The 72,089-nt window shown below is 40.4% G+C and overlaps 2 protein-coding genes and 1 long non-coding RNA gene across 9 annotated transcripts in view; 1 reads left to right on the forward strand and 2 right to left on the reverse strand.

Moving 5' to 3' along the window:
• The first annotated feature begins 23,466 nt into the window (after window positions 1-23,466).
• Window positions 23,467-27,816, forward strand: LOC120111044. Its single transcript, XR_005512181.1, has 2 exons — window positions 23,467-23,778; window positions 24,475-27,816. It is a non-coding gene; the product is annotated as an uncharacterized LOC120111044 (long non-coding RNA).
• Window positions 27,817-28,094: 278 nt separating this feature from the next.
• LOC103697906 (beta-1,3-galactosyltransferase 7-like) lies at window positions 28,095-59,130 on the reverse strand. 2 transcript variants are annotated; one of them, XM_039127376.1, is made up of 11 exons: window positions 58,633-59,130; window positions 58,387-58,486; window positions 58,236-58,291; window positions 57,931-58,133; window positions 50,596-50,659; window positions 29,657-29,729; window positions 29,431-29,551; window positions 29,255-29,342; window positions 29,042-29,167; window positions 28,851-28,960; window positions 28,095-28,770 (listed from the first exon to the last, which is right to left on the reverse strand). In XM_039127376.1, exons 1-11 carry the CDS (start codon window positions 58,731-58,733, stop codon window positions 28,622-28,624), a joined length of 1,191 nt encoding a protein of 396 aa, XP_038983304.1. In that variant the 5' UTR covers window positions 58,734-59,130; the 3' UTR covers window positions 28,095-28,621. The 2 variants fall into 2 exon arrangements, with proteins under 2 accessions (XP_038983304.1, XP_038983303.1); XM_039127375.1 differs by having other exon boundaries at window positions 58,236-58,294; window positions 58,633-59,129.
• Window positions 59,131-68,343: 9,213 nt separating this feature from the next.
• The window catches only part of LOC103696526, a 39,290-nt gene continuing 35,544 nt past the window's right edge, over window positions 68,344-72,089 (reverse strand). For 2 of the 6 annotated variants that reach the window (XM_026800931.2, XM_017840466.3), the window contains 4 exons: window positions 71,923-71,982; window positions 69,983-70,372; window positions 69,043-69,904; window positions 68,344-68,936 (listed from right to left, as the gene is read on the reverse strand). In XM_026800931.2, the coding sequence (XP_026656732.2) occupies window positions 69,737-69,904; window positions 69,983-70,372; window positions 71,923-71,982 (618 nt within the window). In that variant the 3' untranslated portion in view covers window positions 68,344-68,936; window positions 69,043-69,736. Of the gene's footprint in view, window positions 68,937-69,042; window positions 69,905-69,982; window positions 70,373-71,922; window positions 71,983-72,089 lie in introns of those variants that run through there. The other 4 variants (XM_039127377.1, XM_026800928.2, XM_026800929.2 and 1 more) reach the window with 4 other exon arrangements.

The raw sequence follows: 72,089 nt of genomic DNA on the forward strand, positions 1-72,089 counted from the left end.
AATTATACTAATAAATCAGCCGTTCTCCGGCAACGGCGCCAAAAACTTGATGCAAAAATAAAATTGTTCTCCCAAGTGCAGGAGAATCGCACAAGTAGTAAATTCTCGGGAGTCCGAGGTCGAATCCTCAGGGAACGATCTATAGATTATTAGCGTAATTTTTAGATGTAATTTTCAGTTGAATAAATTTGTGGATTAAAATGATGTTTTGATTTTCAGAAATTAAATGCAAAGAATAATAAACAAAATTCAATAAAATAAAGATGGTAGGGATCTGGAATCCCCCTTGATGATATTGCATCCAAGGAACTCTATGGTTCTTGATTAAAGATTAAATGTAGGATAGATCTAATCATGGTATATGTTTCATGAACATATGAACTCAATTTCTAAGCATCCGTCGTGCTTTCTACGTCTACGGCGAATCAAATACTAAAGCAATCCATATATCAATAATCATAATCCATAAAAGATCTATCTATGAAATAACTACGCATGAATCAAGAACACATCAATAAATATAAACCATTGAAAGCAAAAGTTTAGAGTTTACTTCAAAGAGCAATACATCAAAGGTTCCTCCATCACCCTCCCTAAGAAATTAGCCACTCATTGAAAACATTAATCCCCCTTTCATTTTCTTTCTTTTTTTCTTTTTCGGAAACAGGGGCTCCCCTGTTTCCCTTTCTTCTTTCCTTTCTTTGGATAGCCGGCCCCCCTGTTTCACCGAATGGGGGATTCTTATTCCCAGCCGAGAGGTATAGCAGCTAGCCCTCTCCCCCCTTTCTCGCACGCGGTGGAGACGAGCTGAGAACGCGGAGCCGACGCGGAAGGAGCGGACGTTGATCGATGGTGCTTGGACGCGCATGGACGGCTGCGGATGCTCTCGAACGGCTGGATGAACGCGTGGATCCGGAAGCAGCGCTGGTGGGGAGAAAGATCCGGGAGCTTCGCGGATGAGGCGGAAGAAGCGGGATGAAGTCGGAACTCAGGGATTGTGAGATCTGATCGTGGAATCCGAAAGCTAGAGCGCGTGAGATGCGTGGGAGGATCAGTCGGACGCGTGGAAAGCTGGTAGAAGGGCCTTGGATGATGGGAGATGAACCGTGGACGGCTGGAAGGCTGATCGCATGAGACACGGATCCGAAAGCAGTGGATGCGGGAGAATCACGGGAGAAGGCTGGGAGGTGCTGTGAACGTAGATGGGAGTTAATCGTCGATGCTGAAATCGCGGGATGCCGTGAGCTTCGGATGCGGATGTGGCTGGACGCGGCTGTGGCGGATGGGTGCTGATATGGTTGGAACTCCGAAGAGGCTGGAACGGGAGCTGGTCACATGCGCTGGGACGCGGTGGAATCGCCACGCTGGGAGAAGCTTGGACGCATGGATGAATGAATCGAAGGATGGGGCGCGGTCGACTGCTGAATCATATGCAGAGAAGATGGACTCGAAATGCTTGCCGCAGGATGAGATTTGGGTGCTGGGCGGTTGCACGGACGTGATGAGAGATCACATGCTGGGCTCGTAGAATACTGAAGCTGCGATGAAGTGGACAGCTGAACTTGACCTCCTTCTAGTATGTAACTGGGGTTGACACAAGCGGTTGGCTGATCACTTGCAGTGATGCATATATTTGGACCCAATGTGCATTTTAGCTTGATTTTCGATCACCTGCACCTTACAAAAATATAATATTAATACAGCACTTCTATCATTATTTGTTAGCAATAATACTAATTTAAGTGATGTGTAGATCGCAATTTTGTGCTCTCATCACGAGCTCAATAGGATCCGCGTCATGGACCAAGAAACCGTAGTATCTATCCACTTGACGCGGTACTCTACCGGATCGCCTTAATGGTGCTTCTACATTGGGCTCCGGGTTTGATCTAATCAAAACCGATTCTGTGGGTTCAGTAGATTGTGTTAAATCTTCCACCTGCTGAACTTCACTAAGTTCAACCTTAGAGGCAACAATTCCTTCACCAAGGAATTCCTTTTCCAAAAATATTGCCTTAAGTCCTACGAACACCTTTTGTTCATTAGAAAGGTAAAAGTAATAACCCCTAGTTTGCTTGGGGTACCCTACAAAATAACACTTATCGGACCTAGGACCCAGTTTGTCAGTTTGAGAACGTTTAACATAAGCCGGACATCCCCAAACCCTAAGGTATGAATGTGTCGGCTTACGCCCAGTCCATATCTCATATGGAGTCTTCTCAACAGACTTACTTGGAACCTTATTTAGTATTATACACGCAGACTCTAAAGCATAATCCCAAAAAGATAGAGGCAGACTAGTAAACCCCATCATGGATCGAACCATGTCTAACAGAGTTCGATTCCTCCTTTCGGATACACCATTGTGCTGAGGTGTTCCTGGAGGGGTCCATTGTGAGAGAATCCCATTCTCCTCTAGATAAGTCAAGAAATCACCGAAAAGGTATTCTCCTCCTCGGTCTGACAGAAGGATCTTAATACACTTTCCAGTCTGTTTTTCTACTTCATTACGAAATCGTTTGAACATTTCAAATGATTCCGACTTATGCTTCATCAGATAGACATACCCATACCTGGATAGGTCATCTGTGAAGGTTATGAAGTAGGCATAACCACCTTTGGCACTTACGTTCATAGGTCCACATACATCAGTATGTATGAGGCCAAGAACATTGCTGGCTCGTTCACCCTTTCCAGAAAAAGGTGACTTGGTCATTTTACCCAGAAGACAGAATTCACAAGTTGGCAATGATTCACAATCATTGATTTCTAAAATGCCTTGTTGGGCTAACCTGTTTATCCTGTTTTTGTTTATATGACCAAGCCGGCAATGCCATAAATAGGTTTCATTGACTTTATCTAATTTAGGGTGTTTATTAGATGTGTACATTACATTCATAGGCAATGATAGAGTATAAATGCCATATTTCATTTGTCCACTGAAAATTTTAGTATCATTCAAAATGATATCACAAAATCTTTCATTTATATAAAAGGTATAACCATTCTTGGCCAAAAAGCCTACAGAGATGACATTCATCAAGAATGCTGGACAAAAGTGACAATCATCTAACATAACTACTCCAGACTCAAAAAACAACTCAATGACTCCTAAAGCTAGGACTGGAACAGATCTTCCATCACCAACATTTAGGAATCGATCGCCGTTCTTGAATCTTCTACTTACTTGAAGTCCCTGCAAAGAATTGCAAATATTAATTGGACTTCCGGTATCCAATACCCAGGTAGTAGAATCATAAACAGAAAAATTACAACGTGTTATCATATAATTACCTTGTGCAGCAACTGTTTGCTGCATTTTCTTCTTTGGCCTGTTTGGATCAAGGGACGCTAAATAAGCCGGACAGTTCCGCTTCTAGTGACCCTGCTTCTTGCAGAAGAAACATTCTGCCTTACTCTGATCAGATTTCTGCTTCATAGTCTGTTTGGGCTTAGAAGCCCCAGCACGAACTTTATTTACCTTCTTTTTCTTTCCTTTCTTAAAGGAAGAACGACCTGCAGAAGTTCCACCCACCACATTCACCGACCCCTTAAAGAGTTGGTGATCCTTCTCATAGGTCTGCAGTAAACCTAGCAATCCATGATAGGATACTGCAGGTTTAGTCATTCTATAATGACTAAGGAAGGTCAAGTAGGATTTGGGAAGTGAGTTCAAAATAGCATCCTTGCCCAATTGCTCGTGCAAAGGAAAACCAAGTTTACTCAGGAGATCAATTTTCTCGACCATGTACAATACATGTTCTGTGATTGATTCCCCTTCCCTCATGCGGGCATTGAAAATCGCACAGGAGGTCTTATGTCGTTCGACATCATCAGGTGTCCCGAAAGACTCTTTCAACATTTGAAATATTTCCACAGGCTGTGCTTCTTCGAATTTACGACTAAATTCGTCATTCATCGAAGCTCTCATGATGCAGCATACGGTAGTGCGATCATTAAGCCACTTCTGATAAGCGTCTCTGATTGCACGTGGTGCATTTGCTGCAGGTTCCTCAGGTGCTGGATCCAATATCACATATAGGATCCGCTCGTGCTCTAATACAATTTTCAACTTCCGATACCAACTATCGAAGTTAGGTCCATTAAGTTTATCATTGTCTAAGAGTGTTCGGAGGGACAAAGAGTTACCCATATCTGAAAGGAAAAACCAGAGCTAATTAGTATATGATTTATTTTAATTCTAAAGACTTGGACTTCAGTATAAAGATTTCTCCCACTATTTTAGTCAAATTTTTAGCCTCTACCTTTAATTCGAGGAATTACTTTAATTCCTTAGCGGGTACTAGAATCCACATGGACTGTATACAGGCCCGAGGAAAGCTCGGCCAACCCATATGCATCTAAGGGTAGGTACATTACCAATTATTTCTCTAAATAATTTCTAGTATTTTATTTTGCCCCAGGTGGTAATCAGTAGGCGGAGGCCTCCACTGAAAATCCTGGTCAGATCCAACCATTAATGAACTAACTCGATGACACTACCTAATGTATGATCAGGCCCGAGGAAAGCTCGGCCAACCTAATCACAATCAGATAGCTCAAAGAGCTATCATATAATGAAGGGTAATTCCAATATTCAGATGAACACCAGACGGAAGCGTCTTGCATGTCCAACTGAAATACTGGACCAATTATCATCCATTTTAATGGGAGGCTATGACCTAGTTATCTATATAACTATATCATTTTAAGGACCTAATAATTTAGAGGATTTTAGAGGGACCGATAATTCTATATCCTCCCACTGACTGCACTGAGTCATATAGAGGACATAGAATTTCATTGGTCTATGGACATCTAAATCAGTCATACTGATTTCCTTATTGACATGGGTGAGTACCAAGTCTCAAGATATCTAAATCAAAGCTTGAACGACCACATTGGCCAGGTAAGAGAGATCATGGGAGGGTTCCGCCATTAACCGTCTTTCCTGGACACCAACAGAGTTGGCCAGGAAAGAGGTAGCCCCAATTAATAACTGTAGATCCAACTTGCCTTAGACACCAAATGGTATGTCAAGTTGATTTAGATAGTCATTGAGAACTCAGGCTCGACCACTGAGCCACATTCAGATCCAATTGAAGTGTTTGGACATGATCAACTAAACTATTTGAGTTTGATCAAATTAGAAAAATAAATTTAGTCTAATACAACTATTGATTCCAATTCAATTCTAACATTAGGTCTAACCTAATCAACTAATCTGATTGTGCTAACCCATGCCCCAAAACCCATGTTCAAATTTAAATTTTAATTCGAATTTCAAATTTTGAATTTTAAATCTTTATTTGAAATTCAAATTTTAAATTTTAAATTCAACATTTAATTCTTTATTAAATGTATTATGATCATGGATTCAAGGTGTCAATTTATTCCAAATATAAACAATTTATATTTAAACTTTGTGGTCATAATAAATTTAAAACTGAAATTTCATAAACATCAATTATGCATAATTTCACAAAAATAAACTATTTATTTTATGATACAAATTAATCTCAATTTTGTGCTAGGACAACCTTTTCACTATAAGGGGTTAACCTTATAGCAGGACAACCTTATAATTCAGCACAAGATTGATATTTTATCAATAAATCTAGATCTAATCTAAATTTAAAAATTAAATCATGCATAATTCTAGATATTATAGGCCAATTCCATCGGTCAACCTGGCTCTGATACCAATTGAAGGAAAAATATCCCGCAAAATCCGATAAAAACGGATGCCAGGTCAGAAAATCAGTTTTAAAATTTTATCTATTTATTTATAACAGGTATAAATAAATAACATAACTATATTATGTTTACCATACCTCAATCCCGCAGCGGAAGATGGTCGAGGTACTCTGGAACAGAATCTGGTACAGGGCCAAGTGCTGGATCAGATACTGGATCGGATGCTAGATCTGGTACTGGATCGAGAACTGGATCTGGAACTGGATCTGGTGTCGGATCTGGTACTGGTGGATCTGGTGCTATTCGAGGCCCGGATGTACGGACCCTCTACTTCACACGCACGCCAAGAAATGCAGGAAGGTAGGATGATGTTTGTATAGTGCAAAAACCCTTTTGCAAATAAACCCCTGGAAGAAAAGAATTTCAAAAATTCTTTCTTCTCTTTTTTTTTTCTTTTCTTTCTTTTCCTCTTTCTTCCCATTTTCTTTTCTCTCTTTTACAGGCTACTCAAAAGATCATGAATCTCCCCTCTCCCCAAATAAAATCTCTAGCTATCAAATGAAGAGAACCAGGGAAGAGAAAACGCCAAACGATTCATGATTTAATTAAATTTTTGAACCGTTTGATTTCATTTAAATCAGCACCACATTAAAGAGTTTTGAAAACCGAAGAGACACGTCTCTTCGGATCTTCAAATGGTTGCAGGATGAGGAAGATCAAGCGGTCAATTTATGTGTTCGGAAGAAGGAAAAAAACGTGGTTCACGGGAGAACGTTTCAGCAGAAAAAGTGGTTCACGGGCTTATGTGGACCGAAGAAGAAATACAGGAAACGAGTCAATTAATTCAGGAGGGCATCTAAGTAAATTCCCAATTCAAATTGACTTTTCTTAAATGGGTTAATTCAAATGGGCTGAATTAAAATGGGCTTGGGTCCATTATTGGTTCTAAACCAAATTGAAGACCAATTTGAAAGATTTTGGATCCGAAAAAATTCCACATGAATCTGATTTATGTGAACTCCAATTAGTTCAATTTTCAGATCAATCCGAGTCACACTTGGACTAGAATAAATATGGAATAAATCATCATAAAGCCCAATTACATTTATTTGAATCCAATTCAAAACCATACTCAACAAATGAGCCCAAATCAATTTCAATTACATTAATTGTGTTGCCCAGATAGACAACCCAAGAGGGGGGCTGAATTGGGTTTTAAAATAATTTTGCAATTAAAACGTTTGTGGATGACTAATTAATACTTTTGCAAGATGATTAATTAGTTGCTATGTGCTATGAGTGAAATGAGAGTGAGAGAGAGAGACACAAGCAATCACAAACACAATGTTTATAGTGGTTCGGAGCTAACCCTTGCTCCTACGTCCACTCCTCAAGTCTCACTTGGGAATTCACTATAACCCCTTGGATTACAGCCGGTTGTTTTACAAGCTCACAACCCAACTTGTTGTTTTACGAGCTCACAACGAACTCGGTCGGTTTTCCCAGGCTCACCGACTAAAACCACCCCGATTGTTTTCCCGGGATCACAATCGAACCCTTACACGTTGGTTTTACCCTCGGCTCACCAACCAACCTCTACACTCTTGATTCAATCCCCTGATTGAATCAAGCAAAGACAAGATGGAAAGAACAAGGACAAACAGAAAAACAGAGCTTCTAAAAAATAGATATACAGCAATATAAACTAGAGAGAAGTTAAGAGCCCTCAAACACGTTTGAGTTGGAGTATAGTAGGGCTTCTTGAACTGTGAGTCTCCTCTTGAATGTCTGGTCCACTTGAAGGCAGGAGGAGACTTCTTTAAATGCTGGGAAGAGGTAGCTGGATGGAGTTAATGGCGCTCTTCCTTCTTTTCTGTTGAAAACCAGTTGGCAGAGATAGGATGCTTGATTTCTTTGAGTGGAATAGTGCTTCTCTGCCTTGCTACAGTCCTCTATGGCTATTTAAGCCATCCCCCACGGAAACTAGCCGTTAGACACCTTTTTCTGTCCGTTCTGGACACTCTGCACATCCTGACAATATGTCCGTTGGGGTCGGAGTCGACTCGCGCGATCTGGAGTCGACTCGGCTGTAGCGGGAGTCGACTCATGCTTTTCTGGAGTCGGCTCGGCAACTGTTCCGGATTTGAATTAAAGTGACCTCCGCGACTGGGAGTCGACTCGACTTAACCCAGAGTCGACTCGCCAACTTCTGGAGCTGACTTGCCATTTTCGGAGTCGGCTCATCCCATGAAGTCCATGGAGCTAATTTTTCAACTTGGCCCACTCGAGTCGACTCGACAATCCTGGGAGTCGACTCGGCGCTCAGAGCCCGAACTCCCGATCTTCTGTCTTTTGGCTCGTCCAGTCTTGGAGTCGACTCGAACTGTTTCGGAGTCGACTCGGCTCTCAGTTTCCGAAACACAGCCTTCTGCCTTTTTGATGTAGCGCTGCCTTGGAGTCGACTCGAGCTGTCTGGGAGTCGACTCGGCTCCCAGAGACAATAATTCGGTCTTCTGTCTTTTTGGGGTCGCGCCGTCTCGGAGTCGACTCACGCATTGCGGGAGTCGACTCGGATCTCAGAGTCCGAAAACTGCTCTCTGACTTTTGCCTTGTGTACCACTGAGAGTCGACCTGCCAACCATCGGAGTCGACTCGCGTTCCACAGGAGTCGACTCGAATCTCAGGGTCGAGAATCGCTCTCTGACTTTTCTGTCTGTAACTCCTTGGAGTCGACTCATACTACTCCGGAGTCGACTCGATAATCATCGGAGTCGACTCGCGCACTTCAGGAGTCGACTCGCTGACAGGTTTTGAGTTGAGTCTTTCTGTTCGTCTGTCAGTTCTCAGTCGGAGTCGACTCGTAATGATCCGGAGTCGACTCGAGCCCGTGCCAGTGATTCTGATACGCATGGAGTCGACTCGTAATATCCCGGAGTCGACTCGAGTCTCAGACTTTGGTTCAAACTGACTTCTTAACTTATCCAAAATATCTTGAACCAAGTCTAGAAATACTTAGACAAGATTTTCACTGAAACACTCAATTGAATTCATTAGTAAATAAAAGATATACTCAAATGCTTTGAGCTCATCAAAATCAAATAGAGTTTTAATCAATCACTTCACAAATTGAAACTTGATTAAGCCAGAATACAGACATAATCAAATACACATCCATGAAATTCAGTATGTACCTCATGTTCAGTGCTAGCTGAACATAGACAAAACCAAATCTCACATGACCCACAATTTAATTCTCAATTAAATTGGATCAAGTCCTTCCTACTTAACTTGACTTATGTGCGTGACTCCGATAGGTTCGAACACTAAGCCGGTAGTACATGAACCACTTCATGCACTAATCGAGGTGACCATCTAGCAATGATACCTGACGTCCGGATAGGTCGAATATGCAAAGCAACATTCAAGAACCCATTCATATGGTTACCGCATAATTCATCCTTTTGACCAACGATGCTCAAGATGACCTAAAGTGAACTGTCACACTTTGGTCCGGTCATCCATATTGTATTTCAATTAATTAAATTCAAGTGACCAATCACTTGGTTTACCCTGGCCAAGGTTTTACTAAATTGAAACACAGCGAAACATTAACTCCTATAATCTGGAGCGGTCAATCCCTTCTTGACTCATACACAGACTTCGCGAGTACTTGACTGCACCCAGCAACTTTTCAATATCTGAATTAGAAATTCAGATCGTTCAGTGCCAAAGTACAGTGAGTTGCTTGCAAGTCACCGTGATAGTCTCAGGTCTAAGGGATACTTATGTCCATATGCTTTGTGAGCTAACTCCTGACAGTGGAGTGCTCAACAGGTGAGTCACTGTTCAGCGACGATGTACTCCTACATCTCACCTATATGCCATACCAGTGTCTCCACACTCCTTGGTTAAGAGGACAACCAACTAAATGGCATACAACGATCTATACTTGACATAGCTATTGTCCAATTAATAGCTTGTCAATCGGTCGCGAACCAATTTAAGGACTAAATGATAAAACCTCTTTTATCCACTAAATTAGTCCTAAGGACTTCATCACAATACACAGGAGTTCCTATTTGAAGATGCAACACTTTTGATGAAAAGAATGCCAGAATAGATTTTATTATTCATTAAATAAAACATATACATTATTCTTACAATAAAAATTGGCTTTGGGACACAATTCCCAACAGCGACTATGTTGAGAAGAAGTATGTCGAGATGCAGAGAGTAGACTCCGCGGACAACGTGGCAGACCCATTCACTAAGCAACTAAGTCAACAAAAGACTGAAGCCCACCTTGAGAAAATGGGACTAAGATATATAACTGATTGGCTTTAGTGCAAGTGGGAGATTGTTAGATGTATGCTCTAGAAGCCAATCTGGCTGACACATTGTTAATTCTAGGAACATAATTTTGTACTTGACTATTTATTATTGAATAAATAAAAGGCATCTTTTTATTCATATTGTTTATGTGTCTATGAATCGTCCAAGAATTAATAAGATGATGATGCATATTCTTAAGAGTTAAAAATTTGAGCCATGCATCATTGGTGATTAATTTCTGAATGCTCCTGATCAATGGTTCATCACAAGAACGGTGATCGATCCGATCAGTGCACACATTGCTTTCCTTATGGATGGACGAGACTCGAGTCCACAGTGTGGCGACACTGAAGTGATAGTGCAGGTGCTTGTTAAGAACAAGGGTACTGGCGTGACCAAGACAAGAAGTCACTTGGATGTCTATCCACTCGTCAGTGACTTGCTTGATGTTGCAGTAGTGTAGATTGTCTCTAGCCATATGGGTCCATATAGTGTAGATTGGCTGCAGTAGGTTCACTGTAGGAGTAGGGTATGCATCTATAAGGAATCTATCGACCTTGATAGATAAGGAGAGATCCTATGTGATTTATAAGACTGAGTTCGTAAGACCTCGGCCGGGGCAGATTGCACAGCGGAGAAAGAGTTCTCCGCTTTCGAACTTAAGTCGAATAAATCTTGACATATGACAGACGAAGGGGTTTGACGAGTTATCCATAACCTCCGACTTGTAGGGATCCACGATAGAAGGACTGTATCACATGATGACTGCACCTAGAGGTTCATCATTCTATTCTACTGGGTAGCCACTACATGCTGCTAGGTGTCACTGGTGGATGGTAGGACTCATAGGGATTATCTCGATGATCGATAAATCCTAATGAGTAGAGTTGGAATCGTTCCAATCCATTGAAAGGAGTTTTCAATGATATTGTGATAGAGATCACAATATATCTCACTACCAGTCAGAGTAGAACCTATGGGGTCACACACACTAGAGGCATTGACCGATCCGATGGTTGAATCATGATTAGGAATCACAAGTAATCAATTCGATTGATAATAAGTTGAAGAAGGAACAAAGAAAATTAATTAATTAGACTTAAAACAAGAATCCTACTTGGAGTAGGATTCCTAGAGTCCTAATTGGATTAGGACTAGAATTTCTACTTGGACTGGGATTCCTACTTGGACTGAAAATTCTATTTGGAGCAGGACTGGGATTCCTACTTGGAGTAGGATTCCTATAATCCTAATTAGATTAGGAGTTTTGAATTAAATTTGGATTCCTACTTGGAGTAGGATTCCTAGAGTCCTAATCGGATTAGGACTTCGAATTCAAATTAGAGTCCTAATTGGATTAGGACTAAAATTAAACAAGTCCTAATTGGATTAGGATTTCTTAAGTCCTAATTAATTATTAATCTAATGAATCAACATGACTCCTAATTAGATTAGGATTGAAGAGTTCAATTGAGTCATGGTTCATTCAAGTTCTAATTGGATTAGGACTAGCATAGATTGAACCCAATTGATTTATGATTTGGTTAAGACCTAATTGGATTAGGACTAAGCCATAAGAGGGACAACTAATCCTCCTTAGAGGAGGATTAGGGCATCACAAGAAGGAGGGGATCACGCCCCTCCTCCTTGATTCCTTTGGTGCGGCAAGAAGAAAGGGAGGCACCCCACATGGCATAACATCAAGGGCTCCTAATTTGTAGGAGCCCTAGATGCTTTAAAAGGGGGTAAGGAGGAGGCGCCCTAATTCATTAAAGCCTTCTCCCTTTCCAGCCGTGAGACACCCTCCTCTCCTCTCTTTTCAGCCAAGAAGGGATCAACAAGAGTGGTGGCGGCCTTCTTCCTCCCTCCATCTTGGTTCCAACGCAAGGAAGAAAAAGAAGGCTGCGGGGCTTCGTTTCTCTTCTTCTCTTCATCCTTCTTCTTCCTCCTCCCAAGCACAATCAAGGGTTGATTGAGAGGGAGGACATCAGCCATCAAAGTTATCTCTGCAAGGGAGCTAGCACCCCGGGGAGATAGAAAGCTTGGATCGGTTCCTACTTCGTGTGGATACCCGTAGAGGCCGGACACTTGAACGGCTTCAAGCGAACCTTCATCCAAAACCACGATCATCAGTTTGCGGTGATCATCTACCCGCACAAAGTGAAGATCTGATCTTCTAATGTTTATAAAAAGTTTTTAATCCTTATCTATCTACGAACGGTTTTAAACAACGTTCATGCGATGAACGGTTGATCCCGCGCATGCCTCTTCCGCTGCATCTGAAATTTTGAAATTTTTCTGCGGCATGGGCGGGTTTCTAACAGTTGACTCGAGTTTTCTTGGGATCGGCTCAAGCTCTGAAGGGGTCGACTCGCTGGCCGTATCAGGGGAAGAAGCTCTCTGTCGTCTCAGCCGAGGTCGACCTGCGAAGCTCTAGGGTCGACTCGGATGGACTTTGGAGTCGACTCGAAGGGGAAGGAGTCGACTCGAGATCGGGAAGGTCGACTCTTTCTGAAATTTCTGGAACTTGCGGACGGGCTGAACTCAAGGAACTCGATCTGGATATGGATTTTCAATGAAAAGTGATGGAATTTGGATCGTGGGAGATGTGGGATAATGGCTAGATGGTTATCAATGAAATTTTGAATTAAATTTGAATGAAATCAAATCAGCACCATCCATTTCAAATTATCTCACCCGCATGAACCACTAGTGTTTGAATTTTGAATTCAAACAAGATAGGATCTATCCTGTTACAACCAACCCCTTCATGCACCAACATGATACCAGATTTCCATTTGAATTTCGAATTCAAATGATCAGATGGCGTGCAATTAAAAGGATGATCTCCTTGTGTCACCAACACAATGAAAATTCAACCTTTCCATTTTGCTGACTTCCATCTCCTCTAAGTCCATCTCGCTATAGCTGATAGGGATCCCTGATAAGAGCCTTTAGATCAGATCTAAGTCCTCTTCAATTCCTACTAACCATTCATCCAAGTTCTTTCAAGAAGGTGAATCAAAAGTTGATAGCGTCGTGAAGATTAAAATTCAGCAAAGGAAGATCCTGCGCAAGCTAGCACTTCCGCAGAATTGGTCACTCCAGGAGCTTCACGTGGATTACTCGTAGAGGCCAGACGAGTGTGTGGCTACGAAGCTCGAGCATCGGATCCATTACTTTCAGATTTCATAAAGGTATGAATCTAGATCCAAAGATATCTCTTATAGGTTCCAATCCCTGAGGGTTAAACCTCTTTTGGGGCTCTTCACAGAGTAATCTTCAGAGCCTATTCGATGGGCATTCGAAGATTAGTTGGGTGTTAGATTAGAGTTTACAACTTAATTAATAATCTCATTTTAGATCTGAAATTAATCGTGCAATGATTTTAGCATAATCGTTTAAACGATCCCGGCATATTGATCATGAATACTTGTAGTGGTACTTTAAAATATTTAATTCAATTTTTTCGCTGCGAATTTCAAAATTAAAAGAACTGCATGTGGCTTGATCCCCCTTGTGAACGGGTACGTAGGCAACCCGAACAGGTACAGCGATTGATTTTGAAAAAGTTTTAAATTTTAGCATGCTATCACTACTAGCATCATGGGATCGCTTTCAAGATCTTCCCATAGAGAACTCAGAAGAGGCAAGGAGAGTAGAGCTCAACATTGGTCTTGGTGCCCTTGGTGAGCTAGCATGTCCGGCAATGCTTGATGGCTTGACTAACGTCCTTCCGTAGGGTTGGCTAGAAGAAGCGATCCTCCACCATAGCAATGGTCTTATCATGACCAAAAATGTCCTGCATGTCCTCTGCCATGGATCTTCTTAATGATGCAGTCATGAAGAGAAGTTTCTGGGACACAAAGCCTTGTGCCTCATAATAGGAACCAAGCATGAAGAGAATACTCCATGTGCTACCGCTGGTTCCCGTAGATAGCTCCATGTTGATCGACTGAAATTAAAAATCTGATGCATACAAATTTTTCAGATCGTCAAATCCCGTTACATCTGCATTCAAAAGGGTTAGAAGATGGACTTTTCCGCATCAGCAAATCGGTTCTCCACGCCTGATCTATGCTTCAACACAAAAGTAAATCACTGCAACACATCTACCCATCTAGCATGGTGTGCATCCCCATAGGGGAGGCTGCTGCGGGTACTCATGGTGATCAATGAAGGATCTTCGCTCTGATACCACTTAATGCAGACAGGGATGGATGCTTGCTGAATCTTAGATGATGGTGGTTGATCTCTCTCTTTCCTTTTTCTCTTTCCTCTTTAATGGCGGCTAGGGTTCTTGCGGATGGAGAAAGAAGAATATGAAGATGGCTAATAGATGTCAATTGGGTTCAATGGATGTTTGGCCGAATTGGAGATTAAACTTGAATGGTTGTGGGCGGCTGAAATTGGGTTAGGACCCAAGGTTGGATTGGGTTTGGGCATGAGGTGCTTGGTGGCGTGGATTGGCTTAGGAGTTCTAATGGGATTTGGTTTCTTGGTGAGATGGCAAGATAAGGATGGTGTGGGATATGGATATGAGAGGATAACTAAGGATTAGGATGAGAGATTCTCACTTTCATTGCAATCTAAGGAATGGCGTGAAGGGAAGGAATCGCACCTTTATCCTTCCACCTATCTTGGCATCACACCAAGAAAAGAGAAGTTTCTCACTTATCACGTGAAGGCTCCCAAAGGGCTTCAAATTAATAAAAACTAAACTCTAAATTTTATTCTTCAACCTCTTCTTTATCTAGAGTAAAAGTTGTGATAAGTAAGACTCTTACAATCTGAATTTTTGTGGACTCCTTTAACAAGAACTCCTACTTGGACTAGGACTCCTACTTAAACTAGGACTCCTACTTGGACTAAGACTCCTCCTTGACATGGACTCTTTTAAATCAAACTATTGCACAGATATGCAGCCAAAAGAGGGGTGAATTAGGTTTTTAAATTTCTTTTAAACTAGAATGCAACTGATGCGGTTGGATCCACTAGACCGCCTCGGACTTAATCATTTGGTTATTTTTGCTTTTGAGTCCTTGATGTTAATTTTATTTCAGCATAGCCTTGCTCGGGTTAGCCGACTTGGCCTTTATTAGAGTCACTTTGGGTTTAGTTGTTTCTTGAATTCAATTAGATCAAGTCAAGTTAAGGGGTCCGGTAGCCACCTATAAATAGATGTGGTGAGCACCTATTTCAGTATGCAAAAATTAATTGAAAGGCTTTTGCCCTAGCTCTCTTCCCTTCTCTCTTCTCTTCTTGCGACGCCTTCCTCCTCTCCCTAGGCCGCCGTCCAAGGCCGCCGCCCCCTCCTTCATCCGGCTGCACCACCTCTATCCCGAGAGGCCAGCCACCTTCTCCCTCTTCTTCCTCTCCTCCTTGATCCCTTCCAGCCTCTACAAACAACTCCATCCCGTCGGATTTTCAGCCCGTCCTTCCCTACGTAGTCATCAGTCGGAGACTGATATCTCAAGATCCCGACATCATCTCTAGACCCACGACCTACTGCTGGAAAGCTAACGCGGAGATCTACAACATATCCAAAATTGAGATCGATCTGACGGACGGATCTTCAGAAATTGTGTCTGCAATCAGGTCAGAACCACCCTTCCAGAAATCAAGAAGAGTCAAAAATCTTGAGATACGGATCAAATTCTATCGGATCGCATCAATTTGGTATCAGAGCAGTTCAATCCTTGGCCTTGGAAGATGGTGAACACCCGCTCTACAACCTCGAAGCAGCAAGAAGCGGCATCTTCAAAGGGCATCGACCCACATCAAGAAGGCTCGCGATCACCCGCGGCCTCGGCGGACCTGAGACCCGATCTTGATTCCACCGACCGTCTCTTGGAGTTCTTGCGTGGGAATCAAACAACTATGCAGCAGAGCCAACAACAATTGATGGAGAAGATGGATACCACGCAACGCCATATCGAGATGATGTTGCAACTATTGCTAAATCAGCGGCAAGAAACTCCACCGGGGGGAGCTCCGCGTCGGACCCGGGTGGAATCTCCGGCCCCTACCCGTGGACGACCAGGACGGAGGGGACCCCCTCCTCGTGAGCCTCTCCTTCCCAACCCACCAGAGGAGATGCGGCTGGACCAAGGAGAAGATCGACCTAGACCTCGACCCGAGCTCATACCGATTGGCGCACGCGCTAGGGCTCGGGGGATGAGCCCGATTGGCATCGACGACGGGTCGGATATGGAGGATGATCCCATCCAGAATTTTCAGATGAGGAACCAGCGTGTGGGGGAGTACCCACGCCGAGGATATGAACGAGATCGGGACCGTAATGGAGATCGAGAGGGAGGAAATCGCGGACTGACTCTTAGGCTGAAATTTCCCAAGTTTAAAGACGGCGATCCTCTCGATTGGGTGTATCGAGCTGAGCGGTTCTTTCACTACCATGGCACAGCGGAGGACCAAAAGGTATTGATCTCATCTTTTCACCTAGAAGAGACCGCCCTGCGATGGTTTCAAACCGCCGACCGAGCCCGACCTTTCAACGGTTGGGAGGATTTTTCTGCAGCAATTTGTCGGCGTTTCGGCCCTACCGAGTACGATGACTTCCAGTCTATGCTATCAAGGGTCACCCAAAAGACTACTGTTAAAGCCTTTCAAGAGGAGTTTGAGAGGATCAGCAACCGAGTGGTGGGGTGGAGCGACTCCGCGCTGAAAAGCGTATACCTCGGAGGACTTCGTGTCGACATTCAAGCCGAGGTGAGGACTTTGCGGCCACAATCTCTGGAGGATGCCTTTGCCTTGGCCCTAATGGTGGAAGAGAAGATCAAGACCACTCGATCAGCGGCACGGGGCAGCTGGACCAACCCCCGGGCCGGCCAAACCGCAGGGGGCTCCATCGGCCAGCCGAGAGCGCCGACGGTTGCAGCAGCCAACACAGGGCCGAGGACCCCTCTTCGCTTGTCAGGTGACGTCCAGAGGGTTGAGCGTCCACCCGGGAGGACCTTGACACCAGCACAAGTGGAGGAACGTCAAGCAAAAGGCCTATGTTTTCGCTGCGACGAGAAATTTACACCGGGACACCGGTGTGCGCGGCCCGTCGGAGCGGTGATGTTGATCGACGGATTGGAGGACGAGGCCGTGGCTGAAGATGGTGATGAGGTTGCTGAGGATGAGCCCCAAGATTTAGAGGCCAAGGAAGAGGACGTGCCACCTCAGATTTCATTACATGCCTACTCTGGATCGGCGACACCGAAAATGCTACGCGTGGACGGCATGATCAAAAGATGTGTGGTGCGTATCCTCATAGATACGGGCAGCACCCACAATTTTTTGGATGAGAGGCTCGTCAAACAGATCGGTCTCATAGCAGAGCCGACATTGGGCTTCGACGTGGCATTGGGTGACGGAGCCACGTTGAGGGCGGAGGGCATATGCCGAGGCATCACTTTGACGATCCAGGGCAGCCAATTCAAGCTCGATCTCTATCCGTTGGCATTACGAGGAGCTGATTTGGTCCTTGGTACGCAGTGGCTGCAGAGTCTTGGCCCGGTTACATTCGACTTCGCCGAGATGTGGGTGACTTTCAGACGGAGCGGACGGCGAGTTAGATTGGATGGCATTCGGCCTAGCCCAAGGGCTGCACTTCAGCCCCTAGTCGGCTTGCCCGGACCCGACGCGCACAGCTACTTGATGTAGCTCTTACCTCTGTCGACGGAGACCACGACGGAGGCAGGTATACCTACTGATTTGGCTGCTCTCTTACGGGGTTCGCAGATTTATTTGAGGAGCCTCATGGTCTTCCACCCGAGAGGGAGCACGATCATCACATAGAGATTGTACCGGGAGCAGAACCGGCGAATGTGAGGCCTTACCGCTACCCGCACGTTCAGAAGGAGGAGATCTCAAATATGGTACGAGAGATGTTGGAGAGCGGCATCATTCAGCCCAGTAGAAGCTCATATTCATCGCCGGTGCTGCTGGTATATAAGAAGGACGGGACGTGGCGATTCTGCGTCGACTACCGGGCACTTAACACGATCACCGTTAAGGACCGGTATCCGATTCCAGTCATCGAGGAGCTGTTGGATGAGCTTGCTGGTGCGGAATACTTCAGCAAACTTGATCTCCGTGCCGGATACCACCAGATCCGTGTCAGGCCCGAAGATGTGCACAAGACGGCGTTTCGGACACACGATGGCCATTATGAGTTCAGGGTGATGCCGTTCAGCCTCACCAATGCACCAGCGATGTTCCAGGGGCTCATGAATGACATATTCAGACCATTACTACGGTGGTATGTCCTTGTATTCTTCGATGACATACTGGTTTATAGTCGTTCATGGCAGGAGCACCTAGAGCACTTAGAAGAAGTGCTGAAAATTCTGCGCGGAAATCAATTGAAGGTAATGCGATCCAAGTGCCTATGGGCCGAGCCGAAGGTCGAGTACCTAGGCCATGTCATCTCTGCTGCAGGTGTGGAGCCGGACCAAGCAAAGATACATTGCATGACCGAGTGGCCGCTACCCAAGAACCAAAAGGAGCTGCGAGGATTTTTGGGCCTAACCGGTTATTACCGCCGGTTTGTGGAGGGATATGGAAAGATCGCCGCGCCACTGACCCTGTTGCTGCGAAAGGGCGAGTTTAGATGGACCGAGGCAGCGACGGAAACATTCGAGAAGCTCAAGGAAGCCATGACGACGGCCCCGGTTTTGGCACTACCCGATTTCGCCAAACCGTTTGTAGTCGAGTGCGATGCTTCCGGTGCCGGCATTGGTGCTGTTTTGATGCAGGAGGGACGGCCAATTGCTTTCATGAGCAAGGCGTTGTCCCCTAGGACCCGCTTGCTGTCCACATATGAGAGGGAGATGATGGCGGTCATCCATGCAGTCACAAAGTGGAGGCCGTACCTTATCGGCCGCCGATTCATCGTTCGGACTGATCAGCAGAGCCTTCCATTTTTTCTTGAGCAGCGCATACATACTCCAGCCCAGCAGAGGTGGGTGTCGAAGCTTCTCGGCTACGACTATGAGATGGTGTACAAAAAGGGCGCAGAAAATCGAGTAGCGGATGCACTATCGCGCCATCCCGAGTCCGGCGAGTTGGCGGCTTTGACTATGCCGTTTTTTCCTTTTATTTCAGACTTGAGGACCGCCACATGCCGGGATCCGGACCTAGTACAGATCCAGAGGGAGTTGGCAGCAGATCCGAGTAGTCATCCCGAGATGGAGGACCGAGATGGGTTGATTCTGGACCATGGGTTGATCCGCGTGCCCACCGATTCAGCCATGCGGCAGGTATTGATCCAGCACTTCCATGATACTCCTTTTGCTGGACACGAGGGATTTTTCAGGACTTACAAGAGGCTGAGTCAGAGCTGTACGTGGGTAGGCATGAAGGCAGCGGTCAGAGCTTATGTACAGCAATGCGATGTGTGCCAAAGGGCGAAGGCGGATTCACTGCGACCTGCGGGTCTACTTCAGCCTTTACCGATTCCTGATCAGGTTTGGGAGGATGTGTCGATGGACTTCCTTGAGGGGCTGCCATTAGTTCGAGGGTACTCAGTGATCATGGTCGTTGTGGACCGCCTCAGCAAGTATGCCCACTTTTCGGCGCTCGCACATCCATTTTCTGCTCGACGGGTGGCAGAGGTCTACATACGGGACATTGCTCGATTACATGGTATGCCTCGGACTATTGTTTCTGATCGTGACCGCATTTTTGTTAGCGCATTCTGGCAGGCTTACTTCAAACAGCAAGGGACGAAGCTTGCCATGAGCTCGGCTTACCACCCTCAGACCGATGGGCAAACGGAGGTGGTAAACCGCTGCATCGAGCAGTACTTGCGCTGTATGATTGGTGATCGGCCCCGAGAGTGGCTTTCTTATTTACCTTGGGCCGAGTATTCGTACAACACCGCTTTCCACTCAGCCATAGGGATGACACCCTTTGAGGCAGTGTATGGACGAGTACCACCGACGCTGCGAGTTTATGATCCACTGTCACATGCGGACCGGACAGAGGCAGATTTTGAGCTCTTAGACCGCGATGCTACCTTACGGCGGTTAAGTTCCACATAACGACTGCGCAGAACAGGATGAAGCAGCTGCATGATCGGAAGCACAGAGATCCAGTATACGAGGTGGGCGACTGGGTATACGTCAAGGTGCAGCCTTATCGACAGTTGACACTGCGGCCCATGGCGAACCAGAAGCTCTCTCATCGCTTCTATGGGCCCTTTTAGATAATGGAGCGCATTGGACCCGTGGCGTATCGCTTGGACTTGCCGACTACATCGAGAGTTCACCCGGTATTCCACGTGTCGCTTCTGAGGGCCCGGCTTGGACCCAAGACATCTGTCGGCCCAATCATACATGAGCCACCGAAGGACGAGGTAGTGGAGCCAGTTCGAGTGCTGGCGAAGCGTAGAATACGAGTAGAAGGACGACTGGAAATCCGGATACTAGTGGAGTGGTTGGGAAGAGCAGCAGACCAGGCCACATGGGAGTTTGAGACTGAGATACTTGATCGTTTCCCTGACTTCCGACCTTGAGGACAAGGTTAAGGGAAGCGTGGTGGAGTGATGCGGTTGGATCCACTAGACCGCCTCGGACTTAATCATTTGGTTATTTTTGCTTTTGAGTCCTTGATGTTAATTTTATTTCAGCATAGCCTTGCTCGGGTTAGCCGACTTGGCCTTTATTAGAGTCGCTTTGGGTTTAGTTGTTTCTTGAATTCAATTAGATCAAGTCAAGTTAAGGGGTCCGGTAGCCACCTATAAATAGATGTGGTGAGCACCTATTTCAGTATGCAAAAATTAATTGAAAGACTTTTGCCCTAGCTCTCTTCCCTTCTCTCTTCTCTTCTTGCGACGCCTTCCTCCTCTCCCTAGGCCGCCGTCCAAGGCCGCCGCCCCCTCCTTCATCCGGCTGCACCACCTCTGTCCCGAGAGGCCAGCCACCTTCTCCCTCTTCTTCCTCTCCTCCTTGATCCCTTCCAGCCTCTACAAACAACTCCATCCCGTCGAATTTTCAGCCCGTCCTTTCCTACGCAGTCATCAGTCTGAGGCTGATATCTCAAGATTCCGACATCATCTCTAGACCCACGACCTACCACTGGAAAGCTAACGCGGAGATCTACAACATATCCAAAATTGACATCAATCTGACGGACGGATCTTCAAAAATTATGTCTGCAATCAGGTCAGAACCACCCTTCCAGAAATCAAGAAGAGTCAAGAATCTTGAGATACGGATCAAATTCTATCGGATCGCATCAGCAACGGATAAGGTATGATTTCAACTCGAAGGATATAATGCGCTTTTAAGCAATGAATGAATAAAAGCAGAAGTTAAAGTGCAATAGTATAAAGAGAAAAGCACACACAAACACAAGAAATTTATAGTGATTCGGTGTAACCCACACCTACATCCACTCTCCAAAACTCTTGGAAATTTTACTATAACCACCCATATTACAGTATGGCTATTTTTCGAGCTCACAACCCAACTTGCTGTTTTTTTGGGATCACAACGAATCCAGTCGGTTTTCACAGGATCACCAACCACATCCTTAACCTGTTTATTTTTCGGGTTCACAAATAACCTAGTCAGTTTTCATAGGCTCACCAACCAAAACTTACACGATTGTTTTCTAGGTTCACAAACAATCCCGTCGATTTTCACAGGCTCACCAACCAAAACCTTAACCTTATTGAATCTCCTAATTCAACAACTTCCAATTGGGTTTGGAAGAACTCTTATCAGTTTCATATTTAATAGACACTGATACAGCAGAGTTTATCAGCAAAAAGATAAATGTTGTAACAAAGTAATTAAAGCTTGAATATAAATGAAATCAATAAAAATGGATCAGAAGCTTTGAAGATGGTCGTTGGCTGTAGATAAGAAGCTTGATTGCACAGCACCACTTTTCTGTTAAATATCCCAACTTATTTCCTCACAAAATGGTTTTTTCCTTTGAAAGCTTTTTTGTGAGGATTTAAACTTTGGAAGCTCGGATTTGGAGTTTATGGAATCTTTCTCTTGTTTCTCTCTTTTCTCCTTTGGTGTTCCTTTGAATTTATAGACTGTAAGCTTTTCAGGAAGTACTGGATACCAGTCATACCAAGAAACTATCTGTTGTTCACCCAGAAGAAGTAATGTCGAAAATAACTGTTGGAGCTGTCAGGAAGCCATGGGTCGACTCACCAGGTTCGAGGATTGTCGCGTGTACAAAGGGAGACGATTCACTAAGTATAGGAGTCGACTCTTTCCTTCAATCCATACAATGTTCCTGCATTTGCTTCTAGGGTTGACTCGTTAATGTCGGGAGCCGACTCATATAGATATTGGGTCGGCTCATCAAGCACAAGAGTCATATCATTCCTTTAGTGCTCATCGGTTACCTGCGCTCCCCCAAGGGTCGACTCTATAATGTCGGGGGTCGGCTTATGTATAAATCGAGTCGCCTCCGCAAGCATGAGAGTCGGCTCATGTACTTGGTCTCAGGCAGTTATTCTTCTCTGTTTCTCTTGAACTACACAAAGGTCAACTCCTTAATTACAAGGGTCGACTCACTCAGTTTACAGACAGAATTACCAAGTTTTTTGATTTTGTTTTTCTTAATTCTTTGGAGTTTATAGGTGCAACTTTCGTCTAGAGATCTACCCCTTCACATTTAAGTTAACATCATTAGAGTACACATTTAACTCAATTGTTTTTGTGATCATCAAAATCCATCCTTTAGGATTAACACAAACTATTGACTAAATTAAATAACATGATTGGACTCCCACTCAACTTTGGACTCCCCATGGTGCATGGACTAGAGTCCAAGTTGGCTAAGATTCCTCCCACACGCTATGAAACAAAAATGAAATAGACTCCATCCAATCTAGAACTCCTCAACGCCATAGACTCAATGAGATTTGGGCGTTCGACACTAGAACTCAAAGAGGACTTGGCACGCCCCAACAAATGGACTTAATCCTCACACGCCCAAAGGTATTGGGCTCAATGCTTCTGCATTAAAGTCCTAGTTGATTTGAGAGTCCTAGTTGGTTTGGGAGTCTTAGTTGATTTTGTTTAGTTGATTTCGTCAAAGGATTGAGTTATTTTGAGAGAGTCCTTATTAAAGTAGGAGTCTGATTTCTTCTCAAATTCTAGTTGTTAAGAGTTTCCTGATTTCCCAACATCCTACTCTATATAAAGCAGAGATGATTAATAAAGCATATGAAGTTTTAGAATTGAAAAAAAAAATAAGAGCTATTCTCTTGAAGCGAGACGCTTCTTCTCCCTCTTTGGTGCGACACCAAGCTTTTGGAAGAAGTTGAGTGAAGGTGAGACTCATTCGCCCATCTTCATGCCAAGTCTTTGAGAGTTTGTGTGAGAATGAGACTCTTTCACTCAACCTCTTAATTATCTCTTCCTTCCCACGCCACCATCTTAGAGTTTGAGTTTCATTAGGACTCTTAACCTCTAGCCACACCACCCAATTCATCACACTACAAACCAAATTCCACATCGAGCCCAACCCAATCTCATCGCATCCACAGTCCCTCAAGCACGATTCACATCCAATTGAGCCGCTTCCTCACCCCAATTGGCCATCTATCCTCAACCATAACCTAGCCTATCCGCCAAAGAAAGAAGAAAAGAAAAAGGAGTCATCGCCTTTCCCAAGATCTTCTCCCCCATCACGCCCCTGCTGTGCCACTACGGTGTCTCCCTAAAAGCTGACGCCATTGGCCAGTGTGCCTCTCAACCATTCCCATCAAAGGTGAGCACGACTTCAGGAGATCTGAGTGGCACCGTCGTCATTCCTCCTCTCTTCCCCTATTATTTCTTTTTTTTATTGTTATTTGATTATTTAAGGCCCTTTCATGCCCTCTCCATGGAGTCACAAGTTCGGCTCCATTGATGTTGACGGCAAGGAGGGAAGTCCAGCCAAGCCAGTAACTAATCTGCTACCATAGATGCAATAGAATCACTTCCATGAAGGGGAAGCCAATGAACCCTGCTTGAAGCCAATGAACCCTGCTTGATTCCAACCCTGCTGGAAGATGAGAAGAGAAGTCTCCAGCCCCAAGTAATTCCAATAGGAAGGATCACATAAGACTCCAACTCTGAGTAATTCCAGTAAGAAAAATCTCATAATCACTCTTGGATGAGTTAGAAATCCCTGTTTTTGTAATCTTGGATAAGTTAGAAATCCCTTTAGATGGATGTTATCCCATAACCACTATAAAAACATATCCCATCGAATCTTAAATATCCAAATTTAAAATAAATAAATAAAACAAATTCGGCATCTTGTTAGTCTGGGCTCTACCTAGATGGGCTTAACTTGGACCAAGTCCAGCAGAGACTGCATGTAGCGCATAGCACAATCTTTGGTCCCGTTCCTTCTTTATGCTGTCAGGTTTATCATCAATGAGGAAACATTGGGTGCCAAGGCTCATACTCTACTTTGAAGGTGGACAAGTTGGAGTACGAATGGCATTACCACCAGAGAACTACATGCGATTTGATCCAGGAACCGGATTGATGTGCTTAGCTATCTTGGAGTCTTTTGATGGTTTGTTAGCGTTGCGCGGCTTCAGGCAGCAAAATATGCACATCTTCCATGATCTGGAGAATGAAATGCTGTCATTTATTCATGAAACTGTGGTAAGCTGTGAATCTCCGAAGAAACAGCGAGCTCAGTCGTAAAGAAAGGTTCGCTCTGATAACTCAAAAGGATCTTATCTCAAGTTGCTACAAGTTGCAGGTAACCCTTTATTTATGATGTAGTGAACCTAAATATCATGAAAAAATAATGGAAAAGGATTTTCTTTAAAAAAGAAGAAAAACAGAGAAGGGTGTATTTGATGTGCGTATCTTGCATTGTGGTTACCATTTGATATAAAGGTTGCAGGAGACCGCATGTTCGCTACGAATAGAAGGCCAACACACTTTTGTAACGAACATCTCAGGTGACATCATTGGATCGTGGCGCTGACATTAGGGGCATGTTTGGTGAAGGGAGTTGGAGTCTGAAATCGGAATGGGAATGAGTAATTCCCATTCTTTTGGTTGAGGGGAGTTTTATTCCGATTTCGATTCTAAAGGAAATGAAAATCTCCAATCCTCCGGACCCAATTCCTACTCTCTCCTAATATTTAAATTTCATTCTGATTTCGATTTTAATTCAGGTCAAAACCAAACACATCGAAGGATGTGGCCATTCTAATTCTCCTTCCAATCCATTTTAATTTCAATTTTGATTTCAATTCTGGTCATAAACTAAACATGTCCTAGAAGAAACTTGCTAGGATTAATCTGTTACTTATAACTGTCTCCTTGGAGTCCGAGGTAGGAATTTGATTTGGAGTAGGAAATGATGGCTATATTAGAATGGATATAGATGTGAATCAGTTTGGTTTATTGTTAATTTTTGTGAAGAAAGGATCCTAGAATTAGTAGACATAGTAAATCAGCCCACGATGCTAGGAAATAAAATGGAAAAATTAGAATTAAGTTTTAAAAATAGAACTTAAAATACAAATAATGATTCAGTTATTGATATATAAATATATCATTTAAAAATAAAGAAAATGTGATAAGAACAAAAAATAATTACTATTATAATCGATGTTTGAAAAGCATGTGAAGGTTTCAAATAAATAAGCCAATATTATATTTTTCCAAAAAAGCAATATTAGACAATAAGTTGAGAGATAAAAGAAATGGTAATTAGTATAAAATAATTATAAGAATTCTAAAATGCTACTTAAATGATTGACCAAATCAACAAATTCATATAGTATATTTGATGAAATCAAAAGAAAGAAAAGGAAAATATCAAACAGCAAAATAACAAAAAAGTTTCAAATCTAAACTTCCCTAATCTAACTCCAACTTGACTTTTAGAGTAAAACTGATAGATTAAATAGTGATCGAAATCTTTTACCCAAAAAAGTAGAGATCCAATTTAAAACAGCCTCAAATTGAGACAGATACAGGTCTTATCTATGGGGCTCGGCTCAACAAAATTCAAATGCATCTGGTTTGATGCGATAATAATTAGTTAAAAATTCTAAGCCAAGCTTTGTTATGGTGCATTATCAAACTTAAGGCAGAACAAAATGATTTAGCGCACCTTTTTTCCGATCCATCAAATATAAGACTATATCTTAGACATTCTATAAAATATTGACCTCCTTTACCACTTAATAGCACTTTCTAAAGAACTTTAAAAAAGAAACCAAAATCTAGATTCTCTTGAAAGTGTTTTTTTTTTTCCTGCTGCTTCTTGTAGAAGCACTTCTTAGATCTTGCTGCCAAATGTTTATTATTTTAGAAAGTACTACTGAAACATTGTAAAAAAATTATTTTAAGCAACACTAAGCCACCAAACATGTAAGTCTTGCTTGAGCACATATACCATTATGATGAAGGTTAGGTAATCCTTAGTCCATGCGAGATCAAAGTAACACATCACAAAACATAAACTAAAAGATAAGTTTTAATCAGAAGCAATTATATCAAACTAAAAGCAAAATTATAAGAAAACAAGTAGAAACAAGTAGAAACTAGAACTGGAAAAGAATTTTATAAGCTACACTAGACAATTGGAGTAACAAGAACTTCTTGCACTTTTCCTTCCTCTTTCAACCTCGTATCTTCAATTTTTGTAGGACCTTGATAAGACCGGCCGCTTATCGATTGCCTCTACTGAGCCGCTGTCTTGCACTATGAGCTCTTAAACAGTCTCATTCTCTGATTAATTGATTACTAAGTATAATGAGACGGGATATAAAAGAGATTTTCTAAACCAATAAGTTTTCCTAATCCTCAAAGGATACAATTTACTGAAAACAAGAAAAATTGACTAAAAATAAAAGAATGTCATCCTTAAATTAATATGTTTTGGAATGTATTTTCTTACATATTTGAAACTTTGTCAACATTGACACGCCTTCAATAAATTATCCATATCTCTCTATTTCAATCTCATATTTTGGAGGATTCAAGATGCATTGGATTGGAATGATTGCTTTATGGAGGACGTCATAGAGGTGGTCTTAACAGAAAATTCTGACTACGTCAATGCTAGTAAGTAATAACGTTATCTTTCGAACTAATATATATGAGACTGTTCTTTTCAATTCATCTTAATATAATCTTCAACATTTAAGTCTAATAGGTACTTATGAGTCAAGTGTCACCTTATATCCTTTCATAGAATCATGCTAGAAGCATGGTGTTTATCCAGAGTATATTCCATTCCAGAGTAGATTTTAGCATGAATTGCAAGAAACGGGCTCTCAAGCTTATTTAAACGCAGATTTTGATGTAGCCACTCAATTCTTTTATTTCCATCGCTTGTGTGACCCTTACGAGGCCTCCTTGGTTCAGGAATGTGGCAAGTATATTACTCATTAGGGTTTCCGCCATGCTTAGATTCCCTACTTAGTCATGAAGCCCTTGTAGGTTTTCATCCATCCCAATTTATTATTTCTAGTGTTCTTTCACTTTTTATCCTTTCAAATTTTCACTACGTCCTAACAAGTTTTCACCATAACCATTTTACTTGGGGCCACTTTTTTTGTTCGTTTTTGAAGAGAGACTCCACACTATGATCGGAGTCGACTCACTACAATGATAGACGATGTATGCGGTTCTAGAGTATGCTTTACATCTTAAAACTGTTTTCTAATAAAGCACATTGGTGTACCATTTTCATATTATATTTAGGAATCAGCAAACCTTTTTCGTTATCCTTGTGCTTGGCAAGAATTACTCCTTGCATAATGGGAATATTATCCAGTTTTAATTCCTTTAGAAAAAATACCGTTCACATCCTTTCCTATGGGGTAAGATACTCATTCAACGAACCAACTTTATTTGATCTTGTCCGTGGTGTTAAATGGGCTCCAGGTCTGAAATCTTGTAGACACCTGTTGAAGTCCAGCTAACATGTCCCACTTTATACTTGCTGAAGTCTGCCAGAGCAACTGATCAAAGGAAAGAAGTGGCAAGTAGTACATGCCTTGCCCAAACCCAGAAACTTTACTAACAGCAAATCAGAAGAAGATTTGGAAAAAAAGAAAGAAATATAAAAGGGAAAATTGCACCTAAAGATCTTGACTAAGAGATTTCATGTACAGTTTACAGAATACAGTTACACAACTTTTAGATGAGTCGTGAAAAAAATCAACTGGATATAGACCACTCTAATTTCCAGGAAATGGGAACCCACAACCTATATGGACATTAGTGGTAAATCTCATTTTTTTATCCTACACTCCAAGCGCGCACCTAATTTCTGAACAGATAGTTTAGCCAATCTAACAAAGTCCTGAAACTTTAGAGCAATCCAAGCCTTTTTTGACCGTCATCGACCATGGGGCTCAAGGGTATCCTTGCACTTCCCAATCATCATGCAAATATGAAGATTCCTTTTCCTAAGAGCAGGAAAATTCCACAGGATCTTTTCAAGAGGCACATCATGATCTTAACCTTAAACCTGAAACTGCATTCTGGCACATTTTCTAATGAGATGCTTCTAATTTGTGCTCTTCTAAAAGATTAGGAATATAAAATCTTTTTGCCTATAATTGAGCAACCTCAATACCCCTTCAGAAAAAAGCATTCCAAACAGCACCATCTCCTTCACCACACTTAGCATGGACATCCTTTATCCTCTCCACTGATTTGCATATCCCACTGCAACTCCAGTCAAATGATGCAATGCATACATTTCCAGCCCGCGCTTTCCCCTCACAGTCTGGAGAAAGGCAAGAGACAAGTAAAAAGGATGGAATTTTCAAAATTCCTTGATTCTAGTAACTAGGAAGGAAACAAAACCTGGTGGAGTTTTACAGCACATGTTCCTCTCATCAATGTGCTCCACATCCAGTCCAATAAACCAAGCTCCTAATGATACATCCTCATTGGCATATTTGTGCAATATAGGCCTGCAAGCATTAAAGGAACACATCCAGATCATTCCATGTTTTAATCAAGCATGGCTATCTGAGCTAGTTGTGCTGTCTTACTGGTTGATTGTGATGTATGTAGCCAAATCCTTCGATATAGCATAAATCTGCCCTGTAGCATGGCGGAAGTACTTGTTCCCTTCCTCTCCAAATTTCCAGAATTCAGGTTCATGATATTTCACATTCCTACAGTACAGATGAAATGATTCACATGCATTCTATAGATTGCCACTTTTGTAATGACCATTCTGTAGAAAAAGATACAAGTATTACTTATTAGAGAGAACCGGCCCAGACTTCATACACCCAATGTAGGTTCTCGGTTTTGATCTGTGTCGAGCAAGAGTTGTGGCTAACATACCTGTATTATATATAAAATGTACCAGTATATGTTATTCACGTGTACGCTCATTAGTTAACAAATTAAAAAATCAGTTCCAGGTATGCACCTAGATTTACATGAACATCATCATCCACCTTGACATAAAAGTCAGCATCCCATATTGCAACTGCAGTGGAAAAGAATATTTTTGTTTTCGTAGATAGTTCATGGTACCCTTCGACATGCTCCTGTGTGACAGCCAACAGAGTCAGGGCAGATCTAGACCATAGCTATTTAGTTGGGAAGAGTTTCAGAACATAACAAATTAGTATATTGAAAAGAATACACCTTACCAGCCGCAGAATATCATTATGCTGAGCCTCCTCTGAGTGTATAGCTTTATCTAAAATACTGTTGGATGTAGCACTGCTCAAGAATGGTTACAGTTAGTCTTTCAATAAAATGGGGGCAAGGACAGAAGCATGATTTGCTTGGGCGGTACGAAGCATATCGTACCGTATCGATTCAATACTGGCATATGGTATGGAAGGCATACCGACACTTGGTACGCTGAAAAGATCTTATACTGTATCGTACCGACAAAGTGCTAGTGTGGCACTAATATAAGGTCCAGTACCGGGACGGTAACCTCGGACAGAAAAAATGTGATATAAAGATGAATTTCACAAAAAAATAATTTTATTTCAAAAAAGAAAAGGAAAATGAAGATTTCATAAAAAGAAAAAAGATAACTAAATTAAGGTTATGTTTTCCGTCAAACAATTTAAATTACAATTAAACAAGCAAAGTTTTCACCCTGACATGTTTAAATTAGTAGTAAACATACAAATAACAAAATAGTCAACCAATAAATTCATCATTCTAGGAAACTAGAACTTTGAATTCCCCTTTAGGCCTGTTTGGACATAAGAGCCCATCAGCATGGTATGTTTCCATCACAACAACTTTATCTATTCCATGTTTGGAAAACTAACTTAACAAAAATAAAGAAACTTAGACTTGCCACAGATTTTGCTCTGAAAAAATCAGAAAATACACATTAAAATGGACGTAACTTAACTACTTCTAAGAACAATCAGTATAGATTAAGAGGATGTGAAGAGTTCAAGTGGCATTTCTATTCAAGTTCCTCAAATTCAGATCATTGTATGTTATGCATGAATATCAGTTCTAATATTTGAAATAGCTCTTAATGTTATTTCCATTCAAGTTCTTGCATTGCAAGGTTGCTGCAATGCAGATGGATTATGTGCGAAGTGTACAGGAATGACTTCAAAAGTTATATCAGGCATTATATAATTTCTATACGGTTAACTATTAAGTATTTTCATTTAAAAAGGTGTGAATTTGAGTAGAATTTTATCTTTATTATTTCATGAAAACATCTTATACCGAACCATCATCAGATATTTAGAAATAGATTTAATACTTAAAGATGCTTACATCTTCCTAATCATTTTAATAATATTTAAATATTTCTAAATTTCATAATAGTGAGTTTCATCATTACTTTACAAATCTAAAATACTATATTCTATTTTATGCCTGTCTCAGCTAGAACTATGCAAATGAAGTACTGGCTATGTCCAAGCCATCACATGCTCCACTAAGAAAATATAAACTTTGGTTGCTGGATCCATTTCTCGGATCATAAGTGATGATGACTGGTAAAAATTAATCAACTAATTTATTTATATTCTCAGAAGTTTTGTCTGGGTAATTTTTCAAGTTGGTTTTGAGTCCTATTTAAGTAGGACCGGTGTGAAAAATATTACATAAGTCATAAAGTTGTTAGAATTCGAGATTTGGTTGTGTTAGATGTCTCTCAATATAAGGTTATATAGAATTTCAAATTTTTCACCTTTCTTTTTTGGAAGGCTTTCAAAGATGGTTATTCTGTACTCAAGAGGCCGTAGGAACTCATGAAAAGTCTATAGGACTTATTTAGCTGATCAAAAATCATTCTGCATGATTTCTTTTTAAGGAAAGAAAAAAAGGATTTATATAAGCTAGGTCCCCCTTTCTTATCTCCTCCAATCTCTCACTCCCACCCCCCACCCCCCAAAATTCAAAAGAAAAAATATTTTTTATCTACACTAATATCACTTTTATTGTCTTTTCTGCATGAATTATTTTCCAAGTTTTCGTTATAGATCCACTCGAGACCCTCTCATTTAGCTTAAATCCTTTTAGAACCTTATTTCTCTTATCCTTCCCCATCACGAAACCCTAGTATAGGTCTTTTGTGACCTTATATTTGTCTCTAATCTCAAAATTTTATCAGTTTGTCACACATAGAGGTTGATATTAAATAATCTAATCAGCCCTAACCCAAACTAAATCCCTTTCCTAGGCCTACGTACACCCTCATACCTACCCGATGGTATGATACGGTATGATATTGTGTTATGCTGATTCGCCACATATCAAGAAAGGGGAGCTGGAGAGAGAAGTGGAAAGGGAGAAGGAAAGAGAGGAAAAGAGAGGGAGAGAGAGGGAGGGGAAGAGAGAGAGATACCGGGAGAGGGAGAGAGAGGGGGCTCGAAAGCCTTCTACTTTGATCATCTGCAAATTCCACTAGGCGAAGCCTCTGTTTCGAACAAAACAGAGGCTCGGGCCCCAAGTTTTTTTTGCCATTCTTTAAGAGTGCCGATTTCACTTAACATAGGGAGAAAAAAAATTTGAGGCCAAGCTCCTGTTTCATCCAGTGGGGCCTATGAACGAGCAAAGGCGACGAGGGATTCCAAGCCCCCTCTCTTGCCCACTCTCAGCATCTCTCTCTCCCAACTTCCCTCTCCCTCTCGCCTCCTCCCTCCCTTTTTGTCTTTTTCTCTATTTCCTTCTCCCTCCCCTCTTTCCTCGCTAGTTTCTCGAATCAACGGGAGAACTGTGTTGGCTCGGGCCCAGAACAACTCGGTACACCCCAAATCAAATGTTTCGAGATGGTGTGGTGAACCTTGCTCATTAGATCCTACATCAATATGATATTGGAGCTAAAGGATATTACCTTATCCTTTCATTCTTTTCCTCGATCTTTTTCTATCCTCTCCTTTCTTTTTCATTATGTTATCCAACAAAGAATTAGATTTCAAGACCACTGCTCCCCATCAGCATGTCAAATATGGGAAGCAGGGTCGGCGGAACCGATACCAGGCACCGTACCGGTTGCCCGGCAGCACGAGTCGGTACAGGCCTGCATCGTGCCGTGCCGGGCCTATACCGATACATTAGAAGAGGGGAAGAGAGGGAGAATGAGAGAGAAAGAGAGAAAGGGAGAGGCTGAGGGAGGCCGGCGGAGAGCTAGGGAGCTGCTGTGCGGAGGAAGCGGAGGCCAAAGAGCCATAGCACGGAGGAGGCAGAGGTCGGAGAGCCGCTGGAAAGCCGCAGAAGAAGGGCTCCACTTCGGTCCCCTATTTCATTCGAAACAGAGGCCGGAGAGAGCCTTTTTATTTTTGAGGTTTTTATGTGAAAGTCAACAATGGGTTTGCCGACTTTCACTTAAAAACTCCAAAAATAAAAAGGGCCCCTTTGGCCCTTATTTCGAACGAAACAGGGGACCGGAGCGAGCCCCTCTCCTGCGGCTCTCTCCTCCGTGCGGCGGCTCTCCGGCCAGCCTCGACCTTCCTCTCCCTCTCCCTCTCCCTCTTCCTTCCTCTCTCGCTCTCTCTCTCTCTCTTTTCCTCTTTTTCCTTCGTCTTCTCCCTCTCTGGCGTCGGTCTTGTTTTCGTCGCTAGAACCATCCCCGATCCACGACCGGTATGGCTCAGAACGCCCCGAACTGGGTGGTTCAAGACAGTTCTGCCGACCTTGATGGAAAGGGCTTTTGGCAAATGCATAATGAGATGAAAAATGATTCAGCATCACTAAAAGCTTTGTTTAGTAGCCCAAGGCCTTCGACAATGCATTTGTTTAGTTTCATCATCTCTGACCTTCGGCCATCATGAGCAAGCTTCAAAAAAAAATGCTCTGGTGCAACCACAAATCCAGCTATCTAAAAAAATCACACAAGTATTGCAGATGAAGATCCATCAATAGGAGTCTAGTGATTGAAAATAAAAAAGAAAAAGTCCTAGAAGTGATGATCGTTCAGATCTCTTCCATTTGTTTTATCATCAGATTGATCATTGATACTCTCATATGAAAGCACATCCATTGCCAAGCCAACTTTCTCACTCACTTCTTATAAACTGCAATTTCTTTAATCTCAAAATCTCCTTATCAAATCCTCCCAATTTATCTTTATCATAATAAGAGTTATTTGATCATCTGGTTTCAATTCTTTCTTTTTCCATTCTTCTTGATATCTTTCTTCTAATTTCCAATCATAATACTTCAGCAGTAAGCATGTGCTCTTATCCCCTCTTGCCAATGATGAAACTAACAAATTGACACCCTTGGCTTGCCATGAACTTCTATGCTCCATCCTCTCCTGCTTCTATGCCCACCTCCACAGCCATCCCTATCCCCCTCTCCTTCCCACTCCCCTTGCAATTTCCCCTGCTACCTGGTTCTCTCATTTTGCAGCTTCCTAGCACCTTGACCCTATTGACCTCCCCCCCTTCCATGCCACTTTCCAATATTTCAATCTCCCACCGGCTGCTGCCATACTGCTGCTCAGCAATACCTTTCACATTGATACTGTGATATGGGGAACCGAGGCACTCTCACCTCTTCTACTGCAATGCCCTAAGCTAGCTAGGGCCTTGGGCATGTATTCTCTTGTTGTTATCATTCTCACGGGCTCCTCCCTCTCCCCTGCCACTTCTACACCAATATTTCCCCTCTAGCACCCTTACCCCATCTCCCGTCGCCCCTCCAGGCCTTTTCATTTTTTTCCCATCCATATCCACACCTTCTCAGCTTGCAATCCTTGGCCCTTGCTGCCTCCTCAGCCGCCTCTGCACCCACTTCTTCTGCTCCCTCCACTCCCACCACCACCCACTTCATTTTCCCCTATTGGTGGTCGACCACCCCATCTCCCCCGCTTCTTCCCTTCTTTTTCAACATGGTCCTCGAGTGAAAGCACCTACACCACTCGGCAGTCATTCATATCAAGAATTATGCCTGTGAGGACCCGTGTGCGCATGTGTTTAGTCTCACATCGGTTATTTGCCGGAAAAATCTTGGGTACCAAAAAAAATACCTTCCGATAGTCATTTTAGGTAAGGTCTTGGGTTGTTACAAATGGTATCAGAGCAAACTCGGCCCATAGGCTATAGAGAGTTAGAGACTAAAGAATATTGCAGCATGAGTTCATGGAGACTGACCACGGCCCGATCGTGGTCCTTATGATTAGATTTGAATGGATGTGAACCCTTAGCCTGACGAGGACGTCAGGACTTAAACACAAGAAGTATGTAAGGACTCGTGTGGGCATGTATTTAGTTCCACATTGGTTATTCGCTTGGGAGACATTGGATACTTATATCGGACTAAGAAACTCAACAAAAATACCTTCCGACTAGCCTTTTGAGGTGAAGTCGTGAGTTGTCACAAAATTAAGATATGTAAGAACTCGTGCAAACGTGTGTTTAGTCCCATATTGGTTATTCATCGAGAAGACCTTGGGTACTCATACAGGACTAAGAAACTCAAAAAAATATCTTCTGGCTAGACTTTTTGAGGGAGGTCCTAAGTTGTCACAAATGGTATCACAGCGGACCTGACCCATAGCCCATGTGGATGAGAAAACACTGCAGCACAGGCTCATTGAGGCTGACCACAGGCCAATCATGTTGTTTGTAATTAGATTTGAATGGATTTGGATTCTTAGCCTGACAAGAACATCAGGGCTTAAACGAAAAGAGTATGTGAGGACCCGTGTGGGCGTGTGTTTAGTCGTACATCAGTTATTCACCGGTGAGATCTTGGGTACTTATACAGGACTAAGAAACCCAAAAAGTACCTCTTGGCGAGTCATTTTGGGTGAGGTCTTGAATTGTTATAATGCTCTCAGCTCTATGGTCTCCTGCCTAGAGATTGGTCACACCCTCCCCAAGGTCACCAACTTCCCTCAACATCTCGGATGTCAAAATGCTGCATGATAGAAGGTTCCTTGCACTTTCCCTTTTAAAGAAGACATCTTCAAGCTCATTGATTGCTTTTTGTGGAAGTAGCAGCCTTCGCATTCTCTAATTGGCCAAGATTCATCAATAGCTTGTTGTACTTTCCACTATACAGCTAGAAAAGGTAGTCAGTTTCCCATTTGTTCGGGGTTTTGGCTTCTTGAGGTAGATACTGCCTCTCATGTCGACGATTCAAAGTTCATTAAGGTTAACTTATGCTCTATTTCCTCAAAGACACTATCCCTCTCTCCTTAGAGACCTACCTGAGAGATCGTATCCACAAGGTGGGCATTCCTAAAGTGATAGGATAGTGGCCCTACTGCCTTCTCATCCAACTCGAGCTATTTTTCTTATAATCTCTTGTTCCCCTCCTTGAAATCTCGACGAGCCTATCTAAAAAGCTAATGGACCTCTTGGGGGCATTTCTTATAGGTCATAATGTTGAAGTACTGACCCCACATCCCTCCACTCTAAAGAATACCAAGTGGACCTCCAATGATGATGCCCAATTACTATCTCCAAACATGAATTTTTGAAATAATAACTACCTTTTATTAATTTTATTGAAATAACATTTACTTTATATAAAATATTAAAAATATATGGCTAATGTAGCCTCTAATAGGATGTACCACATATATTTTTTTTCCCATGATAAACATCAATAGCCTGATTAGTCTAGGAATTACCTTCTATTTCACTTGAGGGGCAATTAATATGCCTAAAATTAATCAAGTTATTGTTAAAAAGATAGCAAATTGTATGTACCTCAAGCAATATAATAATTTTTGGAATTTAACATCTTTTTATTCTTCTAGTAACTTTTATGCAAAAATATATTCTCTAATAAAATAAAATAAATATCAAAAAATCAAAAATGTTATATCATTGCATAGATCTAACTAAGATCTATGGCATATTACATAAGCCAAAGTATAAAATTTTGGCATGACTTTCCGATATTTTTCAATGTCTGCCTATTTATAGGATGTGATAGAAATATAAAGGGGGAAATACTTAGATCAGACCTCATGCTCATGCTCTCCACCATTTAGAACTTGAGAGCCTTCTACCTCCCCCTCTCCCCTACCAAGAGTATCTTCTGCTTGACCGTGGGATGACCCCCTCCATCTAGTGCAACACTCGAACTACCTTGAATCCACGATTGTCGCATTTTGAGCTGCCCTCCATTGTGCAGCCATGTTGTCGGTGTCTCCATCTCCCTAAAAATGAATCCATCTGCAGGCCCTTTCCTCATTGAGTTAGCGAAGCTTAACCTCTCCCTTTGCCTGCATCCTTCATCACATGTCTCCACCTGACTCAGTGTTTGCTTTGGTCCTTCCACTTCAGCACACACTCATTCCCCTCCCTAACCCATAACCCCTGTGTTATCACCGCTTTTCCCATGTTGACCTCCACTTCTTTCACCAACTTTTCTCCCTCTTGCATTCAAATTTCAAACTGCACACCCAAGCTCACCCCGTCTCTCCACCACCCCTATCCCCACCCATCTCCTACCCCCAAAATCCCTGACTGCAGAAATCTACCAGCACTAGCTCTCTTATGCATCTAAAAAGCTAGATGTTGCCCAAGATGACAATCCAAGAGGGAAGATGAATTGGGTTTTCAAAACTTTTTACAAACTTAAACAATGTTTAAATAAAACTAATCAAAAGTATGACTGCTAAATGAGTGCTAAATAAATGCATAAGATAAGAACAATCACAAACAACTCAAACACAAAGATTTTATAGTGGTTTGGAGCTACATTCAGCTCCTACATCTACTCCCTAAGGTTTTCTCCTTGGAAATTTCACTATAAACTATGAACAAGATTGCAGTACAGTTGTTTTCAAGGCTCACAACTAAACTTAGTTGATTTTTCTGGCAATCAACCAAAATCAAGCTGTTTTGCTGGTACAGCGACACCAACACCAAGTTCCAACAATTAGGAACTCCTTGCTGATTTTCAAGCTCAACAAAACTTAGTCGATTTTCCAAGACAATCGACCGCAACCTAGATATTTTACAGATATAATGAAACCTTACAAGGTAGCTGATTTTCCACGGTGTCAGCCACACCAAAAATCCTACAAGAGATTCCCTAATCTCGTGTACAAAAGAAAGATATAACATTCAATACAAAATAAGCACTACAAAGGTTGGACTAATGCCGTTGTAGCTCGAGTTTGATTGCTCTTAATGTTGGAATCTTGAAGTGAACGAAATTCAGCACTTTTCCATTTCTCTTTTTTGCTTGCTCTTGATCTTGTGGGAAACACAATATTTGCAATCTGAAGCTCTCTTTCTATAGATCTTTGGAAGCTCATGCTGAAGTGGATGGAGACTTTAAATGGTCACTTTTCAAATTGATCCTCAAGTTGAAGCTCAAGAATTAGTGGTTGACTTGCATTCTTTTTTGTTTACCTCATCCACTTAATCTCCTTAATCCTCCACTTCTCCAATTCAATTTGGAAGCTTTTATAACTTGAAAAGTTGTTAGAGAGCCGTTTCTAGCCATTGGAGAGGAGAAACTAGCTGCTGGAAGCTGTTTTATACGTTTTGTACTCGCAAAAAAATTAGTCGTTAAAGCTGTCACATGCAGAGCGGTCAACTCCTAAAGTGCTAGGGTCGACTCTTAAAATCTTAAGGTCGACTCCTAAAGTCTTGAGGTCGACTCTTGAGGTCCTGGGGTCGACTCCTAAAGTGTATGAAAATAGCTATCTTCTGTTTTTGACCTGTGGCTTTCTAAGGCCGACTCCTACAAGTCTAGGGTCGACTCTTGTTCACCTGGGCCTAACTCCACTACAAAAGCTTCCAAAACACTTCAAATATTTCTCCAATTTTAAGATTTGTTCTTTTAGGCTTCTCCATGCTTCACTAACCTTTCAATCTCATTGAGTTCTCTATAAAATTAATTAAGTACTCCAAGAACACAATATTATTAGTATTATACTCAAATGTTTTGTACTCATCAAAATCAATTCAATGGGTCAACACTAGATCCGAGATCAAATGAGATCACCTACTCATTCCAATCTCTAGATGAACTAGTTGGGACACTCATACCTAGTCAATGTCCCTACTTGCCCCTCCTCTAGTGCTTCTTCCTCTTCTAGCAGAATGTAGGAGTTTACTCAAAAACATGGTATTTCGCTTCTGCATTTCATAAAGTCCTCTGTAGTGGTCTCTCTACTTTGTTTAGAGGAATATCTTGACCAGAGTGTACCTCTTCCCAATCACCATGGAAGCTAGCTCAGTCCTAACCTATTCCTATCATTATGTCTCACCTCTCTCCCCCTGCTCCCTCCTCTCTCTCTCTTCCCCTCCTTTCCATGTTCCACTACTTTCTCCTCCCTGTCTCTTTCTCTCTCTCCACCTTATACATTTCTTGCCATTCCTTCTCCCTCCCACTTCCACTCCTCTCCTAGTGTTCCTCCTAAACTGGAATACTTGCAAGCTTTATTAGCTTTGTAAGAGACATGAAGTTCGAGAAGTTATCCGTGAGTGTAAGTGTGATTTGACCTAACTCCAAGAATCAAAACTAGGTGATCCTTTGAACCAACTCCTAAGCTTGAGGAGGAGGTGTTCTTGATGTGTGGTTATCCATCAACGCTACTGGCATGGCTAAGGGCCTTCTTTTCAATCGGAATAGCACATTCCTCAGAGCTTCTAATGCTTGGATTTGCACTTCCTCTATCTCTATGAACTTCCTAGGTATTCGCTCCAATGTATGCCAGTGCTTTACCGCAATGTACAAACTGCCTTATTGGCTCCTCAAACAAGTATTATAGAGTGAACTCAATGGGGTTAAAGGGTATTTTTATGGACCTTGGACTCTAGGGAGGGACTTCAATGCCACTCGAAGCCCTCTCGAGCGTGAAGGGCACTATTAATGAGAAACACTAACACTTTGTATCCTTTATATGTTTTCTAGGTAGAAAGTTTGCAACACTAGCAAGGCTAGATCAGTTCCTAATCTCTCCTGAATGGGACTTGATCAACCTAGAGGCTCTCTAAATGGCCATTCCTTACCCTCTCTCCCACCCCACCCCAATTGGCTTCTACTCCATGTCTACTACCCCTAGAAAGAGGTTTTTCAATTTAAGCCATTCCTATTTGAGGAACCATCTCTTGTAGTTGTCAAACATTGCTTAAGAGGAAACACCAAGAAGAGAGTCAAAATATGCAACATAGGTCCACAAAATAAGATCCATTGGACCATTACATGCTGGGCCATTCAAACATTGATAACCTTGAAGAAGAAAAGAAGCAGCTCTTTGACCTCATTAACTATCAAAGAAGTTACAAGAAGAAAAAACTGGCCTCTTTTTTGAAGAATGATGCCTTTGTGATACCTTGTATAATAACCTTGACTCTATCCTCCTCAAAGCAAAGATTCTCGGGAACCAAGTTTCCTAGTTTTGATGGATTAAGGGACATTGTAACACCTCCTTCCATCACCTTGCCAATAACAAGCATTGCATCAATTTCATTTCTTGTATCCTTTGGAATGACTAGATCCTTATTGTATGATGATATTGCCCCTACATTGTATTCCTTCTTCTCTAAGATCTTTAAGCCTCCCTACCCTAAGTCCTTGGATATTAACGAGTGCACGCTTCTTTCTCCGCCGCCCAAAAAAAAAAAAAATCATCACTCTAGAGAGAAATCCATGATGTTGTATTTGGCCTCGGTGGGGATCAAGCACTAGTCCCTAATGGTTCCCCAATTCCCACTAATGTTTTACCAAAACTTTTTCGGAAACCATCAAATTGGATCCAACTCTTGTTTCGTGAAATATGGCAGTGATTGTTGCCCAAGGTGACAAGCCAAGAGGGGGGGGTGAATTGGTTTCTCTAATTTTTTTACTATCTTAATTGAGTCAATTGATGAGTTAGTGAAGTTAAGATAATACACAATGCAAACACACAAGAAGTATAGTGGTTCGGTGCTCTCCTAAGCACCTACGTCCACTCCCCAAGCGACCCCTTGGGAATTCACTATAATCCCGCGGATTACAGTTGGATTGTTTTCCGGGCTCACAATCCAAAAACCTTTACACTTTGGTTTTCCGGGATCACCAAAAACCTATGTTGGTTTTACGGGCTCACCAACGAACCTTCACAATTGGTTTTACGGGTTCACCAATAAACCTACACCGTTGGTTTTACGGGCTCACCAACAAACTTTTACAAGGTGATTAAAGAGAAGAAGAAAGTTGAAACTCCTAGATGAGCAAATATAACAATTATAAGCTACAAAGAAGAGTTTAGAATATAGTTATCGCTTGATGAGACTTCTCTCTTCTTTGTCAAGAATGCTTCACTCTTCAAGGGTGGATGGAGTTCTTAATGTCTCTTGGAATCTGCTCACCCACTTCCTTTTGACTCTTTGAATGAAGCACTTGGATGAAGAAAGTTAGGGCTCTTATCTTTCTTGTGTAAGCCTTGATATTTTGCAAAAGTATCTGTTTTCTGATAAATAGTGTCACTTTAAATAGTTTTCCTCACCCATTGGACACTCCCCATTGGTTAGATTTCAAAAAGTAGCCGTTACTTACTGTTGGGAGGACAAAAAGTACTTCTGCAGAACTAGCCGTTATGCTTTTGCCCGTGTTGGGGTCGACCCAAACTTTCCTGGGGTCGACTCAAACCACTGTTCATCAGACTTGGGGTCGACTCAACTTTCACTGGGGTCGACCCAACTTTTACTGGGGTCGACTCATGCTACATTGGGGTCGGCCCTCTCAGAAAACACAGAACCTTATATTTCAGCCGTTTTTCACTGGGGTCGACTTAACTCTTTTTGGGTAGACTCAAGGTACAGTGGGGTCGACTCAAGTTCCATTGGGGTCGACCCTCTCAGGGATTCCAAAGACCCAGTTTTGAATGACACAGCCTTGAGGTCGACTCATGTTCAGTTGGGGTCGACTCAAGATGGGGTCGACTCAAGTTATATTGGGGTCGACCCTCTCAGGAATTCCAGAGACTTATTTTCTTGAGGCTTGAAGATGGGGTCGACTCAACTTTCACTTGGGTCGACCCAAGTATTGTTCATCCGTGCCATCTTTGCAGAAATGTGCCCGATGGTTCCTTGATGAGCCGGGGTCGACTCCACCAATCTTGGGATCGACTCATTCCACACTTTGCTGCAACTTAAGGTTAGATTCATCCATATAATCAATGAAATATACTTCAAGCAATTTTGAATATATGTCATGGTGGTGCTACATACTCTAAACAATGAAAATTACTATTGTCCCCTTAGGAGTACGTTTCACTTGAAACTTTGCCGAATTGGAATTTAGAATTCACTATCCCTTTTTTTATCGCAAATTTTATCTCATTGGTTATCATTGAAGTACATCTTGATCTCATTCTTCTAATGTACCGTGGGTGACGAACTTAGTAATGATGTATCATATTTCCTTGTAATTTTTAATTAGATATTCCCTTAATGGTTGTGTTAATCATCAAAATACCACTATCATCCTCAATCTCCCCCTTTTTGATGATTACAAAATATTAAGTATGAGCCGATTGTTACTTAACTTAAAATCAGTTTTAGAAGAGCTCAAGTTGTTGAATTTCAGCTTTTCAAATTTGAGAGTGAATTCTCCCCTTTTTCATCCAAATATTGCCATTTGAACTTTTTAATTTACTCCCCCTTTCTTTTATATTTGGTTAAAGATGAAACTTCAAAAATTTGAGATAAAGCAAGAGTTTCAGATTATGTATCGAGGTGTGAAAAGTATGTGCCAAATTCTGAAATTTGATTGAGAGTTAGGACTTTAACATTTTCATTGTTACATATCGCTTCCCCTTAAGTGTATATTATCTCTATTATAATTTTCAACCTTGTTTGTCAACTTATTGCAACTTTTTTCTTTCCTTGCTTCTCCCCTTTTTTGTTATCATCAAATAGGTGCAAGGCAATAGATAAGTAGACACAGTAAATAATAAACAGTCAAGTTTCATTGATCAAAATAGAATATTATAGTACATTAATGCCAAAAATACAATGTTCTTCAATCAAAGTGCAAAGTACATGATCAACACAAAATACATATGAGAACTAGATTAATTTTAGGCACTAATCATAGTGCTAACATCAGCCTAGGGGGTATCTAATGGCTGTGATCTAGTCCTCATCCTCCTAGCATAAGTAGCGAGGGGAGGTCGAGCCTGATGGGACTGAGTCTGGCGTGGACATCGCTGAGCTGGATGACTCTGTGCCGATACCTCTGACTCAGCTGCTCGGGGCATAGATGGACCATGAGCCTCTCTCTCTCTCCGTAATGCTCCTACCTGCTCTCTGAGATCGCTAATCTCAGCAGTCATGCTATCCATCCTGCTCCACATCCCATCAGAGAGAGTCCTCACCTGAGCTGATACAAGCTCAGTCATCCTACTCCAAAACTCCTCTGTACATCCCGTAGGTGTGGATGACGAAGGTCCAGCCTCTGAAGGTGCTGTAGGATGATCCGCAGGTTCCTCAGCCTCAGGGATGGGGTCTCCAATCTCTGGTGCATCACCCTCTGGTGCATGTATCCCTGCTCCTGCACGCACCCACTGCCCGTTCACCTTCTCATAACCCATGCGAATTAGGGATCGTGCAGTATAAGTGTCAGTAAATAATAGATGCCTGGAGATCTCTCCCTCTACTGATATGTCATGCTGTCGGAAGACCAGGGTAAGTATCATACCATAGGGCAAGGAGACTCTCGAATTGCATATAGCCTTTCTCATCTGTCTGATCATCATAGCTGGGAGGTTCAGGGGAATGCCCCGAATAACGTGCTCCATAATAACCAAATCTCGCTCAGATATGAGATCGAATCTCCCACTCTTCGGAACCAGTATCCGACCTATGAAGTTATGCAACAACCTCATCTCAGCTGATAGAGAGCTAGCTACTAAATTTTCTGAATAATCAAAATCCTCTCTCTCAAAAATCAGCTGTAGAGCTCTCAACTTACTTTCTGGTCTTTCTGGTGTAGCTCCTTCACAGGGAAGATGCAGCAACTCACTCAAACTTTCTTCTGAAATCCGAACCCTTACTCCTCGGACTTCAGATATAAGCCTTCCCATTCCAACTTTTAGAAAGGCATAGAACTCACGAACCAACCCTGGGTAGATCACCACATCTAGGGAGCAAAGATACTTCCATCCCTGCCTTCGGATCCAATCACCCAACCGGAACCCTTCTTGATCCAAAAATTCGGAGTGGATCCTTCTCCCCGTGGTCACAGGTCTTTCCGCATATTTTGCAAGTTGTACGGAGGGGAAGGGAGGAGGAGGAGGCTCTACACGTGTCTCACCTTGTGGAGGCACTGTAGAAGACTCTCTAGCATGTCTATCAACACGGGTTGTCTGTGAAACTCTCCCGGATCTCTTAGCAACGGCTCGCTTGGGTCCCATTCCTTCCAAGATCTTGATCTAACGGCTTGGGGAAGCTCCCTTTTACTGTTTGGAGATGATTGGAAGTGATTGGAGAGTGGAAAATAGAATTTTAAGAAGAGGACAAGATGAAACAGTGCCCTAACATAGCTCACGGGTCCCTCTTTTAAAAACAGGATCCCGCCGTTGGGTCGACCCCAGATTTTTCTTGGGTCGACTCAACGTGGGGTCGACCCCATTCTGGCTTGGGTCGGCCCCAGTTCAGAAAATTTTCTCTCTCTTCCTTTCCTTTTTTAAAAAAAAAAAAATTTCTTCCTTTCCTCCAATCCTTACAAATTCTTTATGGAACAATGATACATGGGTAAGGAATCTATAGATGACTAGTTCGACTAATGTTTCATGGGTTTTTCAAAATGGGAGGAGAGTATATCATGAGACAACTTGTTCCTTCTTATATCTACTCAATCAAAAGGGTCACATATACCTAATTCCCTCCTTAGCATGCAAAATCTATCTTCACTTAAAGGTTTTGTGAATATGTTAGCCAATTGTTTCTCGGTACACACATGCTCAATACATATATTTCCATTTTGAACATGATCTCTAATGAAATGATACCTTATTTCAATATGTTTGGCTTTAGAGTGCTGAACTGGATTCTTGGTAAGGTTAATGGCACTAGTGTTATCACACTTTATAGGAATGTTATCTAGTTTAATTCCATAGTCCTCTAGTTGTTGCTTGAGTCATAGTACTTGAGCACAGCAACTTCCGGCAGCTATATATTCGGCCTCAGCCGTTGACAATGCTACTGAATTCTGCTTTTTGCTAAACCATGATATTAAGTTATTCCCTAAAAATTGACATGTTCCACTAGTACTCTTCCTATCTAATTTGCAACCAGCAAAATCTGCATCAGAATATGCAAGTAAATCTAAATAGGAATCTCTAGAGTGCCATAAACCTATGTTTGTGGTTGCTCTCAAATATCTAAGAATTCTTTTGACAGCACTTAGATGTGACTCCTTTGGATCTGATTGGTATCTAGCATATATTCCCACACTAAACACTATGTCTGGCCTACTAGCAGTAAGGTAAAGCAAAGATCCAATTAAGCCTCTATAAAGCTTTATATCTATACTTTTTTCTTTTTCATCTTTGTCTAGCTTACTAGTGGGATTCATTGGGGTGCCTAATCCCTTGTGATTTTCATTCCCAAACTTCTTTAATATTTCCTTTGTGTATTTAGTTTGATGAATGAAGATACCTTCCTTAGTTTGCTTGATTTGTAATCCAAGAAAGAAATTTAGTTCTCCCATCATACTCATCTCGAATTCTCCTTGCATTAATTTAGCAAACTCTTTGCAAAGATTATCATTAGTGGCACCAAAAATTATGTCATCTACATATATTTGAACTACTAGCAAATTTTTGTCTTTTCTTTTGAAAAAAAGTGTTTTATCTACATTTTCCCTACTGAATTAATTATTCAGTAGAAATTTGCTTAGTCGATAATACCAAGCCCTAGGTGCTTGTTTCAATCCATATAATGCCTTATGTAATCTAAACACATGATTTGGCAATTCATGATTCTCAAAACCAGAAGGTTGCTCTACATATACTTCTTTCTTTATAAAACCGTTTAAGAAGGCACTTTTTACATCAATTTGATACAGTTTGAAATCCATGAAGCATGCAAAAGCTAGAAGTAATCTAATAGCTTCTAATCTGGCCACGGGAGCAAATGTTTCCTCAAAATCTATCCCTTCTTCTTGATTGTATCCCTTAGCTACAAGTCTAGCTTTATTTCTTATGACTACCCCATTTTTATCTAATTTATTTCTAAAGATCCATTTTGTTCCAATTACAGAGTTATGCTTTGGTCTCTCAGTTAATGTCCATACATTACTTCTTTTGAATTGATTTAATTCTTGCATGACATTTATCCAATTTATGTCTTTTTCAGCTTCTTCATAATTCTTAGGTTCTAGTTGTGAGACAAAAGCAAGATAATCATTTAAATTTCTAAGAGAGGATCGAGTTCTTACCCCTTGAGATGGATCACCAATGATTAAGTCTTTAGGGTGTCCATGTGCATACCTCCATTCCTTTGGCAAGTCTTGAGATTGTGGTGGCACGCGATCATTTTCCATTTCTTGATTTGGCACGTCATCAAGATTTAATTTTTTAAAGTCAATAATTCCTACATCATCATCAAGAATATTTTCTCTCCTAGGAGACTCACTATCAGACTCATCAAAAATGATATTAATTGACTCTTCAACTACAAGAGTTCTTTTGTTGAATACTCTGTATGCCCTGCTAGATGTAGAGTATCCTAAGAAGATATCTTCATCTGACTTGGCATCAAATTTACTTAGATCCTCCTTGCCATTATTTAAAATGAAACATCTACATCCAAATACTTTAAGATATTTAGCAGTTGGTTTCTTATTCTTCCAAAGTTCATATTATAGGTCGTATTAGAACACGATTTAGAATATGGCAAGCAGTGCTTATAGCTTCAGCCCAAAAGTACTTTGGAAGATTTGACTCGCACAATATTGTGCGTGCCATTTCTGCCAAGGTCCTATTTTTTCTTTCAACAACCCCATTTTGTTGAGGCGTTCTAGGTGCTGAAAATTGATGTGAGATACCATTTTCATTACAAAATTCTTCAAAGTGTTGTTTTTCAAATTCAGTTCCATGATCACTTCGAATTGCTATTAAGGTAAGCTTCTTTTCAGTTATTATATTTTTATAATATTTCACGAATGCTGAAAATGCTTCATTCTTATGTGCAAGAAATGAAACCCATGTATATCTTGAAAAATCATCTACTATAACTAGTCCATACTTCTTTCCTCCTAAACTTGCGGTTCTAGTGGGTCCAAATAGATTCATGTGTATGAGTTCAAAAGGCCTAGTGGTTGATACTATATTCTTTGATTTGAAGGATGATTTTGTTTGCTTTCCTAATGAGCATGGACCACAGATTTTGTCCTTTTCAAAGATCAATTTTGGCACATCTTTTATCAAATCCTTCTTGACTAGTTTTGATATTAAGTCCATACTAGCATGTCCTAGTCTACGATGCCAAAGCCAACTTGTTTCACTTTTTCTTTCTTCATTAGTAATTAAACATAATCCATTTTTCTTGCCTAATTCATGAAGATCTACCATGTAAATATTTCTTTGCCTTTGTCCTACAAGTACAATGCTATTATCTTTAGGATTTGTGATTATGCATACTGAGGCTTCAAATGTGACCTTAAAATCTTTATCACAAAATTGACTTATGCTAAGTAGGTTATGTTTCAAACCATTAACTAATAAGACATTTTCTATAAAGGTAGATGGAGTAATAAAAATTTTACCCTTTCCAATGATAAATCCTTTTCCATTGTCTCCATAGGTTACTACTCCACCCTTCTTAGATTCCAAGATGACAAATTGTTCTACGTCACCTGTCATGTGTCTTGAACAGCCGCTATCTAGATACCATCGTTTATCCACCTTATTAGCTGCAAGACACTCCTCATCGTCATTGGCCATATGACAGATTTGGGCCGTCTCTTGTTGATCTTTCTCTTCCGAACTTGACTCCTCACTTTCACTTCATTCAGCCATGAAGTTCTTCTTCTTAAGTTTTCTTGCCATCCACTTCAATTCCGGACAATCTATCTTGAAATGCCCGAGCTTGTTACACTCATAGCAAATTGGCGTTTCCTTTTCCTTTTCTTTGTCCTTATCCTTTTCTTTGCTTGAGCTACCTTTGAAGAAGGGCTTCCTTTTATGAAATTTCTTCTTTCCTCTCATGAACTTTCTGAATTTTCTTCCAAGCATAGCCATTTCTTCTTCATCATATTCCTCCTCATCATCAGATTCTTCTGATTCAGTTTCCTGTTTTGGAGTAGTAGACTTCAAGGCAATGGTCTTTCTTTTCTTGACCTCATCTTCTGAATTTTACCTCATGATCAACTCATGGATCATGAGTGATCCTAGAAGTTCTTCCACTTGCAATGTATTGAGGTCCTTTGCTTCTTGAATTGCTGTTACTTTGGCCTCCCAAACTCTTGGTAGAGACCTGAGAATTTTTCGCACTAAATCAGAGTTAGTATAAGACTTTCCTAAACTTTTTAGCCCATTTATGATTTCTATGAATCGAGTAAACATTTCAATTATGGACTCAGTGGACTCCATTTTAAACAACTCATACTTATGAGTTAATATATTTATTTTTGACTCCTTGACTTGATTAGTTCCTTCATGTGTGACCTCCAGTTTATCCCAAATTTCTTTTGCGGAGATGCATGTAAATATTCTATTGAATTCACTTACATCTAGTGAACAGTAAAGTACATTTATTGCTTTTGCATTTAGTTGTGCTAGTCTTCTATCACTCTCATTCCAATCCATTTCTGGTTTGGGAATGATTGTGCCCTCTATACTAATTGTGGATGTGTGTGGTCCTCTAGTTATGATATTCCACAATTCATAGTCTAGAGCTTGAATGAATATCCTCATCCTAGCTTTCCAGTATGTGTAATTTGAGCCATTAAACAGAGGAGGTCTATTTGTGGATTGCCCCTCACTCATAGAACATCCTACTTGCGTTGTCATGATCTTTGTCTCTTGATTGTGAAATCAACAAATACTATGTGAGCACCTGGCTCTGATACCACTTGTTGCCCAAGGTGACAAGCCAAGAGGGGGGGTGAATTGGTTTCTCTAAATTTTTTACGATCTTAATTGAGTCAATTGATGAGTTAGTGAAGTTAAAACAATACACAATGCAAACACACAAGAAGTATAATGGTTCGGTGCTCTTCTAAGCACCTACGTCCACTCTCCAAGCGACCCCTTGGGAATTCACTATAATTCCGCGAATTACAGTTGGATTGTTTTCCGGGCTCACAATCCAAAAACCTTTACATTTTGGTTTTCCGGGATCACCAAAAACCTATGTTGGTTTTACGGGCTCACCAACGAACCTTCACAATTGGTTTTACGGGTTCACCAATAAACTACACCGTTGGTTTTACGGGCTCACCAACAAACCTTTACAAGGTGATTAAAGAGAAGAAAGTTGAAACTCCTAGATGAGCAAATATAACAATTATAAGCTACAAAGAAGAGTTTAGAATATAGTTATCGCTTGATGAGACTTCTCTCTTCTTTGTCAAGAATGCTTCACTCTTCAAGGGTGGATGGAGCTCTTAATGTCTCTTGGAATCTGCTCACCCACTTCCTTTTGACTCTTTGAATGAAGCACTTGGATGAAGAAAATTAGGGCTCTTATCTTTCTTGTGTAAGCCTTGATATTTTGCAAAAGTATCTGTTTTCTGATGAATAGTGTCACTTTAAATAGTTTTCCTCACCCATTGGACACCCCCCATTGGTTAGATCTCAAAAACTAGCCGTTACTTACTGTTGGGAGGACAAAAAGTACTTCTGCAGAACTAGCCGTTATGCTTCTGCCCGTGCTGGGGTCGACCCAAACTTTTCTGGGGTTGACTCAAACCACTGTTCATCAGACTTGGGGTCGACTCAACTTTCACTGGGGTCGACCCAACTTTTACTGGGGTCGACTCATGCTACATTGGGGTCGGCCCTCTCAGAAAACACAGAACCTTATATTTCAGCCGTTTTTCACTAGGGTCGACTCAACTCTTTTTGGGTCGACTCAAGGTACAGTGGGGTCGACTCAAGTTCCATTGGGGTCGACCCTCTCAGGGATTCCAGAGATCCAGTTTTGAATGATACAGCCTTGGGATCGACTCATGTTCAGTTGGGGTCGACTCAAGGTGGGGTCGACTCAAGTTATATTGGCGTCGACCCTCTCAGGGATTTCAGAGACTTGTTTTCTTGAGGCTTGAAGATAGGGTCGACTCAACTTTCACTTGGGTCGACCCAAGTACTGTTCATCCATGCCATCTTTGCAGAAATGTGCCCGATGGTTTCTTGATGTGTCGGGGTCGACTCATTCCACACTTAAGGTTAGATTCATTCATATAATCAATGAAATATACTTCAAGCAATTTTGAATATATGTCATGGTGGTGCTACATACTCTAAACAATGAAAATTACTATTGTCCCCTTAGGAGTACGTTTCACTTGAAACTTTGCCGAATTAGAATTTAGAATTCACTATCCCTTTTTTTTTATCGCAAATTTTATCTCATTGGTTATCATTGAAGTACATCTTGATCTCATTCTTCTAATGTACCGTGGGTGACGAACTTAGTAATGATGTATCATATTTCCTTGTAATTTTTAATTAGATATTTCCTTAATGATTGTGTTAATCATCAAAATACCACTATCATCCTCAGTGATCCTTGAACTTGGATACACCAACAATGCCTACTTTGTTCTTATCCCCAAACATGAGAAAGTTGCTGCCCCCACGAGTTCATACCTGTCATACTCATCCATGGCATCCTCAAAATTTTCACAAAGTTCCTTTTAAACCACCTGGCAGTAGTCATTGATGAGCATGTTGATTTGTGCACCGACTGCTTCATTAAAGGGCAATACATATTCGACTCCTTCCTATGCGCTCATGAGGAAGTTGCTGCCCTCACAAACGTTGTTCTCCCATACGCCACATATACATCTTATGACTAGCTAAACATTACGGAAATGACATCAGTACTTTTTTCAGAGTTTCATCAATTATATTGACAGCATTGTGAACCTAAACATGCTTCAAAATTAGAATATACAGTTCAATATCAACTTTATTTGTTTGTTTAATGATGCAGAAACTTTAAACCTCAAGTCCTACTCTATGGAATACCTGTGACCAATCATGAATCGGATAACAATTCCCTTCTCACGTTCTAGCTGTTGAAGCTTCTCACCTAATTGAATAGAAAAGTAATGCATTATTTGTTGTATGTCACATTTAAAAAACAAGATAGGTTATTCCCTTAAACAAAAATGATGAAAGAGATAAAAAGGAAAAGAAAAGAGATAGTCAATGTAGAAAAATAATAACAACAAAAAACATGCAGTCCGCTATGCTTCCTTTTTGCCTCCTTTCTGTTTTTATTAATTACTCTTTTCAAGTTTATGGAATTTGGGAGGGTTACTCTCCAGTTACATAACCTTAAATTCCTTAAACCACAACCAGCATTCTAGATTTCATCTCAAGACTCCTCTTTTGTTTAAAGTTGAACGAGGTTCTCAAACTTCAATGGATTTACCATGATTGATAATGCTGAACCCGCTTGATTAGATGGGTAACACTTGTTTCCTGAGAGAAGATGGGTAAGACTTGTTAGGTATGATTACACTTACCTTCCAGGCCATTTATGAAAACATGAAGACTGTCTGTAGCACTAAAAATGCGCAAAATGAGGGTCCACCGAACAGGACCACCCTTCAAACAGTTCTTGCATTCATAGCTTCCATTACAACAGTAAGAATGGAATTTGGTATAAAGATACCATATTGGCAGCATCTTATCCATTATAAAGAACCCATGATGAAAATAATTTTTATAGATAATTTACTCATGATAATATATATAGTATGAATTATTATCTCCCTTTAGAATATGAAATTGTATACACTTAGAGGAGCCCAAATGTGCAGGGAGATAAATCAATTGGATACAAGTCCAATATTATATCCGGATTACTTTTATTACCACCCAATATTGCTATAAACATAGTTAGGTGTTACATGAAATTTTACCATGTCCAAAATAAATGCAATTATGTAAACGACTTGAATTTATATTATTGTTACTATCTAAATGGAGTAGTTAATGATGCAAGAACCAAAGATAAACTCATCATGCCTGAATCATTTGCCAGGGCTGCATACATACAATATCATAACATGAACACTCAGCACATAATGACATAGACGCATGATCACAAAAAGACTGCACATATTAGTTTAATTATCTTATTGCTGAATTTGGGGATGCAGGTTAATTGCTCTTAATGCTGACTCGGATATAACACACATAAATTTTATGAGAATTTAATATGCTTCAGAACATAAGTCGCTGGTCCAACCAAATTTCACACACAAGTAGAATAATTTTTACAGAAGAGGGCAAACTCACAATCAGAATAAGTTATCAGGCTAACTTGTGGATGAGGCAGAAGAATTACCTTGTGCAGTCAAATTTTCTTAGTAAGTGAGGAAATTTTGAATAGTAAATCTAATAATTATGATAACATACTGTATATCTAGTTACTCATTTCATGATCCTATCTCTGAATAGAAACATTTTGCCCAAAGTTTAGTACGCAATGGATCTCTATGGCAGCATATGACCACATTAATTAATAAGACATGATGTCAGTCTTTGGCCATGCTATGTATAAGCATATGCAGGTTTAAACTAGACTTCTATATGATGGAATATTATACCTCTCTAATTTACAGTCTGCCACTATTTCTATCTTTCTTACTTTCTAAATATCTATTCAAATTTTGAGAAGATAAAAGAAGAAGAAGAAGAAGAAGAAGAAGACAAACATTGATCCATGAAATCCAGTCTGATCCTGACTATGAATTAAGACATCATCCTGATCCAAACAAATTGTTCCATTAACTTATGAAACAACAATACACACACACACACACACACACACATATATATACATAGGTAGGTAGATTATGAAAGTATCTATTAATTTGATAAAAGATTTAAATATTCTTCACTTTCGTTAAAAATATAAAAGGAACATAATATACCAAGCATCAGGTACAAAGTTATGCGTGCGATGTTGGTTTGCAATCCCAGGAACTGGTAAAGTGATATCCCAACAGAGTAGGCTTCAGACTAGTACTAAGCATCTAACTTGCTCTTCTTTTTTCTTATTAGCAAAATTTTCATTAACTTTGCTCAGCCAAGATGGAACAAGAAGTCAAATGGTACCATGTTGATGCAGAAAACGTGGAAAACCAATGCCTAGTTCCGGTAAAATTAACAAAAATTATGAAAAATATATTAACTATATTTTAGATATTACAATGATCCTTGTAAGGGATGCAGTGCACCTTAGGAAAAAGGCAAGAACAGGCTAGGGGTTTCCAATGTAAGCAATTTGGTACAGCTAACATTGGTCATTCAGAGAAAAGAACATTGATTGGCTGGCAAATTGCTCATAGCCAACATGCAACAACAGAACTTGAACATGGTGATATTTGTTTAAGAAATAAATGCTGCAGAAATGATGCAGACGCATTTAAAAGAGCTAGTTTATTAGAAAAATAAATTCTGATCTGCTACATGATTTTTGCAACAGAAAAGATGTAAACTAATTGAGGGAATGATAAGAAAGCATGACAATATTGCATTATTAAAAGATATAAAATAAAAAGGAGGAAAATCAAAGGAGATTTGTGATAAATATGTTTATGCATGCAGGGAAGTAGAATCACAATAATAGTGATATAAATATGGAAGAAATATTGGATGCGAATATGATGACTAATTGGCAAATAGCCATTATTTTAGCAACTTGAGTAGAATGGACAAAAATAGGATTAATGGAAAAAATTGGATGCACTTTTAGGAGGAGATGGATGAATTGGTGCAATTTCTAATAAGAGAAAAAAATGAAAATCTTCATGATGTAGGATTTTCAAAAACAAGGCGTATGTTCACCAAGTTTTTTAGCATAGATTTACTATTTAAATATTTTTCTAATCATGTAGAAGAATTAATCAGAAATGTTAAATGTAGATATTTTCTGCTGAGGAAAAAAAAAAGTTACAACTGAGGAATGTTAACCACACAATACAAGAAAGTAATTGAAGGATGCTAAGAGCCAGAACGGAAGTGAGTCCATGAGTATAGCAGTTAGAATTAAAAGAAGAAAATATACTTCTTTTAGTTTACAAATAAAATATTAAAGATGCAAAATTGAAATTTTAACCAAAGCAGGAATGAAATCTGGTGGTACAGCATAATATTGGATTGCAAAAAAAGCTCCAAGAAAATCTAAAGGTCAGCAACATGAACATAAGGAATCATTGTACTTAAATGTAGTGACAATAACAAGTAAAAAAAAATTTATAAAATATCAAAGTTAAGTAGGCAAGAAAACTTACCAGGAAACTTTTATGGATTATGATGATCACATGATAAATAAGAGTCAGGTGTAAAAAAGCATCAACCAGCGATATTGAGAGAACATGGCACAGTGTATGTCAAACACAATGCCAATTGTTCGATAATAACAGGGACCAAAGTACTACACAAAAGCCTGTGCCTATTGCACACTGACATTGTGCAATGCCATACAGTGTGCTAAGCCATGTTGGTCACACAGCTAGCAATGTGCTAGGGCTCATTGCAGACATCTTGGAATTGTGCCAATGTGCACTAAACCGATACATTCTGGCAAAGAACAACACAAACCAACACCAGAGTCAGTCTGTTATGCACAAGACAAAGGCACATAGTCCTGTATTTGCACAAATCAATGCAAATGACTAATACAATCATGCTACGCCGGTATGCCCTGTACCATACTAGTTCGGTACCAATATACGGTACGGAAGGCATACAGATACTCGGTATGCCCAACCAACCTCGTACTATACCGTACTGAAATAATAATAGGGTGGCACTGGTACGAGACCCGGTACCAAAAAGGCGTACCTTGGATACAGTGATACATGAGTACATAACTCTATAGCATTCATATATTGTTGAAACCCTACATGCCATACAGCACAAGCTAGCATAACAAATTTAAACCATGGATAAAAATTGAGTAAAGTGCTAGCTAAATTTAGATAAGATACTCCACAGAATACAAGTTAAAAAATTTCTGAAGTTAGAATAAAGTATGTGAATGTAATATTACTCAAAACATAAATACAAAAAGAATCTCAACAAGGTTGATAGTCAAAACATTTCTTTTAGCATGATCATTGACTACTATTGGTTGTACCCAAGAATGGGCGCATTAATATGGAGAATATCAGTCTTTCTCTTCGCATGGGCCTCACTAGTCCAAGCACACACCACTAAGACAGGGTTGAAACCAATGAATGGACATATACCATATTTTCAATTCACAAGTTAATACATAATAAGTAGTCCTTCACCACTTCATCCATAGTGGTTACAAGCCATGCAGTTCTTTCATTATACTCATATTTTTATATATTTTATATATAAAGCAAGGTTCGCTAAATCGGCCAGTTCTGGCCAGAGCCAATCAGGAGGCCGGGTCGGCTCAGTTCGGGCTGAACCGGCCGATTCGGCTCAATTCAGCTTTCTTTGATATAACGTGAAGTAGATAGTTATACCATTTTTTGGGTTCATTTTTCCATTGTACCTTATTTTTTCAGTTCTTCCATTTTCTATATTTTTATTAGGCAGTTCTTTACCATATTCTTTTTCATTATACTCATCCATAAAGGACGATGAGTGAAGTGGATTGATGCTTCTGAGGTGGTGTCTAATTTTCAGGTGCCTTCAAGCTCAGGAAATTCCTGATAGCGAAATATTAAGCTCCTGGTTGGTTATATATTTGGAAATGATCAGGAGCAAGTACATATTTGATCACACAATATAACAGTGTTGACTTGGATGCACACCAAAACCAGAAAAAATAGATCTAAAAAATGAGTGTAATGAAAAAACTGCAAGGATTTCATCTACTAAGGACTAACTAATATGGTATGAATTTGTGATAAGGAGGCTCTAGTGGGAGGCTAGAATTTGTTTCAAAAGGTTAGATATGTAAGCAGAAAGATGTAGAAGCCTATGACAAAGCTTGAGTAGGAACATAAAAGAGAGGCTAATCATGGAATTCAACATGATTAGCTAAGCACATAATGATTAACATCGCCCCAAACTGTTCGAATAAGGCTTTTCTCTTATGGTTGTAGCATAGAACAAATAAATCTTGAATCATTTATACTGGCACTGAAACAGGTCATGTTTTACAATATAAAATATTATAAGGATTTAGACTTAGGGACATTAAACCCTTCAAATATCTTACATTATTGCTTCTTCAGGGATTAAAGTATTTCTGCCCTTTTATGTGTTGTACAAGGGATAACACGAGTACATGACACCACTACTAACTCAAAATATTAAAAGGAGGAAACTACTAGTTTAGAACAGTTTTTACTTCTATAACCTAATTTATTATTGCCCCCACTTCTCAATACATGAGAGCCCTTTCTAATACCAACATTCATAGATCAGCTGTTATTTTAATATCAACTTTTATTTTGAAATTATATTCCAATGAGCTAAAAATAAACCTAGATATCAAGAATAAGTAAATACCACCTCATATAAATGTTTTTTAAGCATGTCTATCTAAATTTTGTAAGGATACCACGAAATCTTCCATGCCCAAACCTTTTGCCTTCTACAGCATGCCATGGTGCAACAACTGATGCTTGTTCTTATGGCACTGATACCTAGCAAAGCATAAGCGGTAAGGGCATACTCAATTCTTTCTTAAAACTTCTAATTCAATGATAATCAAAATTTAATTCACCTTCCACATGACTCAAAGAAATATGAAGCCTGCAGATTTCTAGCTCCAACACCCTGTTACAGGCTTCTATTTCACTTATCTATCAGGCTTCAAATCCTTTAAAAAATTGCTCATTCAAGATCTATAATGGAAGGTACATGTAGGCCCTATATCCTTTTAAAAATCCATCATTCTCCAAGCTCTCCAAACTCTCCTTCTCACATCACCTTTTTTTCTGACAATAACAGCATTAATTTGAATCAAAGGCTATAACATTAATTAACCTGCAGAAAAATGTGATGACTTTTTCAATCATGATAAAAGATTGTCTGTTAACTGTTCTTTTCTTTTCAAGTTTGAGTTAATTTTCCAAAATCATTCCAGTCTTGGGGTTCAACTCTAATTCATATGGTTGATCATTAATTTTCAGAAAGCTAGTACAACAAGCAGATCTGCACAGACCAATCATATTATATGTCAGACTAATCATATCACATGTCTTTGAGTTTGAGCTTGAACAAGTCAAAGACTGGAAATATATATAAGCATAAAGCTTTTTAAAATTTCTATATGCCAAAGCACCTATGATTTTTTTTCTTTTCAATTTTTAGTTGGAAAAAACTATTTCCATATCTTGGGGGTTCAACTATGATTCAGTAAGGGTAACAATTGTTTTTCAGACAGCTAGTATAACAAGCAGCTCCACACAGCCATTGAATTATGTATAAGATTATGTGTCTGAACAAGTGGTGCGATGCAAATATACATCAGTCTCAAGTTCTAAGGAAATTCTGTCATATCAAAAAAATGTTGAAGGAAATTTAACATTGCATTTACAACACAACATAAGAGTTCTCTATACAAAATCCACATTTCACACAAGAACAAACAACAAAAATGCAACTTCTAGTATATCATTATGAGAATGTAGTGAAATATCCACAAGTTAGTTTAGACATGACACTAGATAAACCAATAGTAATCATGAAATGAGGTAGATTAATAAGAGGATAACTATAGTAAGCTACAATAGCCGGAGCTTAATTTTGTGAAGAAAGTTGAGGAGCAGAAAAATGAACGCATCCAATAGAATGATACCAGATCAAGATCATTTTTCCATTATGATGAGAACCTAATTAGTGAAAGTAAGTGCTCGAGTCAAAATTATATTAAATAGTAAATAAAATTGGAGCATGGTTGATAACAACAAGACAATAACAAGTGATATTGGCTTTTGTTTATTTATTAAATCCTAAACTAAAAGCTAAAACAGAAGCAGCATTTGATGCCACATGATCATGGTCCCCTTGGCACTTTGAATGTTCATCCAGTTATTTCCCTGAATGAACAAATAAGCAAACAATAATATGATAATTTGGCTTCAGATATTTGAAAGTACATACTATAGAAAAAATGGAGCAAAAATTCTCCATCAAAAACTCATGGCCAGTAAACTTATTCCACTAGGAAAGAAAAAGGAAGTACTGCGAAATAACTTCACCCATGACGCAAAACTCACAGAGTAAACACATGGCATATCTAGAAGTGCCGATATAAATCATTCCAACTAGAAGAGAGATGGCAACCTCCAGATATTGTGCAAGCAAAATTGCAACTTAAAAAGAAATATAAAGTACAGTAGCAGCAGAGCCAACCTTGAGGCATCCATGTCTCTCTGATTGAGTCCCGTCTCTTCCTGCTGCTAAATGCAGTATTGATCCCAATCACAACAAAGGCCTTCTTCTTCACCTGGCTGGATGCTGAGATTGACGGTGAATGATCCATGCCAAGCAACTCTTGCAAACTCCGCTTGGCGGCCAGCTCCATCTGCAGCGTAGAGATCGTCTTGTCCAAAGATCTGATAACATTCAAATACCACCACAGTCCTACCAGTTCTCAAAAAACTAACAGACATATTAGTACATTTTCCCACAACATTGCATGGGATAAGTCTACGTACTGTATAGCCTCATGGGTCCTGGTGACCTCCCCCATAATATCCTTGTCTTGCCCAGGCTTCTAACATCAATAAGAAATAAAGAATGAACACCTCATTATGCATTGAAGCAGAATTTGCAAACGACAGCTAACTTTGGAAAGCTAAAATTTACCCGCTTGGTCGCACAATTCTCAGAAATGATTTGAAGCTCTTGTTCCTGCCGTCGCTGCCTCGAAATGATCTGATTGTTCAAATCTGGATTAGCCCAAAACCTGCGCAGACCAAAACCATTAAATGATGAATGAAATCAAAATTAAAAATCAAATCAAATCAAACCAAACAATTTCAAAAGGAAAAAAAATGAAAAATGTAATCCTTCCTAGAACCATAAGTAACCAAGATCAGTACAAAGCCGAACCTGTCTGTGAACAGCATTCCAAAGCCGAAGCTCATGATGCAGAGAATAAGAATCCATCTCAAACCCACTTTCCTCTCGCTGCCAATGCTCCTGGTCTTCATTTTACTTTTTATTTTCGCTTCCCTTCTCTCTTCTCTCTTGTCCCTCTCCTTCCACCGCTTCTCTCCCTTCGTTTGGTGGGCAAACAGAGAAGAAAAAGAATGATGGAGCGAAGACAGAACCGAGAAGAGGGGAAGAGAAAAGATAGAGGGAGGGGAGGGGAGGAGGAGAAAAGGCGCGTTGGTTGGAAATTCCAAGGCAGTGGGGAAGGCGAACACGAAGACGAGGAAGAGACGAAGGCAGCCGCGGAGAGCGTCAAAAGAGACGGCCAGGAAGGGGACGACCCGGCGGCTTCAAGCGGTCAACTTACCGTCCCCTGCGTCTGAGGAATAACCGAGGGAAGCGGAACCCCCGCTTCGCATGCGGACATGTGGCGCAACGAAAGGAAGGACAGGATAGGAGCAGACATCTCCCTCTCCGAGTCTTGATCTCGTTGTCTGGGACTGGCTGGAAATACGCTAAATTAGGCATGATTGATGATGGCAAAGTTAACATTGTGCGCGCAAGAAAGAGACCAACGTCTATCTTGCATAAGCGTTTGTTGGTTAGAATGGATCCGGATTTTATCTTTCTTGGAAACAGGATTCACTTTTCTTTGCAGCCATTGGATCATCGGCTGATCACTATAAAAATTGTGAAATTGTGGAGATGGATAAATTATAGAGTTCGGAGCTATTTCAGTGGGTGATCCAATTATTCATGTAATCCTTTTTCGTACAATTTCCTCAGTTTAGAATTACTTCAGCATTTAGTTGGCATGGACTGCATGCTTGGCTCTAATTGGCCAACTAATTCTGAATGGCAATGTTCGACTCGGAAACAGTATTTTGCTTGAAGAATTTCAAAGTTTTGATTAACTGAAGGAAGAAGTCATGTGGTGATGAAAACGTGCAAGTAGGGGCCAACAAGATGGATGAGGAAGACTATGGAGATGGTCCAAAGGCAAAGAAAGTAACAGTAATTTTCCACTCCTACTAAAATTTCTATTTTCCGTGAAAGTGTGAGAGAATCAATACAAAGTTGCATATTTCCCTCCAAAACATTGTTCCTAGAAAAGTGAGTGAAAATGTGGCTTGCACAGTTTTTGTAACAACCCAGGACCTCGCCCAAAATAGCTAACCGGAAGGTATTATTGGAGTTCATTGATCCTGTATAAGTACCCAAGATCTATCCAGCAAATAACCGATGTGAAACTAAACACACGCCCGCACGGATCCTCACATACTCCCCCGTTTAAGCCCTGACGTCCTTATCAAGCTAAGGGTTCAAATTTATTCAAATCTAATCACAAACACCACGATCGGCCCATGGTCAGCCCCAATGGATCCGTGCTGCAGTGTCACCTAGTCCACATAGGTTATGAGATGGGTCTGCTCTGATACAACTTAAGTTGTCATGCCTCCGACCCGAGATCGCGAGCCGGGGGTCCGCGCTAACCGCCGCACACCCGTAAGAAACTCTCCCCACGAGCATACAAGGGATCTTAACCAAATATCTCAAATATATATAATAATTTAACTAAATAAATGCAATCTTATTCCATTGACTAACTCAAGTCATAAAGTCTCACAGTTTTAAATACGCAGCGAAACAATAATTTATCAATATGCAAAACTTAGTTCTTTAAATAACAAAACATTACAATGTCTAACAATCATAAAAATTATCCAAGATGACAGTTCAACTTAAATAAATTCTAATTCAAAAATAGCTTGTGCTACTATTCTTCTAGTCGCTCTCCCATTTTGAAACCCCGATAGGTTAGTTCTCGGAATCTATAAAATAACAAAAAATTGTATAATGAAATAGACAGCCCAGTAAGTAATTAATACCTTAACTAGACAATTCATATAATAACATAAAATATAAATACAAATTACGACGAATCAGTATAATGACAATCAATTTCTTTTCAAACACAAATCCATTGAAATCCGTATCTTTCGAATATCCATATACATAATCATAAATTTGATTCAAAACAAATCACATTTAACTCAACAGCCTTTAACTACGACCACACTAATACCCTGTGGCTAGGCTAGAAACAGAACCGCACTTATACCCTGCGGAGTGGGCAGAATACCGTACTTATACCTTGTGAAGTGGGCCAGAATACCACATTTATACCCTGTGGAGTTGGCCAGAATACCACACTTATACCCTGTGGTGGAGCCAAAATTGCCAATACATAACCTCCAATTGGCAACGTCCAGAACATAGCAGGCTGAGAGTTCCAAATCTGATGCACATCAAAAATCTTTTGGTAACATAATAGACATATTATAATCCGATTTAAATATGCATATACGATGCAAGAACAGTAAATATAACAATAGTTCGAAAAATATTATTCCAATTTATATATCTATTTTTCATTCAAATCATCATCTCATAAAATTCATAAATCACATATAAATTCATTAAAAATTTATTCGATGCAAAAATAATATTATATAAATAAAAAATCTAGAAAAAGCAGTTCATTACTTACTTCGAACGCGATCTACAACAAATCCAATTAATCTCACAAATCCCTTGCAGAACCTAATATCCAAAAATCATATTTTTCTTTTAAAATTCACCACAATATATATATAAAACTTAAATTTTAATATTTTTCCATTGCTAACCCTGCAGAAGTGCCTAGCATCCCGGATTCGGGTTCGGGTTCGGGTTTGGGTTTATACCAAATCTGATCTAACATCGGTTATTGTGATCTGATCGGATAGTTTCCTACGAGTGTGCGGGGGTTGGTGCGGATCCCCGACTCGCGATCTCGGGTCGGAGGCTTGATAACTTAAGTGGTATCAGAAAACGAATGGATAAATTCTAAGATAAGAAAATCTGACATAACATGAGTATAGATGGGGAGACACTAGGGACATTGGGACGTTAGTGTGGTGAATGGAATTATTTGACATTGGTCAGATAAGATGACTTTGATTTGAAGAGTGTTATGACTTGATTTGGAAGAAGTATTCTCTAGTGTTGAGCTGCATGTACGAAAATTTCATGGACGAAATTTCTTTTAAGGGAGGAAGGATGTGAGACATTGGAACTGGGCCGGTCCACTTGACCGGCCCAACCCCAAGTCTTCGGCCTCACTTGCGTCGCACGTGAGGGCACGGGATGAAGGGAGCCATCCCGTAGAAGAAGGATCCCCTAGTTTTTCTAGGATATCTTCCTCCTCTTCTGAGGCCATCTGAAGAAGTGCAGCCGCCGGAGAGAGAGAGAGAGAGAAAGAGAGAGGGAGCCGTTGAAGCCGATCTTCTTTAATCCGGGTGCTCCTCTCCTTCCATTGCCTCCGGAGAGAAAGAAAATCGTCGGATCCTCACCGGAACTGAGGTAAGAGTTCATACTCCTCTTCTCTTCATCTCTTGGCACTTGGATGTGATTCTTCATATGTTTGAGCCGGCCAATCGCCGGAGTTTGGATTCGGGATAGGTTGCCATGTTTCTTCGTCGTCGGCTCGTGTTCACCGCCGTTGGCTCGCGTTCACCGCCGTCGGCAGTCGAGGTTGGCCGAGCCTACCTCGCCACCTCTTGCTGCCGACGGGGTTGGCCACCGCGACCGCCCTTGGACTCGACCGAGGAGGGAAGAAGAAGAAGAAAGGGGGGTCTCAGGTCCCCTGTTCCGCCAAAGAAGAGAGGAGTCGGGAGAAGAGGGAGAGGGAAGAAGAAAAAGAAAAGAAAAAGAAAAGAAAAGAAAAGAAAGGACATAATAGACATAACCCCCAATTGGCAGGGGCCAGAACATAGTCAGGCTGAGAGTTCCAAATCTGATGCACATCAAAATTCTTTTGGTAACATAATAGACATATCATAATCCGATCATATACGATGCAAGAACAGTAAATATAACAATAGTCCGAAAAATATTATTCCAACTCATATATCTATTTTTTAATCAAATCATCATCTCGTAAAATTCAAAAATCACATATAAATTCATTAACAATTTATTCGATGCAAAAATAATATTATATAAATGAAGAATTTAGAAAAGGCAGTTCATTACTTACTTCGAACGCGATCCACAACAAATCGAATTAATCTCACAAATCCCTCACATAACCTAATATCCAAAAATCATATTTTTCTTTTAACATTCATCACAATATATATATATATATATAATTTAAATTTTAATATTTTTCCAATACATAGTCCGATCTAAATATGCATATACGGGTCCCACACAGTTATTTGCTGGATAGATCTTGGGTACTTATACAGGATTAAGAAACTCAAATAATACCTTCCGGCTAGCCATTTTGGGTGAGGTCCTAGGTTGTTATAAGTGGTATCAGAGCATGAATGGATAAATTCTAAGATAAGAAAATCTGACATGACATGAGTGTAGGTGGGTAGATACTAGGGACATTGGGACGTTAGTGTGGTGAATGGAATTATTTGACATTGGTCAGACAAGATGACTTTGATTTGAAGAGTGTTATGACTTAATTTAGAAGAAGTATTCTTTAGTGTTGAACTGCATGTACAAAAATTTCGTAGACGAAATTTCTTTTAAGGGAGGAAGGATGTGAGACCTTGGAACTGGGCTGGTCCACTTGACCGGCCTAACCCCAAGTTTTCGGGACGCACGTGAGCGGGATGAAGGGAGCCATCCCGTAGAAGAAGGATCCCCTAGTTTTTCTAGGGTGTCTTCCTCCTCTTGTGAGGCCATCCGAAGAAGTGCAGCCGCCGGAGAGAGAGAGAGAGAGAGAGGGAGGGAGGGAGCCGTTGAAGCCGGTCTTCTTTGATCCGGGTGGTCCTCTCCTTCTATTGCTGCCAGAGAGAAAGAAAGGCGTCGGATCCTCACCGGAACTAAAGTAAGAGTTCATACTCCTCTTCTCTTCATCTCTTGGCACTTGGATGTGATTCTTCATATGTTTGAGTCGGCCAATCGCCAGAGTTTGGATCCGGGATAGGGCGCTCTGTTTCTTCTCCGTCGGCTCGTGTTCACCGTCATCGGCTCGCGTTCACTGCCGTCGGCAGCCGAGGTTGGCCGAGCCTACGTCGCCACCTCTTGCCGCCGACGGGGTTGGCCACCGCGGCCGCCCTTGGACTCGACCGAGGAGGGAAGAAGAAGAAGAAAGGGGGGTCTCGGGTCCCCTTTTCCGCCAAAGAGGAGAGGAGTCGGGAGAAGAGGGAAAGGGAAGAAAAAAAAGAAAAGAAAAAAGAAAAGAAAAGAAAGGAAAAGAAAAGAAAGAAAGAAAAAAAAAAAGAAAAAAAAAGTGAAGGGAGGGGGGTGGTTTATGGGTATAAACCCAAACCCGAACCCGAGGTGCTAGGCACTTTTGCAGGGTCAGCCATGGAAAAATATTAAAATTTAAGTTTTATATATATATTGTGATTAATTTTAAAAGAAAAATATAATTTTTGGATATTAGGTTCTGCGAGGGATTTGCGAGATTAATTGGATTTGTTGTGGATCGCGTTCGAAGTAAGTAATAAACTGTCTTTTCTAGATTCTTCATTTATATAATATTATTTTTGCATCGAATAAATTGTATAATGAGCTAGACAGCCTAGTAAGTAATGAATACCTTAACTAGACAATTCATATAATGAATACCTCAATGGGCTAAAGTCTTTTAGCTGAGATAATGAGAGCATAGGCTACCATTTCAAGCTTATGGTACTTTATCTCAACACCTCGGAGGACTCAGCTCATATAATAGATCAATCGTTGTACTCCATCTTCTTCATGAATAAGAACTGAGCTTGTGATGAAAGGAGATACCGCAAGATAGACATAAAGCATACTTTCTAGGCTCGGTTTGGTGAGAAGGAGTGACGCGCTGAAGTTTTGCTTGAGTTGGTCAATGGCGGTCTAGCACTCCTTGGACCATGGAAAGTCTTCGATCAGCCTCAGCATTTTGAAGAAAGGTATGCATTTTTCAACTGATCTCGCCACAAACCTACTCGATGCCACCATCTAGCCTACTTAGTGCTAGACCTCCTTTTTCATCTTTAGCCGCATCATTTCTACTAAGGCATGGATCTTTTCTGATTGGCTTCAATCCCATGCCAAGTGACTATGAATCCAAAAAAATTCCTATAGTGCCTCCAAAGATGCACTTGCTTGGATTAAACTTCATATTGTACTTTCTTAATGCAGTGAATACTTCCTATAGGTCGATCGTGTACTGCTTGGTCTCTTTGCTCTTTACCAATATGTCATCAAAATAGATCTCCATATTACGACCAATCTGGTCCTTGAAGATCTTGTTGAACAAGCGCTAGTAAGTAGCTTTAGTGTTATTTAGTCCAAACGACATGACCTTGTAGTAGTATAGCCGTAGTATAGCCCTTTATCAATGATGACAGAGGTTTTTTCTTCATCCTTGGGTTTCATCATCATTTGATTGTAGCTCGATAACACATCCATAAAGCACAGCATTCGATGCCCCAACATCTCATTGATGAGCTAGTCGATCCTTGAAGTTGGGAAGCTATTCTTGGGACAAGCTTCGTTGAGGTCGGTGAAATCAATGCACTCCCGTCACTTCCCAGTGGCCTTATTCATGAGGACGATGTTTGCTAACCAGTCGAGGTTGGAGATTTCTCAGATGATTCTGGCTGCAAGGAGCTTGTCCACCTCCTTGTCAATGGCATGTTGCCCCTCAAGGGCAAAGCTCCTTTTCTTTTGCAAACTAGTCTAAATGCCAGGCCCATGCTCAACTAGAATGACCACATTAGAGCTTTTACCTTGCATATCAGAGGCTAAGCGAAATTTTGGCATTGGTCCGGAGGAAATCCATCACCTATGCTTTAGTAGCCTCATCAGAATTGACTTCAATTTGTATTGTCTAGCTTAGGTTCACTTCACTGAGAGGAACTTGAAGGAGTTCCTTAGATAGTTCCCTCCTTTTCTGCTTTTGCTCATCATGACCATTGAAGCCTTCTCTTTGGAGTGCTTCCATAGGCTTCTTTCCTTGGAGAGTTGCCACATAGTACTACCGAACCAGTGTTTGGTCATCGCAGACTTCTCTTATGCCATGTCTAGTTGGGAACCTCATAAGTAGGTAGTAGGTAGATGCTTCAATGCGAAGGGTGTTCAACCTAGATTGGCTAGGATGGCATTGTACGCCAAGGAGAATTCTACGGCCAGGAAATCGAGCATTATAGTTTCTTTCTTTGAGGCCCGACTAGTATAATTGGGATGAAGACAACCTCTTTTACAGAGATGGGGTTTCATGAGAATTCAATCAAAGAAGAGTTTATCCTCTTTAATAGGTCAATAAGCATATTCATCTTGCAAAAAATCTCATAAAATAACTCATCCGCTGAGCTTCCATTATATACCAAAATACATTTTACATCATGATTAGTATCGATTAAGGAAACTACAATGGCATCATCATTCAAAGTCTGTACGCACTCTATATCAGCCTCCGAGAATGAAATCATCTCACCCGGTCTCTGACTTCAGATTAGAGCTTCCTGCTTAGGCAAAGCGCATTAAGTTCATTCGTGCAGACGAGCTCATTCCACCAGTCGCTGGACTGCCTGAGATAGTGTTGATGATGCCCATAGTAGGCCGATTGTTGATTTGTTGCTCGGGAGCAAGTAGCCGTTGCCTAGTGTTTTTCTAATTTTATGGGTGGTTGATGAAACACTCAAGATACCTTTACTGGATAAGGACCTTGATCTCGTTCTTGAGTTATTGGCAGTCTTTGGTGTCATGGTCGAAGTCTCAATGGGATTTGTAGAATTTGTTTTTATCCTTTCTGGTAACTTTCTTCATCTTCCAAGACAATTTCACGTAGCCCCAGTTTTTGATCTCCATCAAGATCTACATTAGAGGGGTATTGATAGATAAGAACCTCTCAAACTATCATGGTGGACTCCACGATCGATGAGGACTATTAACCCTAAAGAATTTATTTTGATGATACAAACTAATTGAGCAAAAAGATAACTAATCTATTGCCTTAAGTTTAATTGAGTGATTTCAAAAAGCAAAAAAGAAAGCATTCAGTTACTCTCAAATGAAAATCATCTATTTGAAGCTCCATGTCAACAAGAACTAGTCCAAAAAGGCCATGAAAACATTCCTTGGAAGCTCAGATAAAGAATTTCATTCTAAGCTACCTTAAAAGTTGATTCCAAGTTTGCAACAAGTCGACCTCGACACAATGTTACTATCTGATACGTCTTCACAAGCTGACTCAGCAAATCACGAGTCAACCCCAAAGCAGTCTTAGAAGACAAATAGAAAATCATGGAATTCATGGCTTTGACGAGTCGACACATGAAGAGCTCAAGTCGACTCTAGTCTAATGATAGTCGACCCTAGAGAAAAATGGACCGATCCCTAAATGGCCATATAGAAAAATAGAGAGCTGAAAAATTCATCACAACATCAAGTCAACCTATGGAAAACATAAGCCGCTCTATTCAAACAAAAGTCGACCCCAAAGACAAACGAGTCAACCCCTAAATAGCCACAATAAAAAAGCAGAAAGCAGTAAAACTTAGTTTTTTAGAGTCGACCCTTGAAAATAATGAGTTGACCCCTATCATCAAACAAGTTGCCCACTGAATTAAGAGTCGACTCCACAAGTATCACAAATGAAAGACAAAGCACAGCCGAAGCAGCTGCATGTTCGAGACGACTTCTAAAGATCACAATCAACTCCTAAAAATCTCAAGTCGACCTTTGAAAATGTTGAGTCGACCCCTCTGCGTCTAACAACAATAACAACTATTTTTTTGGGAATCATAATGGTTGTTTTCATCTCTCAACAGCTCTGTTAAACTATCTAATAGCTATAATTGTGTTCCAACCTTTTTCAAAGGGTATAAATACATGAAAACACCAAGAGCATAAAGAAGCACTAGAAGAGAGCAAAATAAATATCAAGTGCAAACAAGAAATGAGAGCTTCAAGAAAAAAAATCATTCAAGGGTATTTAAGGTGAACTAAACGATCACATCTTCTGAGAGTTGATGAAAACTAAGAGTTGATGAAGTGCCTTGAAAACTAAATGATCCATTTATTGTTTTGTATTCATTATTCAGGAGCTGTTCTTTAGTGTGCTTACAGCTTATTCTTTTTATACTTTATTGTAACAAGTTTCAAAAATTGATACTTGAAAAAAAAAATCCATCCAAAATTTGAATTAGATTGTGTAGATTTTGATTAATTTTCGGAAAAATCAACTGAATCGATTGTGAGTTCGAGTAAAACAATCGGTGCAGATTTTCGTTGATAGCTTAAAAAAATCAACTAAGTAATTCTAAGCCTGTGGAAAACAAAATTTTGGTGTAAAACTAGAAAATATAATATTTTCAGATGCCAACCAGCACTTCATTTTGGTGCCATCCTAGCTTCAAATAATCAAAATTTTATATTTTCAGGAAAATACTTTCCTCCTAATGCAAAAATCTAAGCCATACATATCAGCAATAATCCTGAAAGAGGTGAGCATCACCTCTGCAAACAAAAATATACTATGCAAGATATTTGTTGACAGAAGGTCAGCACAAGATTACAGCAGAAGAAAAGAAGATATGTAGTAGGAAACACTACGCATCAAACATCATGTAGTTCCTCTATAAAGAATGTTAAAGATGCCATCAAGAAATAACGGAACAAAGCTATAACTACAAAACCTTCAAATGACTCATAAAATTCCATTAAACTCAATGGTGGGAGGGGTGAAAGAGTATTCTGCTAAAACCTCCCAAATATCAGAGCGTTACCATTCCCATGCTGCCAGCTAAGCCAGCCCACATTTAACACTGTACGTTAACAAAGATGACAAATATTACAATGCGAGGAACTAAGCAGGACTAAATAATAGACTAATGCCAATCATAGCCGTTCAATTTACAAAGCAGATACCATGAACCGCTGCAAGACTAGTTCAATCAGGGTTGATGCATTTTCCCATCACATCGCCTTTTATAGCTAAGAAAGCCCACTGAATTTTAAATCATCTGAAGACGAGATTTTCAAGAAGAGATGCACTGTGAAAGCAAAGTAGGATAGAATTGTAAGCTGTCCACACCTTTGCTTGTTTAAATTTCCCATGACCTAATCTCTTCAATTAGTATCCGGCTAGACCATTCCTGCAATTACAGCAAAGGTATTATCAACTGCAAATGTGCACCAGTACTTGATCAAGAACATACATAGATCTGAAGCAATTCATCACAAATATACTCTTGAGCCAAGCCCTAGACAGCTACCTGCCAGAAAGCCAACCCACATGCAAATGACACAATCAGAACAGTTTTCCAGGAAGCATCATAACAAAAGCATATGAGAATTTAAAAAATAAAACCAAGAATTTACCTTTCAGTAGTGTTGAGGGAACCAAGTATCACAACCTAGTAACCCCTTAGTTAAGAAATATTGTGCAACACAAACAACAAACTTTTGTGGCAACAGCCGAGGATTGTGAACTTTGGCGGCCATGACCATTAACAATTGCTGAATTTGATATCAACTGTGCAATATCTGAATTCCAATCATTTCATTGCAATATCTGAGATACTGTAACAGAAACCATGTCAAAAAAAATCAGCCTAGTTGTCCTAAAATTAGCTCAGACCTAAGTATGGATAGATGCCATGGTAAGAATATACAAAATATTTTTACAAAATCTGCAACCTGATTGATTCCTATATTCCTCATATACAGCTGCAAGGAAAGAGCCAATCTTCCATCCCTTCAACTGTGCAGCCAAAGGATGGCAACCAGTCAAGTGATGGAAGCCACATGATACATTAATGGAAACTCACTCTAACCCTTTGTACAGTTGCTCTCAGATTGATATACAAAGTTGGTAATCAGAACTTTCCGAATCACGGCACCATCTCTTGTATAGGTACATTGGCCAGCCTCTATCCCTTTGACTGACTACTATCTCTTTTCCACTGGCAGCAGTACATCGTCAACCAAGGGTCAATTCCCTTTTGTAATTATACATCAGGGATAGTGATGGCCTTAACAGTTAGAACAAACACCAACAGGCTCTTCTTAGGTCCTACCCACCAGGTTCTCGTGGTTCACGAGACTCCGAATCATGGGCAAGCGGCTTCTCTTTGGAAAGACAACCGACGGGAACATAAGCAAAACCTTTAGGAAGCCGTTGATTTTGCATTGATGCTTGGTCAGAAGTCATCATAATCTCCTTCTGGAAGGTTTCCTTGTGCTGCAAAAGAAGTATGGCCACATGAGTCAGCATCACACTCAAGATGTATAATTTGCATCCTTGAAGAGATTCAAATACCTTTCTAGTCTTAGAGTTTTTTTCTCCATCTTCTGAATTGCAGAAGGCAATGGATACAGACCTATTTGGTAGTTTCTTGCCAGCATAAGATGCCCTATCAGCTAATTTCCGCTTTGTTGATGGTTGAGAAGTGGAGCTGTCTTCAGTGCTTCGATCAGTAGCCCTACTATGCAAGGAGCGCCTAATTGAACGCTTGCCAGAAACAGTACTATCCACTGTGACATCATCAGACCTTTGGATTGTTCCACTGTAAGATTTATTATTTATAGAAGTGGTGGCAGATTCTGAACTGGCCCCAGGAGGGAAGAAAGAACTCCGTACAAGGACCGAGAAAGCAACATAATCCCTTCTTGAAGCAAGTATGTCATGCGAACAAAGAACCAAGTCTCTCTGCCCATATTTTAAAAGTTAACAAGGAATATGCATCACAAACTGCTATAGGTTTATGTCCATGAAATAGCTGGTATATATGGAAGAGAGAATAAAACATCATGCTGACGTATGCTTTCCACTTTTCGAACAGTAATGTTAGAAATGAAAATCCATCATGATGAATATTAGTTCGGATCATACAAATAGTTTTAGTAAAATGAACTCAAATATGTATTTACAAATTAATATCATATATCAAAACATGGGTCACAGAGTTAAAATACAGCACCATATCTCGAATGCCACCTAACAATGTTAGGAACTGGCATAAACAAGTCTGAGGGTAAAAACAAAGAGGGGTTGGCCAAAAGAGAGTGGAGAAAGGGAGCCACTATTTCCTATTTGCGAGAAGTTCAAGTCGATAGGTCAATTTCTTTACAGTTTGGCCAAAAAGGATCAGATCCTTGTCCATCATTCCTATATAGTGGTTCCATGTTGACTCGTTGGCAAATTCAGTCTAAGGCCAGTAAGCAGCTAGACCAGACATAGAAGCCCGTTTCCGATCTAGCATGCACCAATATCTGAATTTGCCAACTCATTGCAAATGGAAGTCTACTTTGGAGTTAATGCTCAACCAACATGACCAAATCATTGGACATGTCTGCCTAGATCTGCCTAGTATGATGCATTTATCTGACTCGCCTGAGAGTATAGCATGCATGAAACGGTTGGTTGTCTATCAATCTTGGAGAATCATGTAATATGCCTGCCGCATATCCAGATTTTAACAGAAAAATGTAATATTTTTGTTTGATAATCTTCTATGCTGAAAAATTGCTTCAAATGGTATCTTTACAACAACTTATTATCTGATTTTGTTGGGTACTTAATTCTATAGTATCTGAAATTCTATAAAAAACAACAGGAATCAGCAACTAATAGTGTAAACTGTTCCACTAAAAACTTGATAGTTCCAACAAGATACTGAGAGCAATGTTTGTGCTAGAAATTCAAAAATTTAGGGATGAACATTTTAAAAGAAAATAGGCATGGTCTTACAGATATGCAGCATGAATTACTAATTGGATCTAGACTAAATATCTGAAAGTAGAGAACAAATTCAAAAAGAAAACTAGGACCCAAACTGAAACTGGATATGTTAACATATCCAAAATTGAATCTCAACTCAAACATTTTATAGAGTTTGAATTTAAATTTCAAGTGGATCTAACTGTTCAGCAATAACCATAAGTTTAGATTATGAAATAAAAATAGATGTGCAATTGATGAACATTCAAGACATCATTCTAACAAAAGATAACGAGACATGTATATCATCATACAGATATTACATTACAGTGGTTTAAAGCTGCAGTTTGTGCAAAGCTTATGAGAAAGTAGAAGGCAACGTGTGTTGTGCAGATGTTACATTAAACTGCATACATTTCAAATAGAACTCAAGCAGCCCAAAAAATGACATGAATATTTGATATTCATTAATAATCAAAGGAATCAATATACAGTATTGTTCAATAATATACATGAATATCACTAAAGGAATTAATTACCTTTAGCTTTTCCCTTTTGATAATTCGCTCACAAAGAAGACGCAGTTTCTCTAATTCAACCTGCCGTAAGGACCTTGATTAGTGGAATCAATTGCGCTTTTGTTATCAGCAAGCATGAAAGGCTCTCAATAAAAAACAGTAAACATTATATCAGATAAAACTTCAGA

The sequence above is a fragment of the Phoenix dactylifera genome, chromosome 6, assembly GCF_009389715.1.
Source record: "Phoenix dactylifera cultivar Barhee BC4 chromosome 6, palm_55x_up_171113_PBpolish2nd_filt_p, whole genome shotgun sequence".
Lineage (NCBI taxonomy): Eukaryota > Viridiplantae > Streptophyta > Magnoliopsida > Arecales > Arecaceae > Phoenix > Phoenix dactylifera.

Coding starts and splice junctions, on each gene's coding strand:
- LOC103697906 (XM_039127375.1), bottom strand. CDS start 58,733: ATGAAGACCAGGAGCATTGGCAGCGAGAGGAAAGTGGGTTTGAGATGG. Junction 58,295..58,386: donor AGAATTGTGCGACCAAGCGG/GTAAATTTTAGC, acceptor TATTGATGTTAG/AAGCCTGGGCAAGACAAGGA. Junction 29,552..29,656: donor ATAATGATATTCTGCGGCTG/GTAAGGTGTATT, acceptor GCTGTCACACAG/GAGCATGTCGAAGGGTACCA.